Source organism: Sander vitreus, chromosome 8, assembly GCF_031162955.1.
Source record: "Sander vitreus isolate 19-12246 chromosome 8, sanVit1, whole genome shotgun sequence".
Classification (NCBI taxonomy): Eukaryota; Metazoa; Chordata; class Actinopteri; order Perciformes; family Percidae; genus Sander; species Sander vitreus.
Genome location: NC_135862.1, coordinates 9520986 through 9593074, shown reverse-complemented (window position 1 = coordinate 9593074; position 72089 = coordinate 9520986). Strand labels below are relative to the sequence as shown.

Sequence of the window (72089 nt, the reverse complement as noted above, 5' to 3'; positions counted from 1 at the left end):
GTCTGTCTGAACTGTCACACACACATATACACATACAAACACCAGTCACGGACTGGATGTGTGTTATTACATCAAATGTCTGTGCTGTCAGCGAACAAGGCTGTTGGCTATTTGTGGCCAAAAGATGGATTGCAAAAAATAGTCCAGCTGTCAAATATGGCCAAATAAAACGAGACAAGTTGCATCTGAACATAGCTTGCTTGTGGGATGTGGCAGTCTCTTTGAGTGCGTAGGACACTTACTTTTAGAACAACGGCTTTGCACTCTGGTTCCCACTCTGGTGATGCAGCTGCTCGGAAACAAAAGCAGTCCTGTTCCTCTAGAGTTCACTTTAAATTGCAATGAGTTGAAACCCATCTAACCAGTGGTTGTGAGTCTGATTTGAAGAACGTGCCTTTCTCCTGACAACCACTTCTACTGTACCCCAAGAGGGTGGAGCTTCATAGAGTACGTTCATATCATTCCTTGGGTTTGTTTTAGAAAGATTCTCCTTACTGCTAAACGTATATTAAGCTTAAATATCAGATGCCAGATCCACAGTCACCAACCTCAGACACGGTACTTTCTATTATAATATTCTGGCAAACTAATTCCATTTAATAGTTTTAGAACCATGTAATAACTCATGTAATTGTTTAATCATGTGTGGCTTTCCCCCTCCTCATGTCCTTTTGTTGTACGTGAATAATTTTCTGAAATGCAAAATGTATCTCAATTCTGTCTGAATGAGCTGCAAACACACAAAAATTGGTAAATACAATGATACTGAATTTAACATGAAATGTTTACTATCATACCATCATTTGGCATAATGTGACATCATGTATTTAAATGTATGCTTTTTCAGAGAGTAGCCATCACTTTTTTATAGCGAATCTCTTTATCAGACATTTTTAGAGAAGTGCTACAGTGAGGGAATTCCCTTAGTTTATTTTTAGCCATAACTGAGTGGGAAGATTAGATTCAGGGGTGGACTTAGATAGTAAAGTAGAACATATAGTAGCTGATCTGTGTCAGAAAGGTCATTATTGAACAAAGAACTCCCACATTCAGGGTGGCAATATAATAGGAAATGTGAACATTATTCTACAAACAATTCCTTCTTTATTTTCTCTTCTGACAGTGATGTCATGGTACTATGCATTAATATTTAGCATCAGCATGATGAAAATATATTTATTTTTTTCGGTTTGCTAAAACCACTTGAAATTAATGTGTGGCACTGGAGATAAAATTACATGCTACTGAAGCCTACTCAACTAGCAGAAACATGTTCTCTGAGGACCTGACACATCAGCACCTGGCGTCACAAACATCACATTAGAGTCTGATTATGCATGATAGGCATAATTAATACAAATTAAGTATTCCTTTTACAATATTACAATCTAAATTACTCAAGATCATAGCCACAAATTGTGTGTGTGTGTGTGTGTGTGTGTGTGTGTGTGTGTGTGTGTGTGTGTGTGTGTGTGTGTGTGTGTGTGTGTGTGTGTGTGTGTGTGTGTTATTTTTAGCAAAATAATCCCAGATAATTTCCCAGATGGTAAAATGTGTCACCATTCATAATGTCATTGTTGTAAAATAATAATTAAAAGCAAGTGATACTTAAGCCACTGAAACAATGCAGCTCTGCTGCAATAAAGTTGCAACCTGCTCCTGCCTATTGCTAACTAACTACCCTGCAAACAGAGAAACCCTTCAAGGCATTATACTGCCAGCACTGTAATGTAACCAGAGTTGCAAGGGCTCAAGCTACAGCACAAAGTTCAGCATTTGCACCATAAAGCTTCATTCACAGAGTGAGCCAGCAAAGATTTCAGAACAGCCCAAGTCCTGGGGGGAGATACCAATGAGCTCAAAATCCAATCCGATGAGGAAAAGAACAAAGAGGATTGGTTGCACTCTACCTGTTCATTCCATGTAAAGTATTGACAGTGCACTGCGCTGCAGGGTAATCCACTCAAGGAAGAGGAAATTTGCAATTCTGGTCCACCGAGGCTTGGTAAACAGTCTAGCAGTTGTAGCAAAATAATTCATTTCCCAGATGGTAAAATTGAACCGAGATGATCACTTATTTGTCTGCGTTCCGCTAAATGTAAAAGTTGATTTTGGGCTTAGATCAAATGCTCATGCACATTTAATATCATGCTTTTGTTTTCTTTGTTTGGTTAAGTTCACCTGGACTCAGTGTTTGCAACCATTATTATTATTATTATTACAATAATGCATACTTTTTCCTCAATAGAACATTTATCTAGACTTATTACTTTAAAGCTGGGCTTAAATAACATGATGGCATCAAGAAATGCATACAAGCGTAGCCTTTATAGTACTTTTTTTGTATTTACATAATTTAGTACTTTTCTTTATCTTTGTAATACCATATGCAGCATTTTAATCCTACTAATACTATTTATATATGTAAACAAGTCAAGAATACACAACAATGATTCAATTGAGAGATCATCTCATCTAACAACACAGATTGCAGGGACTCTTAACTTCAGTCTCTGCTTTGTGGGCTGCACATTTTCATCTAATTAAAATGGGGTGGCAGTAGCTCAGTCTGTAGGGAGTTGGGTTGAGAACCGTAGGGTTGCTGGTTCACGTTCCTGTATGGACAGAAGTAGGGAGTGTGGACTGGTACAGGCAACACAAATGTCTCAGATTTATTTCAGCAACATTTTCCTGTAAATGACTGTTGGCTCGACTATCTGGTGTCGCTTCACAAGAATCTAATGTTGACAAATGACGCTGTCTTGTCAAGGTGGTTTATTTATGGTTGGTGTACAGTACCTATTGTGTGCACAGCTCAATGACTTGACGGTCTGACATACCTCTACCATCTTGCATCTCAGCTCTCCAAGTTATTCTGTCACTGCTTGCCAGATGCAACTCCGCCTGTGTTCAACAAAATACGAATAACTTGTTTGGATCTTTGCTGAACTTGCCTAATGGGTAACACTTTATTTGAAGGGTGTGCATAAGACTAACATGACCCTGACTGTCAGATGCATATACTGTATAACTGAAGCCAAAACATCTTGATCGTCCCTGGCGTCTGGCAGTATAGGTCAAAAATCCACTCCATGTTAGTGGATGATGCATGTACCAAACTAAAAAGTCAGAGTACATGTCAAATACATTTTCCCAAAGATGGTTTCTGTCGTTTTAGCTTAAGTGTTCATTTTGTGTTGTATGTTCATGTTTTTTATTAGTTATTTGATGCTATAAAAACTAGGGCTGCACGATTTGGAGAAAAAGTCATATTGCCATTGCCATTTACAATGTTGCAACTGCGATATGACGGTATCATGAGTCAACTTGCTTGATTATTAAAGAAAATGCACAAAATACTAACATTTTGAAATATGTATTCTTCAACTTGAACATACAAAGTTGAATGAGCATAATAAGAAATACATAAACAAAACTTGAAATACTTTTTTGAAACCCTCTACACTTCTGATACTCACGTGACCATGCACGACACAGACGCTACAGCCTAAACAGAATGACTGGTCATATGTTGTACATTGTGGACGTTGTAGGGGTAGGATAGCGCTTAGTCTATATCGACGACGTTCGATGGATGTCCGTTACCTCCCAAATTTCATTGTGTTGGAATTTTAAACTCCAGTGGATTTATGAAGACTATGGTTAACTGCTCCTCAGATCTCTGCAGGGTAAATCCAGACAGCTAGCCAGACTATCTGTCCACTCTGAGTTTTCTGTTACACAACTACAACAACTTCTGAACGTACGTATGTTCCACCAAAACAAGTTCCTTCCCGAGGCTATTGTGCAGCGGCACCATGGCTCCATCAGGTGCTTAGCTGCCCAAGACAATTGTGATTGCTTTAAAGAAATGCCAATAAACCACAGAACGTTTTTCTCCCATCCCGGAATGCTGCGTGGACTAGCCAGACCCTCCTGTGCAGCGCTGTGGACAAAGGTCTGGCAATGCGAGACTAGGTAGCGCTTAAATATACAATATGTACGTTCTACAAAAGAAACCTCTCCTCCACTGTTTATTAATTTCTATTAAAGTAAAATGAAGAAAAATAAGGAATGGAGGAAGATAAATGGGTCTGAATGGAGTTGATACTTGAAAGAATATAATAATGAATGCATACAACAAAACCAGGTACAGTGAATTCTAAATATTTTCTTATTCCCTGCCTTAACCTCAACAAAAGTGGCAGGAAGGACAACTCACCCCTTTTCCTTACCTTGAGCTCTCCCCCCTCCCTGTGTAGTGTTTATTAAATCACAGAGCACATAAACGCTTTATTAAATGAGAAAATGTCGAAATTCAGACATTCCTTTCCAGTTGAGTTTGTTCTCACACTCCTCTGCTCTTAAATTGATTTCACGCTCTGTGGCTATCTGCATGGGAAATAATGTGCAGCATTATTAACTGGGAGAAAGGGAGGAGAAAATCACATGGGAGGACAGGAGGCTCTGACTAAGAATCTGGGCCCCAGCTAAACTCCGGCAGTCTGTCAACTAAAGCCGCATCCAAATCTAAAGTGGGTATTCAGATCAAATTAACATTGTTCTGTTGATGCCGTGCTTCTTCTAAGGACAAAGCCATTTGAGCTTTGGGAAGCTAGTGTTGATGGGCTTCTCCACTTGTTCTCAGTCTGCTGTGCCAAAGAGGCCAACCTCTTCTGCCCTCATCTCGGGTACATTGATTTGAATCTTCTCTCTCAAGACTCAGTTGCAGGGGAAAGTCATTGATGGTAAACCATAGTTTTAAAGTTAAGACAATGCAAAGTCTTTTTGTTCTGCTTCTGATCATTTATTCTGTTTTAATTAAACTTTTCTAACATCACATTGTTTCCTTGAAAACCACGTTGTAATTGTAAAGTCAAACAAATGAGTAGAGATGTTGACTGCAACACTTCAAACTGAAAAACATATTTTTCTTGCTGTGCACCGAAACACCTGGTAAACTAAATTATACATGTTCCAAGTCCTAATCCTTTGCCGTTGTTATCTTGGTATCTCGCAAATTTTCATTATTTAAATATAAAAAATATTCTCCAACATCTTCCTGTAAAACATGAAAAATGAATTCCCCCTACAGCTCCCATCTGTTCCATCCATCAGACAATGTGGATGACATAGGTGTGGGTGGAGGCCAACAGTTCTCTGCAACACTATAGTTCTGAAGGTAGAAGTACACAGGAACACCAGGAACCACTGACATCGCCTGCACCTGGCCAGCTGTGGGCAGATCCATTGTGCTGCCTGTTCAAATTCATTTTACAGCTGCCCAAACTGCTGTTGCTGTTTACCAGGAAAGTTGACCCTGGCATGCTTGTTGCACCCTGTGTATCTACACTGAGAGCCCACGCTCGCTAAGTAATGCACACTTTTGAGCAAGCAAATAACATTTTGAATAGTAATCACTGTTACAACCCCCACTACATGTTTAATTTCTCGTGACAATATGACGGCTAAAACCCTTTACTCAACTGAGGCTGTATAACGCAAGCAAATGAAGTCAGTAAAGGAATATCTGAAATTGGTCAAATAGATTCCAAGATATACTGTACTCCTCAATTAAAATATTGTAGATGCTGCTAAACTGGGGAGAAACACTGGTGGAATTCATCCTGTAAAAGTAGAGCCTCATACTGGATGTATTACAATTTATGTACAGTATATACAGTTGGTAATGATGGGGCATTCAGGGAATGAATTCAAGAACAAAACCAGAAGAAATACATTAATTGATTCAGTTTTGTTAGTGTGGCATAGTGCTTCCTACATCAGAGAAAACAAATTCAACTAAAAGACCCCAAACATGACAGCTTGAAAACACATTGAGTCAATTTCTGGGAGATAAAACCAAAATCCTCATCAGCTGCCCAGTATCACAATTGGAATCCCTTGATGATGGCAGGAAAGCAAATTACACAGTTTGAGTTCAACTGTACCGGTTTAGAGCTCAAATCATGTTGAGGACCGAGCTGTGTCGATCATTCAGTTTAAGCATTTACTGTCGTGCTGTTTCATAACCCACTAAGAGATCTGCTCAACAAATAAACATTGTTATGAATACCAACAACAAGGTGATTAAAGACTCAAATTGTGTTTCACTTGCATAATAACTTGTTGTTTACTACACTGTGTGTTTTATGTAATCCAAATGCAATCCAAATGTTGTTTACGAATGTGATGGCAATCTACAGGCATGCTCTCTTAATTTAAAGCTAAACAGGTTAAAAGAGATGGTACTAATGAAAGCAAGTACTTCATTTATAACAACTGCAGTGTAGCTGCTTTAGAATAAAAAAAACATGATGATAACAAGTGCAAACTTGGACAGCAGTATAGTCTCTTACAAAACCAGATAAGAAAGTGCAAATGTTACACCCATAAGTCCTAAGGGCAAACACTGAGCTTGATACTCAGGGCTAGATATAGACATAGAAAGAGTGTATGGACAAAAAAGTGTCTACACTTCCTATTGGTTCAAGTGTTTTTGGGAATCAGTATAATCAGTATACGTATGTGCTGGCTGTCTATATGAAGCCTTTGTCTCCATTCAGATATTCAACTCATTTTGTGTAAGAAAATTAGATATTGTCTCCAAATAGCCTACATTTGATTATCAGAATTAATAAGGAATTGTAAAACTGCCTTGACATGAATTACTAAAAGCACATAATGCTTTGACTCATTGCTGTAGGATTGTTGTGTTGCAGCACTTCAACACATTCTCATGAACAGGTCCCGTATGATATCGTACGAAAATGTATGCACACCAAAACGTATGATATCCTACAAAATTAGGAGACGGCGGGCTTGACGCCGGCTGGCTACGCGAGTGGCAGTTGCTAGCTGTTTAAGCCGCTACAGAGCTTTACGACACTGGCTACGGACCTCCGTCACAGCTCAGTCGTATCAGCGGCAGTTAGTAGATGTGTTTAGCCGAAAATGGGAGACTTTGAGCCGGGTACAGAGCACTGTGAGCTGCCGCTCGTTTCAACTGATATTACGGTTAAATTTAGTCCACAAAATATAAGTGTTTTGCCGCAACAAAAGTTAAGATTAGGCACCAAAACGACTAGTTAAGTTTAGGAAAAGATCGTGGTTTGGATTAAAACACCCCTGAGGAACACGCATTTCCTGGTTGAAAGTCTTTTGTTTTCCCCGGGAAGCAAACTCTGCTTCCTGGCTTGATAGTCCTGTGTGTTAACGCACACCTATCCACCCTGATCACCTCCCGATGCGGCCAGTCGTGTTCTTACAGTGGCCGTTAACGTAGTGAATACAGCAAAAAAAAACGTGGAATGCTTACGAATTACAGTGCTTAACTTTTCCAAGCTTTTTGAACGAATGGTTCATGAGAACAGGCTGTGTTGTTTATGTGGAACTATGAAAATAGACATGCAATACTGTATGGTATATGTGATGTTATAAAACTCAAAGAGTAAAACATAGGCCTACTAACTGACACATATGTTATTTTCCTTTTTTGAGAGTGAGAAGAGATTGTTCAATTACATGTCCGTGTGTTAAGTCCAAGCTGTGTTCAGGATAGCCAAGACTGGAGACGGGGAAACCACTAACCTGGCTCTCTTTAAAGTTCTGCCTGACGGTATTTTAAAATACACATACCAACACCTCTGTAAGTATTTTATTAACACAATGAATCTTGCTATTTTACCTATGTATGAACAGAAATATAAAAGCAATAATTTGTGATTTTATGTTTCAGCAACGAACAACGGTTTATTCACCCATCCAGCACTTCTGTGCAGTTTCTCTGGCTATGACTAGTGAGCACAAGTTTGGATTTAGTGTCTGTACAGTCACAATGATGCCAAACCTTGGCAGTCACTGTGCACAGCTGTTGTTCACAAGAAATAGTCAGAACATAACTCCCCTAAAGCCACAAACTGTTGTTTTTACATTTCCGTCTATATATATATGTTAAACAAAAAAGATGCATAGTGAAAGTAAGACGGCGTTAGATTTGGAGTTCGGCACATTTCATCTTTGAACTTTATCTAAAGCACAGGCTAGCTGTTCAGCTGCTTAATGCTAAGCGAGGCTAACTCAAGCTCTGTACTCAATGCACAGATATGAGATTGACATCAATATTTTGACTGCACTCAGAAAGACAATACATACATTTGCTTCTCAAAATGTTAAACTAATTGATGTAACACAAAATGTAATCTGCATATAATCCACATATTTACATTTCAAAAATTCAGGATCAGGATTAGCATCAACTCTTCAGTGCACAAAATAATCCATCTGTCTAGGCTCACCTGCTTTTGATTTAATACACGTGTCTTAGTCTCTCCTATGAATCTTTGATGCACTGTTGGCTCAAAATAATTTCTCAAAACACTAAACAGAACATACAGTGAATCAGGGACAACATGAGCCATAAATTGGTAACTGAAGAGGATCTGGTCAGCAAAAAAAAAAAAAGGAACATACAACAAACCTTGCAATCTGGCTCACGATGACACAGAAAGTGCTTTTTAATCTAATAGAGAGCTTTTGAGCTGTGAATTAGTGTGTGCATAGAGTGGAGGTAGTAATCCTTGAACTGGCATGAGCTGGTGCTCTGAGTCCTCCTACGCTGCTACAGGGTGACACAGACAATTCTCTCTGTAAATTCTCTTCCAGTCTTTGGGTTGTTAGCGATGTATGAAAATCTTTGTAAACAGTCCTGAGAGGACCCTGTCAAATACTGAATAATGTTTTGCTGCACTACAGTGCTACATTAGACTAATATAGTACTTCATGCTCCATTTGCGTGTAAATACACTCCGCTTAGTGCAGTGAGCTAGGAACAGTGTGACATCTGGTGCCTTGCTCAAAGGCATTATGTCAATGATGGAGAGTTTTTGTACTGCAGTCATTGGCTCACATGGCTCTTGCATCACTACTAACACTAGCGTTATCATATCAATAATTCAGCTGACATGTACTCTCAGTTGCACATTTCAGTTTACCTACTTTTCAAATTGAGGAAGTGGAATTCCATGTTTTGTTTCTTTAATCTCCGTCACTGAGTGACTCACTCACTCCAGGACACTGGAGGTTAGGAGAGATACACAATGAAGGCTGGGGACAGATTCACAGAATGTCAGTCTGGGGAATTGAAGCATTGTTTTGGAGGACAGTGACTGAGTCTCCAGGGCCAGCAACTGCTCTGATATCCTCGACCAGACATTTCTGCTGCTTTCCCTGCAAGCGTCCTGTGTCCTATTGTCCTCTCACTTTGATAAAACTGCAGCATCCCCGGAGACAAAGGTAAAATGAAAATGGGGAAGCTCTACCTTTGCAGGCTCTACCTCACTGTCTTAAAAATAGCCCATCATTCCGTAAAAGGTAAGATTTACAATGAACAACAGCACTCCCAGGTCATTCCTTGCTTTGTTTGCAATGCTTGTTTTATTTATTCTTTGTGACTGTTCTATATTTAATATTTCTGCTGAGATGAGGCGCTTATAGCTTTGTAGAAATGTGTCCATGATGCGTTCTGAACACCTGAGCACATCACAACAGCTAAAAGACATAGAAGAAATATGAAAACTAGTTGAAGCTGGAGAACAGATTTATGTTGGTTACCGGGTCAGGTTTGTTTTCTTTTCGTAAAAACTCTGAGCTAGGGCTGTCATTGAATATTCTAAATTTGAATATATATTCAAAGTGCAAGGAGAATCAGACATTCCAATCTGATAACTTATATTAGAGTATTAACTTTTCGTAGCTTTTTGTACGAATGGTTCATGAGAACAGGCTGTGTTGTTTATGTGGAAATATGAAAATTGACATGCAATACCGTATGGTATATGTGATGTTATAAAACTCAAAGAGTAAAACATACTAACTAACACATATGTTATTTGCCTTTTTTGAGAGTAAGAACAGATTGATCAAGTACATGTCTGTGTGTTAAGTCAAAGCTGTCTTCAGGATAGCCAAGACTGATGACGGGGAAACCACTAACCTGGCTCTATTTAAAGTTCTGCCTGACAGTATTTTAAACCAATGTGCGGACTTGAAATGTGAAAAGCCTTCAAATTCATCAATCTATTATTCAATATATTACCCCAGGCTCATTGTCTAATCACATCAGTCAACACAACTCCATCAACATAGCCCCTCACAATTGTTTTAAGTCTTAATGCCCACCAGGACTGTTGGTTTGACATAAAGCTTTTCTGAAAGTATGCACTCTGTGCAAATGTACAAGTACAATATAGAAAGCTAACCTTACCCTAACCTTAGTAGCGTTCAACTTGTATTTAAGCATGCTCTAGCTCAAAGACTCAAAGGACTTTCAGAGGCCGGGCAAAAGGAAGAGGTTTTAGTGAGACAACTGATATGACCACAACTGCTGACACATCCAGAGATCCCACAGCATCCTGTACCCGCGTTAGTCAACAGGCATGATCTCAAAGATGCCACAACAACAGTTCTATTAAATGCAAAGGAACAGACATTATATAAACAGATTAAACAGGTGGCTTTGCAACTGTTTTTAGGTTTTAACAGACACACACTGCCATTAGCAAGACTGGCATTTGTGTTGTTCCTCTTCTTGTCTAGCATACCGACACATTCATATCACCTTTGCAGCCAACACCAACAAAACAGGACTTTCATTTTTCTTATTACTACGGACATATTTGAGCTCCAGCCAGCAACAGGACACTTTATTTTGAAGCAGCAATGTTTGAACAACTTTTAAAGGCGGGACATGTTCCACTCGACCATTTTATTTACTGTACCCAATTCCCATTCTAGAAATTAATAACAGAACTTCAAAAAATATTCTAAGTTAATCTGTATCTTTCCAGAGGGAATGCTTTTTGCCACATTTGATTTCACGTCTCAATAATCATTTCACAGAAATTAGTAAAAGATGAGGTGTCTCAGATCACTCATGAGGGTGAGAAACACATCTTCACAGTAACATTTAAAAGCATTGCCTCAGGCAAATTCCTGAGAAAATTTCAGCGGTTTCCTACTCCTTGGTAAGAAAAGAGCAGCAGCTTCTGTGATGCTCGAGAACAGTGAAATACTGTTGGCAGTTATTGCAACATACGCTGAAAACACGCACAGCTTGTCTTTTGACAAACATGTCATAGCTTTGAACTATAGTGCCAGCAACAGCAGTTAAGAAAGAATGCAAAAGATTTACCAAATATTTCTTTGTAAAGGAAGATAAACTGCACAACAGTTAAACACAGTTATTCAACCATCAGACTTGTGGAAAGAGGTTTGAGCTAAGGTGTGCTGCAGTGGCACAATGAGAGTTAAGAGAGTGCACTGATAGCATCCTATCAAAGAAGCCGTCATGAAATGTATGTCAAACCCTATATGCAAGTGGTGTTTACCCTCTCTGAACAACTTCTCCCCTTGCACTCAAACAAGGCATTCATGCATATGGCTGTCAAGACAGAGAGACACATTTCTTTAAAGCATAAGCAAACATGCACATCGGATAGACACCTTTGCACAAGTGAGAAGCCCAGGTGCCACCTCTGTTCAAAGCGTTGGGCTAAAAGTAATGGGAAGAAAAACAAGTGGTTATGACTATTTACATTTTACAACGAACATCACAAATCACAACACAGTACATTTTTATCATTATGCGTTAAGAAAGGCATACATTTTCGGTGCAAAGCAATGCTTGTACAATGGGTTACTCAGATGTCCACATTTATTGTATAATGCATAAAGCTATAATCTTAGACATGTTCACATATTAACTTGTTAGAGTTATTGATCAAAAGAGGCTAAGACCACTGAGATTTACTAATAAAAGCCTAGCTTCATTAAGCTTTTCTTCATACTCCGTTTAGATCAATTACACTAACATGTGACTACTTCAGCTAATACCACTGGGGGAATTAATGCAGATGGTCAGATGACTTGTGAGCTGTATGTCCTGAAGCACGCTGAGCAGAGTGTTGGCAGAACACACTGCAAAATTTAAGATTGTGTCCCACATGGACAGCATTACATACATTTGTTAATGCAACATGTTTATAAATGCAGCCCAAGTTTCCAAAATAACATTTTATTCATATCACTGAAGGACAATTTTGTTCTTAAAGTGCTCATATTGTGCTTTTTGGCCTTTTCCTTTCCTTTTTATTGCAGTATATATATTTTTTGTGCATGTTATAGGTTTACAAAGTGAAAAAAAACAAAGTCCACCCCAAAGGGACTTACCATCTCCAACAGAAAACACTGTTCACAAACTGCTCCAAACAGCTCTATTGTAGTCCAGCCTTTACTTCCAGTGACAAATGCTCGTCACTTTGTAACACGTTATAATGCTCACCTAGCTTCTAGCGTGGCACGCCCTCATACTCTGCTTCTGACTGGCTACCTAACTACTGCACATGTGCGACTCCAAACAAAGATGGAATAGAAGTGAGATGCCTCACTCTGTAGCTAAAACAGAGAGCTCAACACACAGGGTGAAAAGAGGAGCTGCAGCAATGTGCAGTACAACAAATATATGGTGTTTTTTGAAAATTAAACCACTTAAACCTATTCTGGTACAACCTCTAAATACAATTATGAACCTGAAAATGAGCATGATATGAGCACTTTAAGAGAAGCCTCAGACAAGTCAGACAAAATGTACAGTACACAAAACCTCTAAAAAGAAAAAGAAAAAAAGACATGATGTGTAATGCTGAAACAATTAGTCAATTGATGACAACCCTAAAGATGTTAAAGATGTGCCGTCTACAGCATCTTCACTTGCTGCTTTTCTCCATTTTCCATTCGTGTAAATTAAGGGGACAACAGGTCCTTGCTTTAGCAACTACATTGTGGCCGTTCAGTTTTTAGATTTATTTTTCTTTTTACATTTTTCTGACATTTTATAGACCAGACAACTGATAAAATAAACCAAAAAATAGATCAATACAAATCTGTGGTTGAAGCTTGTATTTTTATTTATTTAAATGCACAACATTTAAGCAGTTTGCTGTTGTCAGACAAGTGCTGTATGAGTCTGTACTGTAGATCAATTCGCTATGGATTTATATTACAATAAGTTTGCTGTTTGCTGGCTGGCACACCACTGAAGCACAATAGTCTGAACCAGTGGAGACTTTCTATTACGACTATAGAAAGATTACTATTACTACTATTTGCTCTCTGAAGAGGATCTCTCATGGAGAAAAAAATACCAGATGTTGCAGACGGAATTCATTTTTACACCAGAAGCTTTTGAACCGATGAGCTCCTAACGAGGCTGAGGGTCAACACTTCCAGTGAAAGTGGATGTAAATGGTCTAAATAGGAGCCAGCCACAGGAAGGGCCCTGAGCAAGAGGCATAAGAACCAAGTTCCCCTCAGGCCTTTTCAGTTTCCTATGCAGGCCTATGCTGTTTCATTAGGTGATGTTAAGGAGGTGAGCACAGCTGGCTGGGCTCATTCTTTCCATTTAATGCTTTCTAGACATAACAATATAATAGATATATGCTAAATTTGAACTCATCTTCTAATGCAAATTGCAGGATGTCAAGAGATGTTGAACCCTAAACTTTTTTTCTTTTTTTTTTGTTCAGTGGTGTTTACTGAACCGAGGAGACAGTCTTGTGTAACAAGAAATGGCTATTTGATAAGGTCCAAACAAAGCAACTACTTCTTTGCAGGTCTCAAAGTGAGTGGAAGAGCAGACAGTCAGAGCTTCACAGAATATGTGCTAACACTTTCAACAAAATAAAATAGATTAAATTGAAAATGTAACACACATTTTGAAAATTATTAAAAAAAAGGGAGCGAGAGTGGTAGTTGATAATAAAGCTTGGAATCATGATGCGTTGAGGTTCACAGTTTGTCACTACTGGTTAGTGACTTGGGGATTTAGGACACAAACATAGCCTTGTTGGCTGCTGATCCACTAAATAAAGCTGGCATCGTAGGTCTTACTTAGATCTGTTTAAACACTTTTGAAATAAAATATCTACTTTATGGAGCCCATACATGTTGAATATTAAATAAATAAATACATGACAATACATTGTGATCATATGAATACTTTGTGTGAACTATATAAATAAAAAAATTGTAAAACAATTTAAGAACTGATTAAAACTCTTCTTACGTTTGAATAATTAAACATCCATTGCTCTAATATTGAAAACATGGTTATGTAACATATTCTTAGAATTGAAAAAGAAAATCAAATGCGGTTGTTATCGTCAAACAATCATAATACTTAACATCAAAATCTATCTTTTCAAGGGCAACAATCCCATTGTATCTTTACATTAACCTGTAAAGCTACAATTTGGAAAGAAATCTAAAAAGCTGGTAAAAAATAAAATACTGGAGAACAAAAATATTGACTCCTTGAGTTCTCTCATTCATTCGTCTCTTGCACCTCTTGCGCATGTCGTTTTTTAGTAGCGCCTCGCTGTATTCCACCTAAGTTTTAATAGTTTAATTGGGTCCATTTCAAATCTGGGAGGATTTCTACGTGTAAAATTCCTCAAACAGAAATGTCTATCTCTGGCTGAAAGAGTCAACACATTTCATCCTTTTTGTCCATTTCCTATTTCCCATTCTCTCCCCCGACCCAAAATACATGCATGGAGGCTAATCCATCCTCTCTTATGTAAACAACCACCTACACAGACGCCTCTTCCACTTCTTTAATTTCTCCCAACACACAGTCTGTGGACTCTTTATATCAGTGTTACATTTGAGCCATGGTAAAATACAAATGTGTGTGTGTGTGTTTGTGTGTGTGTTCTTGTTTAACTATATTTGTGGGGTCCAAAACCCGTGAATACAGTATTTGTGGGGTCCAGACAGCTTTGTGGGGCCAAACTGCTGGACCCCACAACTTCATAGGGCTGTTTGAGGGTTAAGACTTGGTTTTAGGATTAGGGTTAGAATTAGGTTATGGTTATTGTGAGGGTAAGGGTTAAGTTTAGGCATTTAGTTGTGCTGGTTAAGGTTAGGGTAAGGGGCTAGGGAATGCATTATGTTAAAAAGGTCCCCACAAGGATAGTGAAACGCACTATGTGTGTGTGTGTGTGTGTGTGTGTGTGTGTGTGTGTGTGTGTGTGTGTGTGTGTGTGTGTGTGTGTGTGTGGGTGTGTGTGTGAGAGAAACTGAGAGTGATCGACACGATTGAGCGTGTGTGTGGCTTCCTAGCAACAACACTAGACTAGGATACATGGATTTCTGTCTTTTTAATATTTGTTTTCATTTAAAAAATGTATTAATCATATGCCTTGAAGAACTTATAAACATTTTTTAAACCAATGTGTAAGTTCCTCATGTAGAGATATGTGTTTTGCTTTTCCGAGCATATTTTCACTTCTTTATTTTACACAAAACATAATGTAATTTCTCATTTAAAGATACAGTGGAAGAAAAAAAAACAAAAAACATTCATAGTTCAACATTTAGGGAGTGCACTTATTAGCTTTCTTTTAGAGTTAGATGAGAAGATTTATCCCACTCGGTATCAATCTTAGAGAAAAAGAAAACATTAGCATATTTCACACACAAGGATTTGCTTTTAAACAATTAAATTTGCAATTTAAACACTACACTGCATTCTCCCTTTTTTCATTAATTTTACATTTACCACAGTATTATTGTAGAGGCCTTGTTGGTGGACAAGCGTAATGGATGGTAGAATGCAACATTTTTTAATTCGGCCACAAGTTCAGAGCAAATGCATTTACCTTGCGCAGATTAGTTTCGAATTAAATTTATATAACATGAGGTCTAAGCATTCAGACCTTTCCCGGTAGCTCCCCGCATCTCCTTTCGTTGAGCAACTTTAATTATCTTTAATGGCAAAGTCATGCTCTGCTTATCTAGTGAGAAACAAGGTCCATTCCTCATAAATTCATTATAGGCTACTGTTGGACCTGGGTAGAACATGGTGCTTGAAGCAAGTAAATAGCTTGTGTCATTTATGGAAATGCGGAGGATGACGTTTGCTGTGGTATTTTGAATTGATTAGACTTGAAACAAAAAGACCCATTAAGACAGAAATAATTAATTGTAATCAACATGTATTAGAAATAGGGCTGTCAAACGATTACATTTTCTTAATCGCGATTAATCGTTGAATTTCTATAGTTAATCGTGATTAATCACATGTTTTATCACATGATTAAAATTCTATTATTTTGCATTTCAGAACTGTTTTTAAGTACATATTAACAATGGAAAGCCATTCTTACCAGTGTATCTTGATTGGGAATCAAATGAATGCAAAGAAAGTGACTTTATGAACTTGATTTTAAGATTTGTATTTGTTTATTATATATTGAATCTAGTCACACATTTGAATTTAACAACAACTTTGAATGCACCACAAAGCTGTAAATTACCAGTTTCATTGAACGCACCGTCTGTGTTTTTTTCCGACAACAGCAGCTGCAGATTGTTACATCCCGGTGTCGGAATCCTCTACAGTGAAATACAGACAAACTTTACACCGTATAGTGTTAACTAGCGTCATGTGCAGCGATGTTTCTGTTTCCTGTAAAGTCTGTTTTCAGAGCATCACAGAGAAGTGCAGACATATCAGTGGCACCGGTATGAGGCACCGAAATCCGCGTTGCTATTCCTGCAGCAGCAGGCTGTGTTACGAGGAAGTACGGCAAAATAGTAGCCTGTTAGGCGCAGCGCAAAGCCGAGTGAAGTGAAAATAAATTAATAAATGGCGGCATGCGATTAATACAATTAAAAAAAATTAAGGCATTATGCTCGACCCTTAATCGCATCACGATTAACGCGTTAATGCTGACAGCCCTAATTCAAAATCATGCACAACCTGAAGGATGGACACATTTTCAAATATGTTAAGATAAATCTATATCAGCGGACAAGGGTTATTTTTATTTATAGTATGAAGATCCAGTCTTAAATTTACTTTAGATAGCTTATTTTAAATTATTTTTTTATTAGACAGGGGAACATTATCTCAGTGGCATTAAATATATTTCTTATCATATTTGAAAAAAAATAAGACAATTCGGTAAAATATTTGTTTAGATATCAGCTGTTGCCTTCTGTTGTTGGCTGTCCTTGGCCTGAGTCACTTGATAGCGGTATTGTATGATGTGTGCTGTGTGTGAGGTCACTTGTGGAGAAGGATGACACCAGCAAGATTAACTTATTACATTTCATGCAGATTGGAGTTTTAAATTATGCAAACAATACTCAGAGTCAGAGCTGCTCTCCAGACAGACATGATATCATTGGCTGAGTTAAACCTAAATGGATTGAGTCAGAAATCCACCACCCACGTTTTCTTGCTAAGTAACACTACACTGAAGCTCGGAAAAGACGAGAAGTAGGAGAGGATGAAACCAATACTGTAAAACTGTCTCACGCTACTAACTGAAAGAATGTAATTTAGCTAAGTATTTACTGCAGTTGACCCAGTCTAACTTACCGGCCATGTTATGGTTTCAAATGACACAGCCTACTGTAGCCATTCTAAAAAATGTTCTGCAACTTTTGAACTATCCCAGTGGAATAGATAATTTTATTACAAACCCCTATCAATCTGAAATAAATAACAAATGCCCTGGGTTATTCAAATATCTGAATACAATGAACTATGAATCTTTAGGAGTTGCACCAAGAGTTTGCAAATTACTAATTATATTACCTGTGTGAATGGTTTACCCAATTAAACTTAAAATGTTTTCCATCATCAGCATTTAGCTTGTTATAATGTACTCAGAACAACGTACAGTAACTGCTCCAAAAAAACAAACCGAAACCAGTTGTCACCAAAGCTATTCAGTACTAGCTCACTGTTTCACACTGTAGACCAGCTTACAGAAGTTGAGTAACAAGTATGTAAAACTGTCAACCAATAAGATGCTGTGAGCTGGCTTGCAACATGTCACAGTCTCTCAGATAATTAATTTGGGTGTGTGACTCCTCTTTGTGAGGGTGTGTATAACTTTCTTTCTGAACGTTTTACTTTCAATTAAATCTCATGTAGAATGCAGTTCTCTAATATGCTACTGTATGTGCAAGTACTTGTTTCTGCTATTGCAGTCACAGTAGAGTAATTACACTATTGTAAATCCTTGCTGAACATGACCTGCTCACCCAATGATTTAGAGCTTATTCTAAGAATATAGTCTTACTTTACTGCCCATGTTATTTTAACTTCACATAATGCAATTTAACATATTAATTTCAGAACCAAACATGTATCATAACATTTTTACATCTATCAGAAGATGCCAAATACTGTATATCTGAATCCGGCCTTGACTTGAGTAAGACGTCCTCCTTTACAGAATCATTAACTAAAACAACAACAAGAAAAAGCTGTCTGGATCTCTCTGGTGTAGCCCAACCATTTCTGGCAATGGCTGTATATAGTATCCATGGAAATCAGAAAATAACCTGGAAGAGCTAAAGAGGACCCTGGCACAAAAGAGGGGTTGTCAAGTTTATTGCCCGAGAACAAAGCAAACCGAGTGGACACTTACTACTATTTAAAAACAGCAACATAACACAATTCAAGTTAATTAAGAGAAGCACAAGTGACATACAATGAATCATATGGTGTGGTTATGCTGATATGAAGAAACTACTAGAGGAACCCCCAGATCATAATCTTACCTAGGGCCTCAAAAAGGCTGAGACCTTTTGGAAAGATATCAAACTGGTAAATAACAAAACCCTTTATTTGACAAAGTTCCACACCAACACATTGACTCTTATGAATCAACTCAATTGTAGTTTCTGTAAAAAAAAATATCTTCAATTCCAACTCAAGTCACACTGTCTGTAACCTTGAGAAAATCTTGCCAAATACAAGCTGTACTATTTAAAACATGAGGAGTTGTTGCAGTAAGTTACATGTTCTCGACAACCTTGTTCATCACCCTATCAGCTCCCAAGGATGCTTGTTGTGCCGTATTTGATACAATGTGAAGCTTAACAGCCACCTACTGATAACATGAAAATAGGGAAAAGACTTCATTTGAAATGTGGCACAATCATGGCAGTTAACTCAGCAATTTGGAAGTGCTGCTTCAACACTGACCACCTGCACGAAAAATATCCTTTTTGAGCACTTGGCTGCATGCTGCTTCAGTGTTTTTTCCTCCCTTTGTAATCTGTCTCCTTTCAGCAGTACCTTTTTTTCTTTTCCTTTATCAGGTGTGCACCTCTGAAACTGCCATGAGTAGTTATCTGTGCCTGTGCATCTGGGCCTTTGCACGATTTACACAAATGCATGTCTTGCACATCTATGACTAATTGCACCATCATTTGTTTTATTGTTTTTGTATATCAGAATCTGCTCCTTCAGTACCAAACCATAGTGTAATAACGCGCCTGTTTTTCACCATACTTTGAAGAGTAGAAAGCGCTCACTTTATACAGCTTTCTTGGTTTCAGAGATCATGGAGCTTTGATTCTCTTGAGTCTCTCTTTAATGTGTCAAGATAGTCCTCAGATAAATTCACCCCCAGGAGCACCTGGTCTCTGCAGTCGGATGTGTCACAGATCCTGTCATAACAAGGACTATGGGATTAGTGAACCGATTCTTCCTCACTGCCTTGTACCATTGTTCCAGATTGCTGAGCCTGAGATAACCAGCCAGAAGGTATAAATTCAGATCTGTTGTCTCCAGGGCAAAGTTGTGCAGCTCATACTTTTAGTCAAAGCTCCTCACATCCTTAACAGGGTCAAAAGTTACATCTCTGCTGTAGTGCTCATCAATAACCTACAGTTTTTTCAAAACCTTTACGTTCCCACACAATGTTTTGCTGTAGATGCTCTGTGGTTCACACATAAACACTTACTCATCCACACTTTATCACTGAGCAGATTCACATAAACAACTGAGCCTGAAGAAGGCCCAAAGGCTCCTCAACAGCAGTTTAGATGCCTTAGAGCAATGTAATGTAATTTGGCAATATACGATGCAAATGAGGAAAAACACTATGCCATAATATTTTCCTATATTGCACAGCCCTTATAATGTTATTAGTCTGGAGTTCCAAAACATCAATTGCAGACGCTGTCTTCTCTCATAAATGGCAGTCTACCCCAAAGTCCCAAGTGGAAAGAGGTGTGCTGTATGCCTATCAGCAGTTGTTACAATCAAATGATTGGGCTTTTTGTTGCAAACAATAAGTAATTTTTGGTGACAACGCCAGGTGGTTCCTCCAACCTCACGTCAGATTTAAAGTGGCTGGTGCAACAATGACCTCAACGTTAGAGAAAGTTTCTTCAGACCAAGTTTTTTCAGCGTGAGATAGAGGCCAACAGCAGAAGACTGGGTGTAGGCAGCTCACAGCTGTGAATGTACTCTAACTAAATGAGTCAGGCTGTTGCTGAGCAAGAACCAAAAGTGCTTAAGCAACTCCTCTCTGGAAAAACGGAGACTAAAACATAACATGTGCATCTTTGTTTAGTCAAGTGTAGACAGCTGCATAATATGTATTCCAAAATACATGCACACAACGTCACATGAACATGCACACAATTCAACCAATATAAGCAGTTGATGCAAATGCACAAAGAAAAGCATGGGTGTTAAGCTTGTTCTACATCTTTATGTTGTCCTTTTTAAGATGCAAGCTCTGCAAAAAAACAATTTTGTGAAATAGAAAAAGGGGACATTCTTTGAATAGAATTGAGTGAAAGCATAGAAGTCAACCCAGTGGTCAAAGCCTTGTAATGTGTTTGTGCAACATGCAGAACCAACCTGCCAAAGCTGCTTTTGTGTTTCCTTAGAAACCTCAGCTCAGCCTCAATGTCTGGTATGTTAATGTACTTCTTGGGTACAAACATATTTCCATGGTCGTCTATGCACTTTCACTGTAAAGTTTTCTTGCTTGTTTTTACTACCCAACTGTTCTTCCAATAGGTTTTTCTTAACATGGGTGATGTAGTTTACATTATTTGTAAATTATTTGTACATTACTTATCACCCTCTACAGTATTGTTTCCTTGCCAATCATCAGAATGTTTACTCATGCATTTTGTCATTTTCCTTCTCCTTCATCTTTGCTATACATGTCCCAGTATAGTAACACATAATTGATATGGGCTTTATATAAAGTACTGTCTTTGTTCTATTATGGACATTCTGGCGTTCTTGCTATGAAGGCCAGGGGCAAATTGGTAATTTGTTTTGTTATTGTTGTTATTTCTAACACAAGCATTCAGGTTATGTGGAAAAATCCTGTCAGCTTTTAAAATTCTACACAAATAAAAAAAAAAAAATGGATTTTTTAAATCTTGTTTTCTATCCCATTCCAGCTAAAAATGACAAAGAACTTGTAGGAGAAAATAAATTATCTAAAAAGTTTCTCAATATTCTTTTTCACTGATCAAGTCCTTGCTGTTCTCACAGCCTGTTCTCATGAACCATACGTTCGAAAAGCTACAAAAAGTTAAGCACTGTATGATTTCCATGTTTTTGTTTGCTGTGCGCACCACATTGACTGCTGCTGTATAAGAACATGGATGGCCGCATATGGAGGTGGTCGGGGTGATGGGTGGGCATTAACACAAAGGACTTTCAAGCCAGGGAGCGGAGTTCACCTCCCGGGGAAAACAAAAGACTTTCAACCAGGAAGTATGTGTTCCATTGGAGTGTTTTAATACAATCCACCATCTTTTTCCAAAACGTAACTAGTCGTTCGGCGCAGTGAATGAAACTCATCTGAACCAGCCACTTTATTGGACCTGAGAGAACCTTTTCTTCCACACACTCTAACCCTTATAAGGAAGTTATTTAACTGCCTCAAGATTTTAAGTTTACTTATTTTGCCCTAATTAGTTGAGACAACTTTTCTCTTGGCTGCCCTAATATTGTAGTAAATGTCTTGAATACCGATGTATGTCTGTGGGTAAAACATGGATTTGTTGGCTTAAGTTCTCCCTTTAAAGCTAATGCTGAAGTAATAACTGAAAATCATCTGTCATTTGGTTCATTTATAAAATACCAAAGCTCAGCAGAAAAGTCTGGCTTTTTGATAATGAATACACCTTTCGAGCAAAATACATGATGAGGGGTGGTATTGATGTGGTTTTGATACAATAACAAAGTAATTCCACAGTCAGGCAATGATTGAAAGTCAGAAAAAAGAAAAGTATTTATGAGCACTCCGTATTATTTTATAAGACAACTGATCTCAAGGGATCTCCTCTGTGGTGTAATGTGAGAGAAACAGGATTTTCTCACCCTCATCTTTCTCCTTGTGACTCCTTTTAAATACTTTAAAGCTGAGCAAAGCCTGGCAATTCTGTCCCACCGAATGAGAGACAATTCTTCTGTGGGCTCCTGCAGTGAGACTGTTGAAAAAACAGCTTAGATTTGTAATATCTCTACAGCTATGTGGTGTATTGCCATTGTTGTATTGCTCATCCCCAGGGCTTTGCAAAGAGAAAGTCATTGCTGAGGCATTCAACTGCTTTCTGACATCTGCACTATTTTACTCCCAGGGATTTGGGTCGAATGGAGCAACTGGATTGATCACAGTCCCTTTTGTGTTGTTCAGTCTGTCTCCATTACAACTTTAGGATATCCATTGATCTGCTAAAGTTACTCTGACATGCAGTTATTACATCCATAGAAAATAACTGCCTTGGGAAATTGCTGTATGTGATAAAGCACACTCCATATAATAATTATGGTGTTGTCAAATGTAAGTGATTTTAAATATGTCTCTACTTTTTGAGAACAGACTGCAATTAACATCAGTCAATAAGGAGTATGAACAACAGTTACTATATGTGCATCTAATATAGGAAGTCTATCATAATGTTGAGAGCATTTTTAATGAATGAATGTGAATATGGTTAGTTTGGAAAAGGCACAGCTGTGTTTTGGGAATTACTGTACTTATTTCTGGAATACAACCCTTTAGAGATTCAAGGACATTCATTAACTGTTCAGGGAGTTGTTTAGGCTACCATATACTTATCTTTACAATATATAGTTGTTCGTGAGAGATACAAATTGTTGTCATACGTTTTCGTACGATATCATACGACCCTGTTGGATGTGACTAATTTAGATTTGTTTGCATGAAAATTCATATATGTTCATTTACATTAAATTACTTTGAAATGCAGTGTTCTCCAGCATACCTTCTACTGTAAAAATTTTAATTTATATTTATAACATTTTTCTTTCATGTAGTTACGAGGAGGGAGACACTTCAGTGAGAGCTCTTTGCCTGTGAGTTTTGATCCTGTTCCCTTCAAGACCAATGGATCTTCATTGAGCAGTGAGCAAAGACCAAGGTACTCCAACATCACCAAGACTGCCTTGATTGCTCTTCCTGCCTACTCTGGGACTGTAGTACACCTGAGCATGTTAGTTACGGAACATCCAAATCAGTCAATACCTTCAATTGATCAATTAGCAGCTAAAGATGCTAAAGTATTCAGGTTGAGGCCTGGGAATTAAATAGCTTTGGGCTATTGCCTCAAGATAAGAAGCCTAGCTAAGAATTCTGGTACACATTTCCACATTTCCATCAAGTCAGTTGTATTTATATAGCCCAATATCACAAATGATCCTCAAGAGGCTTTACAATTTGAACAGCATATGGCAACCTCTGTAATTTGATCCTTGTAGAGTGTTTGCTTGTCTTAAAGTACAATACATATTGGGTTTATCAAAAATACAATATGGATTTGGCCAAACAGGCACAACAAAAACAAACTGAAGTGGCATCCCCCAGGTAGGCCGGCTTTGGTTTGGAGAGTACATTTGCAACCTGCAACTTGAACTGGGGCAGGGAAATTGAAAAAATGTAGGGAGGGTGTAACAAAAACCCTATTAAGCTGCATTAAGGCAAATGTTTTTTGGAGCTAAAAGGCAGGATATTTCTGGATCTTCTGGACCAATATGGACCATTCTTGTTGTAATCTGGCTCTTGCAGCTCCCCTAACTTAATAGAAATACAATACTAAATTTCTGGACGGACCCTTTAATACAAAGGAAAAAAAAACTGTATGCACACATGATTTTTTTCAATAATTCAAGAATGTCAAATCTAAACTCTTTTTCAAATTTAACATTAATCACATCATCACCTTAATATCCGATCAAATTATCATATTTGTCAGAATAAAATGTATAAACCATGATAAATAATACCAGATATCTAAACATTTTAGATTTCCAAATCATATCTTTTGTTGTGACATTCTTGAACAATATGATGAACCTTTAACATCACGGAGATAACATGATGGTAGTGCCGCTGGAAAACTACCCACAAAAACCCAATATCAGAAGGCAGATGGAAAAAATAATGAAAAATGAAACCCACACTCACCTGCCGATATCTTGGAACAATGCTGACAAATGGGACCAGCAGCAGCGCTCTGCTGTTTTCATCAGATCACTTCGTCTATCTCGCAATGGCACCTGCCTCAGCTGCCCCATCAAATTACAGCAGCCCGCTGTCCTTGACTCTAGTAGGCAGAAGCCAAATTATTTGCACACTGGTTAGCCACTTCAAGGTGAAACAAAACCTGAGCTCTCAATTATTTCACAGTGGCATATTCAGGCCTTACGCAGGAGAATTGGAAATAGAACAGAATTATAGGATGGATTGGACCCTTACCTCCTCACCTATTTACCTTGATACTAATTGCCCAGGTCACCTTGGTAATACATCTGCCTGCAAATAATTTGCTGCCCCCTAAAGTGGGCACAAATTATAGGTGCAGTATAGACATTCGCCAGCAGTGAGTCTGTTTTAGCAGGCTGCCAAGAAGATGGTTTTAATGGCAGACAGATGCAGTCGTTTGGCTGTCACATTTTTCGCATTGGGAACTCATGACTCTTTCATGGGGTTATTAAATAAATAAGGAGGGTAGATTGAGTTGCCCAGAAACGTGGGCTGTGGCATATGGCCCGGGCAAAAATGGGCCTCAACAGATCGCCTTTTTGGATGCTATCCTGGTGCATGCTTGATCACCACGAGCCGGCCAAGACAGTAAAACAATAGCAAAGCAGTCAAAAGCGAGTAAGAGAGGGGAGTCAGGTGGCTTATTTTAGCAGCAGGGCTGGGGGAAGTGTTTATTGACTTTGCAGAACTGTCTGCTCAACATCAAAGCAATTGCTAAGTCCCCTCATGGGAACCCAACCAGATATAAAACTCTGAACCCAGAATATCAAAGTCTCACCCACTATTCAACTTACAGCACATTAAAATAAAATGAATATTATGAATATTATGTAACAAATATAAATAGACAACCCACCACCAGGAAACCATCTTTTGCACAGGTCACATGGTAATATCTATGGTTATTTTGAGATACATTATTCATACAACATATATACAGCATTATTTTTCTGGTAAGTAAAACTATGCATATTTACTAATCAACTGCAGTAGCTTGCAATTTTCACATTCATAAATTTGCATATGTATGTTAAAAATCAGCACATGCTTCACTATAGTTGGCACGTTCTAGTTAATTATTGAAAAACAAGTATGCCTATGTGTTTAAAAAAAAAGCTTGAGATCAAACTTTTTTGCGCTTTATTACGTTCATGTTTACATCCATTTTTGTGTTTTACTGTAGAATCATTATCTACTGTGGGTACTACCAATAAGTACTTGAGAATATGCAGGACAAGGTAACATGGGATTCAGGCCTTTATCTTTAACTTTATCATTCAGTCAGTGGAAGCTGGTTCACCAACAATCCTAAGAGAGAAATTCAGTCAACAGCCTCCAGAAACGGACACATTGCTACTCACTTATACGATGGAGAATTAGGGCCACATCAAGGGGAAACAAATTAAGGAAGAAGATTTTTTTAATTTATTTTGCATTTCGAGAATAAAGTCGAAATGTCGAGAATAAAGTCGAAATGGCGGCGAATAAAGTCAACATGACGAGAATAAAGTCGAAATACCATTTTGGCGCAGTGTATACACGGTGTGCAGGGACACACGATTCAAGCTACTGAACCAATTCGTCAATTTACCCGACGTGGCTGAGGCACAGGCAATAGCGCACCGCAACTCCACTACAGCGCACTGGATGGGACCCATTTCCCGATCCTTCCCCCATCCGATGGATACCGGGACTAATAGTCATGCGAGTTACATGTTAGCTACAAAGCTGTTTCCATCTCCCATTTTGCGCATTAACTCTTTTTTGAAAAAAGGCAAAAAACCACCTCAAGCGAGCGTAATTGTTTTTTGCGAATTTGAGGACGTTTTTTCCGAATTTTGCTGTTTCCATCAACATTTGCTAATGCAATACTTGATACAAAATGCGCATCAAAATACGTTGATGGAAACATGACTAATGACTATTAACAGCAGATGGAGTTTTTAATCAGTGGAGCAATACATTCTGATATACCACATCACTCTTATTTAAGCATGATAAATTCTATCACTCTAAGTTGAATTCATCCCATCATATCTTCGTTTTGTTCTCTTTGGCGGCACCTATGTCGATAAGCGGTAATTGCAGATGTGTTTTTGGATCTCACTTTCACTTTGTTTTTGAACTTTCATTGTCTGTGATATCAGTCTTTTCTTTTGTTTGTTCAGCCATAGTAACCGTCTACTGCCAACGCTTGCAGAGACCGAAAAAAACAGTATGCCAGCTTCACACAAAGGTGAGTTAAATCGCGAGTCTGTTGCATTAGCTCCGCTTACCCTCTCTGGCGTACAAACCACCGCAGGGTGATAGATAATACTTTATTTTGACTCCTACTATTTAACATTTATAAGCAAACAAACCATTAATGAATGGTATATTATACACTATAATGTAGCTTATATATTCTGTATGATTTCAACTGTTATACTGTATTACAGCTTTACTGTTTATAAACAGTAGTGTTTATGGATGAATCATGGTGAAAAAAGGTTGTTAATGTATCTAGTCACAACCAAATTATAATGTCCTATAAGGTTTATGTTCCTTGCCAAAGACATACAAACAAGTAGATCGTGCTCGCATTAATTGTAACAAATATACAATATGCTGTTTAATGCAGTTGCCTAATTAAAGTGATTAAGATGTAATCCCTTTCAATTAGATGCATGACATTTCTAATAAAATGAAAAGTACTCTTGCTTTTCAATCCACTTATGTCTGTTCCATTAGTAAACTATTGCGATTAGCTTGTAATTAACAAATTCATTCATTTAAATATATGTAAAGGGTTTGGCTGACAGTGACTGAAATAGGTGAATTAAGATACAGTAGTTATACTATAGAAACATAGACCTAAATGCTAAAATTAGATCATTTGATATGGATATAATCTGGATATGAGAAATGGCCTCTCTGTCGTGACTTTATATTCCACGTCTAAATATAAATCTCCAAAGACTTGCTTTTTATTTTAGGCATCTGATGCTTCTTTTATGTGACAGAGGCATCACCAACTCAAACTCACACTTTTGTTTGCTTACATGACGTGTTTGCCAGATGTCATTAAGCACATGGATTTGGATGAGTGCAAGGAACACCCAGAGGTGTGTCTGTATTTTCATGCTCAGTTGAAGAGAGCCGACTTGTCGCACGGTGTCAGAATCCATCTGCCTGTTCCTGACCTAGAAATTTAAGCACAGATCTAATATCTGAGGAATGAAAACAATGGATGTTTCCATTACTCCCCTGGGCTCTGAGGCCTCAAGAATAGCTTCTCTCCTCTTCCATTCTGCCTGTCTGTTTTCAAGTCAGAAGATAAATGAGCATGCTTTGATTCAGCCTGAGGAAAAAAGGGAACGTCAAAAGTCCCCTTGGAGGCCTAACCAAGGAAGCACGGATGTGGAATAAAAAAGAATGGGACAGAGATTCAAACTTAATGCATAGCAGCACCATGTTTATGAAACTAAGCTGTCCTTGTCATATCCCTGGTCATTACCCATGTCCTTCAAAGGGTAACCTTATTTGCTCATGTTTCGCTAAGAGACACACCAGAATAAAACTGATCTTGAGTGTTAAACATCTACTATTTTTTGGATAATTTGAAGGTCACTAACTAGTAACCTATACCAATAACTGTCTCTTTTAAGATTACAGAAGTGCAGCGTAAATTAATCACATTCCCATACATATCTCAATGTTTGTGATCCTTTACTAATGGTGGTTAATTAATGTTTAGAGGCCAGGCAAGTGAACAAGGCAACTATCAATGGCCTGTAAACAAGTAATTAGCGCTGAAACACATGATATTAAATTACCTAGCGGTCTGCATCATCATTTAATGCGGTAGTCAATCAAATATATCAAACATTAAATTGCTAATATTGTCACTGATGGATAACAAATTAGACCCAAATGCTCAGCTAGATGTAAGCATGTGCTTGGGTAGCAACACAGGAATGCGTTATGGCACTATATTTAATTTTCATAAATATGTGTTGATGAAGAAGAAACTGTATCAAGATCAATGGGACTACGCCAGTTTACAGTGGCCTGTAAGTGAAATCATTCATAAAATCATAATTTAAGAATAGTGACGAGTGAAAGAGTTTTCACTGCCAGAAATCTCAGCACCTGGAAAAATAATGATTGTGTCATTGGTACAAACCAATGTTATCCAAACCCCACACATACGCAGCTGTCATTTTTGGCTATAAGACAGTGCTCAGTCCTTATTAATGGGATTAAAATCAAGATATGACCATCATGTGTTTAAAAAAGTCCATAGATTGTTTAATACAACATACCATATTCTCAACAATTCAACATCAACAAAATTTTGTTAAAAAAAAAAAAAAAAATATCTGCATATTACCTTTTATTGCACAGAACAATTTGAATGTATTTTCCATAGATTTCTTTTTTAGTATCTTTTTTGTAAAAAGTTGGCTTGGACTACATGGTCAGTATAGTCCAGGGTCAAAATAAAAAAAAAGGAATAACAGGAACAAAAAACAGAATCCCGGGTCACTCGGGACCAAAAAAAGGCTAAGTACAGTAGCCACACTTTGAACGAAGAGAGCATTCATAATCAGCAAGAGGGAGAACCATGAGCCATATCCAGTGATTTTTTTTTTTCCTTTTTGCAAAACGGATTACACCAAAGCTGCTTCAGATTGCTCCATGGGTGAAACCATCTGTGTCACTCGAACCATCTGCATATTCTATCCATACTTCAGCCCATTACTGTGTCGTTGTCTGTAATGTCATCCATCATAAACAACTTAGCCTTTATCCTTACACACATTTGCAAAGCCCAGCTGTCCACAGTGTGTACTTGAAAAGGAAAGGCTGTAACCTCAGATTTAATATGCAGGACAAACTGGGAACCAAATATGCACAGTTCTTTTTCCCCTGACAAAACATTGCACATTTCTGGGGAATAGCAAACCTGTAAATGATCCTGGAAGGTAATATTTCCATGGCTTTGATGGGGGGGAGCATCGGCATCAATAAATCATTGATTTCATAAAACAATAAAAAAACAAAAAAACAACAATGAAAGAAATATTCTACATTTTGAGGAGCACATTGTATCCAAAAACGTGAGCACCACAACTTGTATTCCTTACTATCATGTTGAGCACAAAATTATACCAATACATAATTGTTTTTGAAATGCAATTAAAAAGTCCGGGATAAGCAGTGTAGTATAAGGTACCAATACTAATCATTCTGTTCCATGGCAAAACTGTAGGATATATGCTGCATCCATTGTTGGTACAGATCCCATCATATCAGCAGCATCTCACATTTGCTACTGTATCACACTCCATGTGTGTGCATTGTCTGGGTTACATATGAAAATTAGGGATGAGTGACACTGATATCAGATACTGGGCTCAAAAGGCTTCATTACATTTCCCCAATGCTAAAATCCTATATTAAGAGCCACATTTAACAACAGGATTTGCTGCTACTCTTCAACACTTAATATTGTTATATTTGTCATTCTAAATATTTTTTTACAGTGCATTACTGACACTTGGTCTTAAAAGTAAAGTTTGCACTGATTTATCCCTATATCACTGAATCTACATATATTCAGAGCATTTATATTTGTATATCATTCCATTTTTCAGGTCACATAATGAGCACTGTAAACTGTTTTACAGTTTCCTTCACTATACTTTTTTGGTCAAGAAGGGGGCCACGAATTAGCTGCTGTGACTTTAAAATTGAATTTTATATAGTCATCACTATCAGTTTTGTATTTCCCATAATACAATTGTGCCATACTACGTTAAGTATTTCTGCTAATTTCTGGGACATACTCTTTCTCTTTTATCAGGTACTGTGATACAGATATACATTTGATGGATTAAAAAACAATCATCACTGTAGGAACAAAAACAGACCATATGTAGCACATAGTGATGATGTACTTGAAAAGCATCAATGTTGTATAAATGTGCTCATCAACCCGTACAAATCTCATTCATAACTTGACATTTAACCTTGAAAATAAAAAAAACAACACTAAATAAAAAATACAGACACAAAACAGCAATGGCCAAAATATGATCTGCCCCCCGCATTCTGGCTGTTTGAAGTGTTTTTCTTTTCCGATATATTTTTCCTAGTATAAATCCACAGGAGAACTGCTTATGACAAATTTCACTTACAATAAATGCCCCCACAGGCCTTGTAGAAACCAACAATTCCCTGTAGCACTGGATGTGCTTTCACTTGTGAAAGTCTGGAACTGCCCTCCTCTCTAGTGCTTCAGTCAAGAAAAAACATATAACTCTATGTTAACAGACCAGGATCCACAGGTTTGTAAGGGAGGAAAGAAATTGTCTTCTTTTCCATTTGTCTTATTTTTTAGTTCAAAATTAATAAATTCCACAGCTCCGTTAAATCATTTTCATGTTAAACTTGCGAGGAGCATCCACTGTGTTGCTGCTCATGCCAGCGTCTGATTTCCGTGGCACATACTCAATCTCAATGTTGTGCTTAGTGTTGCCTTTACCTCTGCTCCAAAGGAAGAGCAGTACCAGGCAAAACAAGACGACACCAAGGAAAGAGATGAAGCCCATAGTGGTCGCAATGATCAATGTCTTTATATCAAAGGGGAAAGGAGCATTGGCTCTTGTACCATTAGCACCAGCTTCTGTGGGCTGGTTGGAGATGAAGGCAAAAGTCTTGTTGGGCTGGTGTGGCCAGTCAGGCGAGTAGCTATGAATGTGCAGGTGAGCAAGAGAGGTGTCATTTCCGCCTGCGTTGCTAGCTATACAGACATATGTACCATTGTCCTGAATCTGGGCATAGCGAACCTCGAGGGTACCGTCTGGCAACACTGAGAGCCTTCCAATTGTCTTCGTAGTGATAAACTTTTTCTGCGGGGATAGCCACATTATCACTGGAGCAGGATCTCCATCTGCTTGGCAAGCAAAATGAACAATGGCTCCCTCGTCAACAAATTTCTGCTGGGGTTTGCGATCCCTAATCCTAGACTTGCGACACGTGAAGTAGTTAGGCTGCAGTACATCTGGGAAGTCTTTGAATTCTTTGCCTTGGACAAACTCAGGGGAGGCACAGGTTGGCTGCTGCCTGTTGAAGTTCAGTCTCCAGCGTCGTCGGAAAACCCATAACAGTCGGCAGTCACAGGCCAGGGGATTATCATACAAGGCAAGGGTTTCCAGGTTGCCAACTGAATGAAAAGCAGACTCTTCTAAAGTGCTAAGAGAGTTTCCAGACACATTTAGAATCTTCAGGTAGTTTAGACCACGGAAAGAGTAGGGTTCAATCATTGCCAGTCTGCCTCCTACTAGGTGAAATTCCTGCAGACGCAGAAGATCATGGAGCTTATTCCCCTCAATTGTGTGGATAGGGTTATATGAAAGATTAAGAAAGCGCAAATAAACCAAGTGCCGCAGGGCTACATAAGGAACTGTGGTCAGGTTGGCATTTGCAATGGTCAGGGAGGTGAGATTTAATCCATACAAGCAATTTGGGGTCATCGTATCCAGATATGGCCAATTGGCTATTTCCAACACTTTCAGCCGATAGAGACGTTTGAAGGAATAATCCCGTATGACATTGATATTGAGGAGGCGCAGCCTGAGAGTGATCAAACTGTGAAGGTGGGTAAAAGCCTCTGTTGGCACAGAAGACAAGTTGCACTTCTCAAGACTCAGGTGCTCAAGGCTACTTAGGCCATGAAAAGCCCGGTGGGAGATGAAAACCAGGTCGTTATCACCCACCTCTAAAGAACGGAGGTTGTACAAATCCTGGAACATGTAGTCCAACAGGATGACAATCTTGTTCTCACTTATGTCCAGCTGTGTAAGATTGCTCAGGCCTGTGAAGACACCGAGCTGGATCAGCTTAAGCTTGTTGCTACGCAGCCCCAATGTCCGCAAGCCGTAAAGGTTGTTGAACGCTCCAGGTTCAATAGTAGAGATTGTGTTTTCACTGAGCTCCAGGTGCTCGAGGTTGGGAAAGTTGGAAAACTCGTCTGGGTTGATGGTTCTAATGCGGTTTTTGCTGAGGTCCAGCAGTCTTGTTTCTGCGGGTATGCCCTCGGGAACTGTCATGAGCTTCTTGCGGTGGCACATCACAGAGCGCTCTTGAACATTGCACTCACAGCGGGATGGACAACCTGTTGTGGAGCCAGACAGCACGGTGCCGAGCATCAGGATCAGAATGGGCTGCCAGCAAGCCACCAGGTAGCTGTGCCCAGTCGCTTCCCCAGCCGCCATCATATCGGTTACCTGGGGAGATACAATGAAGAGGGAAAAAATAAAATTCGATGTGATTTGAATATGGAAAGATTGGACATGGAGTAGTGTGAATTGGCCGCAGTATTAACTTGTTTTTAAACACTTTCCTTTGGCTATTGTGTTCCCTTTCTGCCAGATGGTTAGTTCAACAATCATAAGTGCTAAAAGGATGCCATTCTGGTGTGACACAATTCCTAACAGAACAGAGTTATGAATTTTGCTGCAATATTCATGCCACAGCCTCGAGATGAATAGAGGTGGGCGGTTACGAGGAATAAGGTATGTGCTTGCATAATTGAGAGTGCTGAGGGTTATGAATTCTGCATCCTTCAGGTTTCTGCACAGAGCTTCAAAAGGTATTTTCAAATGCAAGTAGCTGCTGTGAACGCACAGCATTCTATCAGACCTATTTGTGACAGTAGGAAAATAGGAAAAATAGGAGAAATAGGAAAAGCTGATCCCAGCAAGAAAATCAAAGGCCAAATAATTCTAGTAATCTACGTACATCTTGCCCTGCGCACTCATTGTGTCTACTGTTGAATGCTCAACACTATTTCCACTGCACACCCCGATCAATCAGTCAATGCTATCACCCTGATATGAAGTGAAGGGGCGCAGCCTTAAGTGGAATTAACAGCATTTTTCAGACGGTAATCCAATTCATGCTGTTTCACAGACACATATGCTGAGCACATCTGTGGTTTGTTCTGTTATCATAAACTATTTTTTCACCCCTACAACTAGTCTGGATTTTCTGTGTGAGTTAAAAAAAAACAGTAGAGGGGTGGAGCAGCAGTAACAGGAGAATGCAATCAAAGATGGATGGTGGCAAGTGTGATGTATGTGCTGTGGCTGACACTCGGCTCATGCAATCCTTTACGATAAAATATAGACCTTACACTAACAGGGAATTGGATACAGAGAGATACACAGGGTTTAAGAGCAAAAAAACAAACCATATTTAATTTCAATCCCATCTGTTAGCATGCCTACACCCCTTCAACTAACAATGTAATTAACAATTGATATTATCATTTCATTCCATTTCCTAGCATGATAGCATCGTTTACATCATAAACTAAATTGAACATGGGAACATCACTTATACTATGATTTGCAGACAATGATTCTGAAATATTAGTTGTATGACGGGTTCCAGTTGTGAAATGCAGGTGAAATTAGATTACATTAAATTACATTATTTCCAACATCCAAGCACATGTACTTGGATTGTAATTCAGTGACATGATAAAATGTGTGTGAAAACACCCCACAGAAACAAAATCCTTTACATCTAGTTCACACTCATCAAGCCATGTCCATAGGGGACTGCCGTATATGTGTGATGGCTGTTGTCACAGTACGTAGATTTTTGCCAATGGTATGCACTTTCATCTCCTCTAAATTTGCCTTTAACGTTGATTGTCAACTGGTCACATGCTCCTTTTCCCTAATTCATACAGGGTTTGTGAAGGATAGTGCATGTTTGTGCTTCAGCAGATTCCATGGACCATATCACTTGTGACAGATTGAGACTGTAGAGAAAAGGGGAAAACAAATCTGTGATATTATGGTCACATTATGGTTAACTGTTAATTATTGGGTGAAATGTTGCTACCATTACCACCACACTACCATAACCAACTGGACATCAGACTCATCGAATAAGGGTTTATGGGTTAGATTTACTTTACTCAATTTCATTTTATTCCCTCTAAGGTCAAAGTTCAGGTTGGGGATTTGATGATACCATCTGTAATCAAGAGATCTAAAAACAGGCAGAAATGATAGTACAGAGTTGACCTGCATCAGAGCCTGCTGTGCTCCTTGCAGCCTTCAGCCATTCTCAATCACTCTTATTCCATAACCCACATTGATCAAGTCAGTGCTGAGCGCTGCAGGATGGAGTGGTGTGGGGCTTTGTATGGCATGCTAAGACACTTAAGAAGAAGGAGTGTCCTTATCACAAGCTCAATTCCATCTGTCACCCTCTATCATGTGGCTATCGCATATTGGATATCAGTCAATAAGATGCTATTACCACTGACACTGAAACCCAATCGAGAAAAAATGATCAAATCATAATCCCTTGTTGGTAAAGCTCCATGACTGCAACTTCAGCAGGTTACAGACCTTACCTTACAGTCAGGTTTTTAATGAGTCTTCTCACTACTTTGCACAGGGTGAAACTTCCCCCAAAATGATACTGCACCTGATTTCTCAATCATAATTCATCTGATTATTTCTCAGGATCCATTGAAAAGAGATGTTACTCAAGCTTTTACCGTCATCCCTTCAAAATGTGTGCCCATGTGTTTTTTCATAACAGAACAGCTTTATTGCACATGGCTTCAGCAGCAAATATGCAGGGAACCATGTAAAGATGGGGACACATTAAGATGAAGAATGCCATCTCCACGGGTAAACATTTTCAGCTATGTTTTGTTAATAATCTGGTGTTATCATTCCCTCGCAGGCATGTAGTCTAAATGCAGTTCTTCATTCCAATCAGCACTCAAGTAAACTCCCAGAGAATTACATTAATTGAGGTGAAGTGAGAGGGGGCGTCCATCTCATAGAAAAGAATGTGGCCGAGAAGAAGTAAGACAGCGGTGGTGAATAAATGAGGACCCACTGGTCCAAGACCAGTAATAACTAGATCAATGAATAGTGAGATTAATGCCTTTATGACAGAATCCACTGGGATCCTGAAGATGTTCCTCATATCAGGAAGTGGATGGTGTATGTGCCTATTATAACAGAGTGGTATAAGAGTAGCCATCAGTGGATGTACAATCATAATTAAACAGACAATAAGTACGATTTTTGCTATCTTGTCCAAGCTACAGTCATTAAGTTCATTGGAAAGTTTTAATCAATTCTGATTTTGAACCTTTTCTCTTAACATTTTCATGTCAAGACTAGACTATAGGCCCCAATTAAAAATCTAACTGCAATCTAATCTAATAATTAAATAGTTATTTATGAGGAAAAACATTTATATACTGTCGTTCATCTTTGGTGCTGAATATATCCTTGTTTCTTTGTATACACAGGCAACAGTGTGATAACTAGTACAAGCCTTATACAAAACTCAAGCCACCATTTCTTTATAGTCTAGTCTCGGGTATTTTATCTTTTAGAAGGACAAGATCTTGATTCACTCACTGTATTTAAATATTGTGGCTCCATGTTCAACAGGTTTTACGCAGCCATTTGTAGTTAGTTGTTTAATTGCTTTCTGTCCACATGCAGCTTTCATATACAACCTGAATCTTGTTCCATGCATCTGAATGAGGCTGTCTGTCATCGTTACACAATGCACAATAAACACAAACAAAATTGGGGAGGGTTATTGTTACGACTTAAGCATTGCCCAAAGCTTTAGTTTACCTGTCACAAGACATCACTCCTGAGCCTTGTTTAATACCAAAGTTAAATACCTGTAAGCTTCTGGGAAATCCATGAGATGATGCTGACGTTATCTGTAGCACAAAGTGTTAAAAGCCTTTAAAGCCCATTTCTCTGCAAACAAACCCAATATCCTCCTAGGTAAATGTAAACAAATTCATATAGGGGAAGTATGCCCATTATGAGTATTATTAATTAGTTGGTATTTTCAACCACCAACACCATATTACTTTAATTTTTCATCAATTTATAATTCATCTGTTTAAATGTGTATGCTGGAAGAAAGAAAAAAAACAGCTGCTGAGATTTTAAGTTAAAGTGCTTCAAAAGACGCTTATTGGTTCAATTCTTTACTGTAAGTAGCGGCTTGTAGTTATAACTTAGAACATGTATATTGACAGCCATACTTTGGCTAAATCCATCTTAACCAGGAGAGTCTGACCTTTCGCTCCCCAAGTAAGATCACTTTCACACTGCTATAATGTCGCCGAGCTGAATTTCGAGAGAAAGGTTACCCTTGTGTCATTGAAAAGCTAAGCTGCCTGGTGGGATTGCTGGCTGGGGTTGGGCCTGTGAAATGGCAGGGCTTAAATGTAAGCCAACGCCCGACAGATGGAGAGCAAAGCCCTAATCCAGGCGAAGAAGCTGGTTGGTGCAACAAGGTGCAGAATTCCAACAGTGGCCAGCTGTTGTCCCGATGAAATTCTGCCATGAAACCTGTCGACGTGTCTCTCCTGAACTTCACCCCAAAAGGGGGTCGTATACTGTGTCTGTGCAGGGGCTCGGAGAGCTTAACACACAGGGGGAAAAGAGGAGCTGCAACAATGTACAGTACAACAAAAATATGGTGTTTTTTTTTTAATTAAACCACGTAAACCTATTCTGATATGACCTCTAAATACAATTATGAACCTGAAAATGAGCATAATATGGGCACTTTAACGTAACTAGTTCAGGTTCTCCTTGTAACTACCTGTTTAAAAAGGTGGCCGTTACGTTACATAGAATGGTCACATGACTAAAACTGGCACCATGGTCACGTTTCATGGTCACTTGTTAAAACTGCCACTGTGCGGCAGTAGAAGTAGAACGGTCATCAAAAATACTGTAATCTATGTTTTAGGGGCCTTATTGAGTGGTGTGGGTGGCAGGGTAAGTGTTTAATTGAATGTATGATTACTGTTGTTGTTATGGTTACAGGTTAAATTGTTTTGTTAAATTTCCATTATTGTCATGCTGTTAAATAATAAATAAACGTCTTGGATGAAAAACTTAAATTTAGTGTGATTTCCACTCAAGTGCATATGTTAAATGGCAGAGTTTTTAAATAAAACAAATACATTGTTAATGATAATGCCAAAACTCCATAATTTCTAAATGGGTCGCAATATGTGCAGAGATCAGTAGTCTCATGATTGGGGTTGTTAAAACTCTAAAAAGTCATGTTTCATTGCACCCAAAGATCACCCTAATTTGGCAAGCTTTTTACAGATGTGGTTGGGTGTTATCTGTGAGAGAGGGAGTGTGTGTCCATATGTGGTGTTCCATCATTATAAGGCTCATTAGCCTCGTCTCCCAAGCTCTGTTCAGAGAATCACTGGTCATTTTTGGTTCTTGAGGAGATGTGTTTTCAAAGAGGAACAGCCTCCAGAATGTCAGACTTTTATAAAGTGGATGCAGGATTTTGGAAGGACTCAGATCAGTACTCACTAATGAGAACTCACACTGCTTTCACAACATCCAGGAAAATAAATAAAAAAAGAAGCTGCCAATAGTTGCTTTTTGGATGAATAACACAAAAAGCAGATATAATTTCCTAATCGAAGCCAAATTAGACTGACATTTAGGTTCTAACAATGTAAATGATGAGTGTGATTTAACAAATAATACTAACAGTTAAATATTTTATCACCACATGACTGTTACCTTGAACAGCTAACAATATCAAAGATGACAGTAGTTTTCACTCACTATGTTTTTATGAAATATATCTTTAATCTAAGAGTTATCTTGTTCATAGAACCATTATAATATTTCACCTAAACTAAGTGTGGGCGGTCTCTAAGAAAAACGGATTAGCATTTTGGATATGAGAGCTACACAGGTGCACAGCTTCACTGTAAAGTTTAATAAGCTCATAATAATATCACTTTAATCACTTAACTGTAATGCAACCTGTATGACCAGTAAACTGTATCAAACTATTAATAACCAGTTTTGCGAATATCAGTTGTAGCCCTATATAGATGTATCTATAGCTTTAAAAGCAAGCAATTCAATCTATAATGGTATAATCTTAAACCTTGAAATGCCTCTATCAGTACAATATTTCATTTAATTAATGTTAAGGTGAGTTTCTGCTGTGCATTTATGTTTTTGAAGCATGTTTCAAGCATCTTAGCATCAAAGATGAAGTTATAGTTCCCTAAATTAAGTTATCATCAAATACCAATGTTTCATCGGTTGAAAACAAGATAAAATGGAAAGTTGACTATAGTACAGAAGTTGCTGATTCTAAAACAGCAATCAATTTACATCATTTTATTTCACTCTACTATCCATTTCTTCTGTGTGCTGCTGAAACTTTTGTTGATTTAAAACTAGTCTATATCCACAACGTTCTAATAAACCAGATCATGTTTTTCTCCCATCCCGGAATGCTGTGTGGACTAGCCAGACCCTCCCCTGCAGCGTGTGGAGGATGGTCTGACTAATTTAAAACTAACGAGACTAAGAATCGAGCAGCTAGGGGCTCTGTGAGGCTCTATAGGCACAGCAGAGCTTTGAGCTAAATGCTAACATCAGAATGCTAACATACTCACAACAGCAATGCTAAATACTGATGTTTTGCAGGTATAATGTGTACCATATTCACCCCGTTAGTTTAGCATGTTAGTGTACTAACAGTTGCTTATTAGCACTAAAATCAGTTTTACAGATACATTATTACAAACCAAAGCACTGGACAAATTAAAATTTCAACCTGATGACCTGGCAGTAGATGAAAAGTCAGAGGGTTAGAGGTTATTATAATTTATGTCTGATTTTAAGAACAAACTACATGTAGTAACTTTCATATTCTAATGAAATACAAGACTTCAGGTTTCCCCTTTTTAAGACATTAGTCCACACTAAGGGTAAGAACCTGAGGTATTTATTATAGCAGCTGCTGTACATTTAAAATGTTTGGAAGCTGAAGGTAAATAAGCTAAACAGCTAGATTGTGAAAAATTGAGCTCCCCCCAGAGAGAGCTGTTTCCTTTTTTTTCCCTAAGGCTGAGAGAAAATGCTTCACAGGCGGGAGGGCTGCTTCTAACACACACACACACACACACACACACACACACACACACACACACACACACACGGTTATACAATTTTTGTCTGTATATTGCTTTGTCCCATAATGCTGTGCCCCACACTCTGAGGCCTGTTCTTTTGGGTTTGGAACATCTTGCTGACACCGCATTTAAGGCTTGAGGCGTTTATGTCACAGGGGCATACGGTTACACATGGACTCTTCTCCAAACACCCCAGGAGATGCCAACCTTCAGTGCACCAGGACACCACTTGCTGCTGCACTGGCAAAACTGAACACACTGCAGCCATGGCAATACATTTAGAAGAAACAATAACCATTGAAGGTTGTAGGGGTTTCCAGTTCAGACTGGATGTGGATTTTGGACGAGTTTTAGCGTGTGGGCTGAATCTGGCTTGTTGTTTAGTTTGGCAGATTGATAGGCCAGCACTAACAAGGCCCCATGAGGTGCTTTAAGAAAGTCAGTTTCAAGCAATGGGCCAATGAGAATGTGTGTTTGTTTTTTTTTCCACTCAGCAGTTCTAGTAAAAATGTTCCTATAAAACTTTAAGAGGAATAAAATGGATATATGAGGGTAAAAGGCTCTCACATCTGTTACTGCTTGATTGGTCGATTCACAGAACATACAGTAGACACCTAGTTTCATACATGATTAATCATTGAAGTGATTTATCATGCAAAAATGTAAAATAGCTTGTTTTAGATGAATAAATGTGAAGATGTGATGCTTTTTTTATTATTAAATGAAATATAATGAATATAATGAAATATCTTTGGGTTTTGGACTGTCAGTCAGACAAAACAAGCAACTGTTATTTGCAAACAACAACATGCAGTTACTTACATTAACTAGATATGAGCTTATTAACGGTTGTTTCAAATTAATTGGTCCTGTTGGAACTTGAGCATGGTTGTAGATCTTCAGTATACAAAATAATCCCTTAGGCAGTATTAAAACTTCAATGAAATTAGCCCCAAATACTTCTTAATTTTCAAAGTTGCTTTGCTCATGCTAAAGGTAACAAAATGATGTGCCTGTTTGAACTACATAGTATAAAGGACCCACATAACAATTAACATAACTTGTACTTAAGATACACATTTGTATTTTTTGAGTGGAAATCAATTTCCTTGAATCTAAAACTAACTAAGAACCTTTTGTATGCAAGAGAAGGTTTGCATAATGTACCCACAAGCTTCTGATGAGAAACATTGACGTCTTATTGCAATGAATTCACAGGAGCTTAGGCAAATGAACAGGTTCCCACATCACTGCTTTGGTGAGTGAAAATATTTATTTATGTAATCAGCCATCTTTTCTTCACCTACATAAGACATCTACATGTTTTTTTTTCAAGAGAATCAAGCCAAACTACTGTAGTTCTCACATTACGAGTTTCATAGTGAAAATAATTACCTTCTGTATGAGTCTATGTATGGCAGTCAAAACAGAAATTCAGCAGTTGAAGTTTACAGCCCCCGACTGAAAGACATCACATTCAGACATAGTCCCTGTCAACGCACTCACATATCCTGCCAGAGCATCCAATAATCCACATTTTTGCTCAGAATTAATCATTCATGAGTGATGAGTTAATATTATGCAGCTAAATCAAGCCCTTTCCTCTTCTATTTCACATAAGCATTCACCTAGACGTGTCAGATTTAATTTAAGAATGACAGTACTTATGGAAATCAAAGCAGTCTTAAAGTACTGCTATTGGGGAAGAATCATTTTTTGAAAGGTGAAGATGTTAAAATTTTGAAACTCTACATAAGAATCTTACTGAATAGCTCCCAAAAATCAATAAACGTTTTACGAGGAGGGTACTAAACATATTACTTCACTTAATTTGAGAGTTGTGGGACGGGGTGTTTGTATTCGGGCATGCTCTGATGCTGGTTTATGGAACAACCACAATATTACTCATCCATATATACGCCGGTAGGATGTAGCTTTAATAGCTGTGACTACACTGCAAGCTACATTGCTTCTTCAATTAAGGGAGTCAACGTGGAAACATGCCTTAGTTTCATAATGAATAATTTAAGCTATATCTTATCTGCTGCTACAGTAGGAAGTGTGATGGGCACAGTGTGGAGCGGCTTAGGGCCATATTTACTTTAATTGTGACTGGCATCTAAGGGCTTTCCTCCCAGTGTAGCAAAGAAAATGTCCCCTTTGCTTAGCTGGCTCTGCAGCTCACAGTGAGACCTCTAAAGAGAAATGAGCTGTAATTAGTTGATAGAGAGGCGACCCCGATGCAGAAAAAAGACACTGGAGGATACTGCTGTTGCCTGTCGTAGCAGAGAACAGCAAAGATTGCAGGCAAAACACTGGCAAAGGGGAGCTCCAACAAGAAGAAGAATTACCAAGAAATGCTTGTCAGGCTGCAAAGGTTTGCATTGTTGGAGAAAAAAGAGAAGAGATCTTTGCCGCCTGACATACAGTTTTACAGCCCATAACCTTACTATACGTTGGGAAGAATGCAATTGGATGTCAACTGTAAAATATCAGGGCCTACACATATCTCTGTCAAAATTCTTTAAACGATCCTCATAAATATGTTTAGTAATGTATTTAAAAGATTAAATATTGGCTGATGTTATCAATTTTAAACTCAAATATAATTTTCAGTATCAGCTTTAAAAATCCAGTATCAGTCGGGATTTACTCTGTATATTTACCATGTATTGATCTATTTTATAACTTTGAGGGACTCTGGTGCATATGAAGTGGCTTATCTACATTTATTTCAGTTCAAACTGCCTGCATCCAAAGTTATTTAGCCCGTAAATTCCAGATAACTTTAAACTGATGCTCAAGTAAAACTATGAAAAGAACGAGCCTTATTTTTTCACCTAAAAATGTTTGACTTGGTAGGCCTACATAACTTTATCAAAATTCTTTAATAGCCAAATATAAGAGATCCTTCTCCATATATTTGTGTTTAGGTAAAAAGAAAAAGAAAAATGCCTCGTAAATCCAATATTGGTCTTACTCTAGTACCTTGTGCATCTATTCAATTTGCAATGTCAAGGTGTTTTTAAATTCCTTTTAAGATTAAGAATGTAAATGTTCATTATCACTTGCAAGGACGTCTAATAATGCAGACCCAAACTGCAATAGTCATTCCTATTTAATCCAGAGTTTAGTGACATTGAACGGATTAACGCAACAGGCATGCCATCCATCTCCCAAGGTCTTCCTCCCACCTCAAGTACCATTTCACAAATCTCGCCACTGCCATGTTTTCAACACGAACCAATAAAAGAAAATAAATAACTTCTGTGCCTCAACCTTGGGTCATTTTTCTCATTTTTGAAATGGCATAGTTCTTTCAAATAGTTGTTTTTGTAGGACATCCATGAAGGTGAACCTAATTCACAGACAGGGAGGACTGTATTTCATGGATTTAAAATGGATGCCAGCGCAACCACACCTTTGGAAAGATGACAACGTACAATACAAAAAACAATTTCATCTTTAACCATACAATGAAAAAACAAAGACAAGGTCTTTGATTTTTTTTTCCCCTTCACAGTTCTTGATGTATGCCTTTTAAATGTACAAACTCTTGTATAAAACTGCCTGAGTAAAGTCACTTCAGCTTACTCATTTAGGATTTATGTCCTTTAATGGTCCGGGCACTGTCTCATTAGCCTGGTCCTACCAGACTCTCGTACATTTCATTTGTACAGACAGTCTGGCCACTCTCCATTGACAAGTGTTAACTTCCTTGAAGGCGGGTACTCTGTTGAAGTTTAAAACTATTGGATCTGCCAATACAGGTAAAGATTGGCCAGAGAAAACCCGCGAATATACTGCAAACCCAGAAGGTGTACTGAAGGAAAATGAAAATTGAGCGGAAGTACGTAGGAGGGTGGAGCCAGGCAACTGTCTCATAAGTGCTTCATCAAAAATCGGAGGCCCTTTATAAGAACTGAACATGAGCCAGCCAAAGCTCTGTGGCAGATTGTGTTTCTGCACAACAACAAAACAAAATGTATTTTTTCCTCTCTACTACAATGTGAGAAAAGTCAAAAGGTAGATTTAACCTCCCAAACAATTAATGACAGGTCTGCAGTGTATCACTGAGGGTATACTGGCTGTTTTAATGTGTTGACCCAGACTTTCATCTGTTGACTTTCAACACTAAAATATAATGAGTGGACCCAGAACAACAAGGCATTTTAAATTTACAGTGCTGTTCTTGCACTGCCAAACAGTGACTGATCCCTATTCCAACCAAAATGAATCACCTGATTGTACATGCAAAAGAAATGGCGCCTGTTACTGAATTGTCCAAAGACTACGGTCTGCTTGGTTATCGATTCAAATGGCTTTCTGCTGATAAAAAAGAGTGGACAACTGACACATACTGGCAGTGAAAATAATTTGCGGTATTTAGGTTACAGTGGGATTTATTACACACTGTAGCTGATAAATAAGCGTTTGCACAGAAGACCTGAATCATCCAAAAACAAAAACAATCCTGGGCACTTTGATGGTTGCAGAACCGAACTCTTTGCCCAGACTGAGTGAGTGTACTTTAATATTGATTTTCCCTATAAACCTATACCACAGCTCATCAATAAATCCTTTGATTCCCACTTTCAGCATCCAATATTTATATTTTTCTCCTTTTCTGAGTATCATTTCACTCAAACAACCTGATGTCAATGCTTTTTTCCCCTCCTCAATCTACATTGTGTGGAGCAGCCCTGGCCGACCCCATCATGGCTCCAGTGCAGAGATAGGGGAGCTTAATCCATGTCCTCTGAGAGATTTCCCAGAAAGATGAAGCCTTAATTAGCCAGATAAATCCCCAAATAATTGTGCTATTGATATAGACTGGGAAATGAGGACTAAACAGAACAAAGAAAAACAAAGACTACTGTATATAAGATGGCCGAGATGAGCTTTGGAGACAGTTAGAAAGTAACTACAGCGGATGGAAAAAAGGGGCCGTTCACTCTCACTCTCAAATCCAGCAGGGGAGCATTGTCTCATCTCTCTGAGCAATCCACCTGCTCCAAATTCTCTCATAAGAAGCTTAGAGAAAAATGCTGACCTTCATACAATCAAAGATTATGTGGAGGAAAACAACAACAGTTTTTTTGGAGTACTTAAGCAATAGCACTCATGGGAGGTTTGAGCAATTAAAGGCAAAATTACTTGTCTAAGCTGTCCTTGTATCCTTCCGTTCCCTCGCTTTGGTTCCCTGTAGTATGAGAGGAGGTCATAAAGATAGTGAAAAGAATAAGAGAATCACATCTCACCAGCTCTGCTAATCCTAGGGGTACTAGAGAGAGAGCGGAATCTCACTTTTAGAAAGACAATCTAGGTATTTCACATGCTACACATGGATCAATGACAAGGTGACCCTCTATAATAATACCAGATGGCTTTAGAGTTGGCAAAACACTGCAAATCCCTTGTCAACACTTCTGCAACCCTCAAAAGAAGTTACAAAAACATGGACTACAACTTTATTCCTTTCAGCTTTGAATCCTTAAAGTAATTGTGCTAAAACAGACTTAAAATGGTACATTATGGTAAGCTCAAATCGACTGTGTGGATTACTATCTCTTAGGAAAAACCTCATTAGATTCTGAGTGCAACTCATATCAAACCCCAGCCAACCTCAATTTGCAGAGCTACGAAGTGAGATCTGTTCTGCCACTCGTGCCTACATTAATGAGAATGACTTGTCTTTTTCTTTGTGTCCGAGCAAAGAGCAGTGCCTTTGTTGAAACATGCTGACAGGCACGATATGATTGTGGACACACGTTTTAGAATTTCATCTTTGTAGTCCTGTAATGTTAGCCTTGTTGTGATGTAACTGTAATTTACAGAGGAGACGGTGCTGAAACAATGCTAACTGTGCTGAAAAATCTTTCTAGATTTCTCCCAGCGTAAAACAAAAACTTTATTTCTGCAGTCTGGATGATTAAATACATTATTTATAGAGTTGGCATGGGGACCAAATAGGAAAGGTGTATCAAACAAACCAACAAACAAACACCTACTGAGAGATACCTCAACACAAAGGCTGTGCTTCAGGGCATTAAACAGTTGTACTGTAGAGTTTAAAATTCCCAATTACATTTGAATGTTGCATTTAGACAATACAACAATTTTAATGATCGTTTCAGTCATTTATCAAGCAAAACATTCCTTTGATGCAGCTTCTCCAGTGTAAGGGGTTTGCAGATTTTCTCTGTTTTATATAACTGATAATTAATTAATATAAGTGATGGTTTTAGCTCTAGTTACTTTACTTTTTTTTAAACATGAACCTTAAAGAAAATTATATTTGAGATAATCAACATGATGGCACAATGCACATGATGAAAATGCTTGGCTATTATATGTCCTAAAGCCTGTCCTTAGCTCTGTTTTATTCATTATTGCCATCATGGTAGGAGCAAGCAGAATGCTGAAGAAAATGCAAAAGAGCTGAATTATTTAAATGTTACATTTGTAACTACAGGTTTATGAACAAGGTGAGTGTATATTGTATTATGGAGGGGAGATTACTCCTGAGGTTTCTTTTATAAGACCAATTTACAGAACCCATTATTTCTCATCATAAGCAAGATTTTAATGTATAGTGAGACTTATACAATAGTTCACTACAAGGCACGCAAAACGCAAACCTTAAATTGACTCATTCTGTCATTGTAATAACTTTTGTCAACCTTCACACCCTTGAACAGAGTTCCCTGCTAAATCAGTTATGAGATGGAAGGGTTAAATTGCCTGGACCATCCTCTCGCCCCACATCAGAGCTCTGCAGACCTGATTTCTCTCCCCTCCCGATTCCCAAAGGTTCCCAAACTACTTTGCACTTCTGTGGCAGCACGTCACTCACCAGCGTCCAACAAGGTCAAAAGCCATTTCATTTCCTCGCCTTTGATCGCTGCCTGGCCCTTTCATCAGTCTTACCCTCCCCATCCACCCACACACTACCACCACCATTTCACCGCTTAAACTGCCCTCACTCATCCCCCCCAGATGTCGAAAATGTGACTGGCAGTAGCCCAAGTTAGAATATGTTTGCCCAAGGGTAATACATTAGCAATCAATCAACTTGAACTTGTCAAACTTGTAACGCCAGAACGTCAGAGAGGCCACGTAGACCACAATGTGCATTTAGGTGTGGAAGACATACATCTGAAAGCCTTCTTACAGTAATTCTGCTTTTCCAGTCCTTGAATGAGGCTCCCTGCATTCTGTTTTCCTAAATGAAAGCTGAAACACATTGAGTAAATGAGATTCTCAATCTTGATTCATCTTAACCAACCCCACCCATACTGTGCAGCTCAGCTTATAGAGGAGGCTATGTTTTACTGTAAACTGTCCTGCAAAGTTCTAGTAAACATATTTTCCAAATCTACAATGTCGCAATCACAGCACTGTAATATGCTATCAGCTGTAAAATTGCCATTATTAGGGCTTCCTAGTGGCCTAATGGTAATCTGAACGTCTCTGGTTTGAGTCTAGCTGGGAACCTTTGTGACGTATCACCTCTCCTCTCTCTCCCCTAATATCCTGTCACCTCTCTGTCTTTTATCTACAAATAATAAAGGTAAAAATGCCCCCTAAAATACTTTTTTTAAATGACATTGTCCTCACCTTATCACTCATCATTATGTATCTTTTAGATCCAGTATATTATGCTTCCCAGTTTAATATCCCCTATGTAAACAATATTGAAATAAAATGGACACAAGCCTGCCGATGGATATGCCAAACATTTTAATTAAACATGTCAAATTAAACAGATTTTAGGAATAGTGATACTTAAATAAAACATTTGACACATTTTTCAAGCAGTGGTGTAGTCTAATGTATTGTAGTGGGTATACTGTACTGTATATGTATATGTTTGGGAGGGGTGGGGGAATTTTGAGCGTCAAAGACTTCATTTCCTGCATTTTGATACACCTTTATGCACCAATTCACGACTGAAATACCTTTATTTAGCCTATGCAAAGAAAGAAAAAAACACAGATGACAATTCAAATTATGTCAAAAATATAATGGAAAGTATTTTGTTAAGTGTCATTGCACATTTTTAAGTGGGTATATGGAAATCCTGGAGCTTTCTTAGTGAGGATACTGCGTATAGCTACATATCACGTAGACTACACCACTGGTTTCAAGATGTATTTCAAATGGTTAATTGTTTAATTGAAAATGTAGTCCAGTTTTGATCAATGGTTAGACATTTATTGGTAGAACAATTACATTTGTATATTTTTGCTGGATCTGGGGTCTGAAGAATTGCTTGCTTTTCTTGCTTGTTTTCATAACATTAATTGAACACTGGATTTTGGCTCGTGGTCAGACTAAATAAGCAATTTTGACACAGTAGTTTTGCTGTGACAACTCGTTTTGGGGATTTGTCATTATTTTTGAAAATGGTTGTGAGCAAATTGGGATGTTTAGAACAAACGTTATTAAAATAATTATTAGTTCCAGCCCTGATTCATGCTGGATTTGTCGATGTTTGCAGTGTTTATACATTATGAACATTTTTTTATACTTAACAGGAATACAGGTGGCCAAATAGCAAGCATTGCTGCATTCTTTGTCACATTCAAAGAATAGACAGGGTCTGTTTGCTTTTAATGTATTTAAGACAATAGGCATATCCAAGCTGGTGTAATCAGATATTTATTATTAAGTTATAGACTTATCCCAGAATATGGCACCTACATTCAACTGTAGATCATTATGATAATGAATGTGGTGGAAACACCTTTAGTGACATAAGGTCACATATAACTTATGCCACTTTAGTGGCATATAAGTTATATATATCCAGTATTTCTACAAGACCCGAAAAAGCTCTTTTTCACATCTATCTGTAGGTAAGATTAGTGCTGCTTCTTTATGTCTAGCAAACTAACATCTCCTCATGCCATCCAGTCTGGTCGATAACCTGAAATCTGAACCCTTGTTTCCCTGCACTTTTGCTCCCCTCCGTCAACAGTACTAGAAGTTCTTTGTTACAATGTTCTGTCATTCCTTTCTCTCTCACTCTGCGTTGACAGTGAGTGGGTGAAAGAAAGCCAGAGGGAGGGAGAAAGAGAGACAGACACACAGACAGACAGAGAGAGCTGTAAGGAAAGTAACAGCGAGAGCGAGATCGAGGGAGACCACCAAAAAGATGGAGAAAGTGAGCTTTCAGGGAACTAAAAGCCTCTGCCCCTTTATACCTCAAAGCAAGGCGCATGTTGTCTTGTGTCACATGATGAATGGGAGCAGACTAACAATGGATAGATAGCACCTACACTTATCTGACAAAAGGAGGGTATAATGGGTTTGAAGCCCATTAAATATTTGAATGATCGGAGAATGCCACAATCCAAGTATCACAGAGGGTAGCCTTTCTATACCGTGGCAGCATTTGAACAGGGGTGTCCATGGTCTTAATGAATTCTAATGGGATTAGTGGCTGTTAATGACACTTTTTGAGTGCAACAGCAACGAAACGTTCAAAAAGTTCTGAGACATGTTCAGACTTTCCCCAGAATGAATTATCTCAAAGGCAGAGACTGGTCTGCATATTGGTTAGCTAAACCCTGAGCAGGTCCATGTCGGAAATACTACCCAAAAGAAGAAAAAAAAAAGACTACTGCATCTTTCACTTTTAAAATCAAAGGAGATCTGCAGCAGATACGGTGTTAATGACTACTTCACTTCTGAATAGATTCATCGGTCAGCCTACTAGACAAAGGAATCGAGAGTCGAGAGTGCTAGTACTGCAACTAAACACCGAACTCACTGAACTCTGGATCTCAAAAGGATATTCAAACAGCAATTACATCAGGGAGGTGGGGCAGAAACACAAATCTTGTTCCCTCTTATGGAAAATATCATACGCTCCATTCAAGTGTGGCTATATAAGTGGCGCTTCTGTTGTCCCACAATTGGGTTTCCAGTCACCACTGAATAGCTCTGTCTGAATAGAAGCTTTCAGTAGAACATATTTGTAATTTAGCTGCACAATACCATTCATTACCACAGCAACACAATTCATTCAGACACTAGTTATATATGCCTGTGCGAATATCGAATGGGACAATAATATTCATTGTCTACAGATGGAAAGGAAGGCACTGTAAATAACAATGGACATGGAATTCACACCCACAATTCAGCACATTTGATGCTTTTGTTTTCATGAAATCTTTTTGCCACTTACTTCAGCAACTTGTATTCAGGTGTTTCAGTTCTATCTCAAGCTGTTGAGGCTGAGGCCATCAACTGCCTCCGCTGATGTGATTTACAGCCTACTACCAGCTAACCAGAGTGGCGTCTAACTTTAAGTCTGGCTGGCAACAGGGGCGCCAACATAGTCACTGATGAGTCCGTATGCAGTGAATACAAATGCCCTCTCCATAGGGTTGGTGAGGAGATTTAGTAAGCACAATAACACCTCCCCAACCCTTGACCCAAACCTTGTCCACCAAACGATGCCTTTTTTAATGATGCATCCTCCAAGAGACTCCAGGTGGTTTATGGAAAGATGCTATTCTAACCCTGGCACTGGCTAGGAGTGTGCATCTATTTAATGTACATGGTTTAGAATAAAAATTGTATTGAAAGCTAGAGGTAGGCAGATTCAAGGGATCATTAAAATGCTGGCAATGGTCAAGCATTATTAGAATAAAATCTATATGGATGCTGTATTTACATGCAGACTGAATAGGGTCAAGGCTTGTGGAGGTACATTCCTAAGCTTGAGCCAAGAATCCATTTCTGCAGGCTGTTGATATTTGAAAACGTGGTAATCCACTTTGCGGACATCTTGATTTTTCACACAAGCATAACAGGTGAAATTGCTCTCTAAAGGTACCTTTGTAGAAACTCTCTCAAGACAATTTTCACAACACTGTGAGGCACATCAGAATTAGGGGCGCCTGAGCTTTATATGAATCCTTTAAAGGGGAATGGACCCTACAGGCTAATGTGAATGCATGGCATCTAGACATGCATCTAATATGCCTTTAACAATGCTGTCATATAATCATTATTTGGTTGTTTTCTTTGCATTGCTGCTTTTAATTAGATTTTTTAAATATTGTATTTTAAAGTATTCTGACCAGTATCATTGATGTGATAAATACAAGGTTACAATTTTGTGTAAATTCTGGACTAGTGTATACAATATTATGTTAAAGCGTAACTCTCGCTAAAATGCCACCTAGGGTCTTTTTGTGAATGTACCTGAGTCAAACTTTCGTTTAAAAGCACATTTAGGACGGAATCGCCACTTTTAAGATTTTCGGTCAAATGGCCTTTTGAATGGGAGAGCTAGGGGCACTTTTGTGCTAGCCTCAAAATAGCTATTTTTAAAACACTAAGAAGGCTCGACACAACATGAAACTTTGCTCGAAGTATCGCCAGGGGCTCTACACCTTAACGAAAGCATTGACAACATTGTTTATGTACCCAGAGTTTACTAAAACGAAAGGTTTTGAGCAACTCACTGTAGCTTTTGTTCTTCCGGTCACCGTCTATCGAGCCAGTCAAAAATAGTCGAGGGAGGACAGTAAAGATGGAAAGCTCCAAAAGCTTAGTTCCATATAAATGCACGGATAATTCGTTGTTTTGTCGTTAGTGAAACACAATATTGACCTTGTAGTTGAAAAAGGAGCCTCATATAAGAATGACATTTCCTCCTATGGAGTCTGTTCATTCGCATTCGGAGATCGCCTATTTTTGACTGGGAAAATGGCGGCTAGTGTAAACAACAACTGCTAACGTGAGTTGCTCAAAACCTTTCTTTTTTAGTAAACTCTGGGTACACAAACAATGTTGTCAATGCTTTTGTTAAGGTGTAGAGACCCTGGTGATACTTCAAGCAAAGTTTCATGTTGTGTCAAGCCTTCTTAGTGTTTTAAAAATAGCTATTTTGAGGCTAGCATAAAAGTGCCCCTAGGACTCCCATTCAAAAGGCCATTTGACCGAAAAATGAAAAATTCGGTAAATCTTAAAAGTGGCGATTGCGTCCTAAATATGCTTTTAAACGAAAGTTTGACTCAGGTACATTCACAAAAAGACCCTAGGTTGCATTTTGGCGAGAGTTACGCTTTAATACATCCAACATCACAAGATTTAAGGCAATGCAATCACAGTCGGACAACATTTGATTTCTGAAATGACACAGTGAAAGCCACAACCACTCTGATGAAGGTAAAGTGGAGGGCAAAGCATTGGTTGCATGCCAAAATGGGTGTTTATACAATGTGGTATTTACTGTAGGAACCCAGGTTAAATGAATACAATTTAACAGAGCTTTGTTAAAGCAATATGCTTTGTATGGAGCCAAGAACATGAGCTTTTAAATTTTTGGTCACCCAGAGGCCTGAAAAACATTAAACCAAAAAAATAAAAAACACATTTTGTTGGACATAGATCAGCAGGATATACAATGTTACATCTGTGCAGAGGTATGTCCCATGCATGACAACCAAGTTCTGAAAAAGGGAAAAATCTTACACTCAAAAGGAATTGCACTGCTGAACCTTTGAAAGAAAGAAAAAAAATGCTGATAACTTTCAGACAGCACTTGCAGCTGCTCGTCCTGCTAATCTAGTTCAAAAGACATCCGCCAAGGACAACAGTGTCTTGTGAACAAGAAGTTCCCTACCCCTCCCATCAAACAGCTACCATGATTCCACCACAGGCCTTTTATAAACATGCCATCCAGCCCTGGGCATTGTATCAACGCAGTGGCATCAAGTGGAATGACAGCCTGGTCTTATAAAAACAACATAATTGCTGTCCTGGGTGAAAACTCCCAGCACTGTGTCATTGTAGAATTATGTAGGCATCATGCCCTCACACCTGGGAGCTAATAAACACCTTGTCAATGCAGTAGGTGTCAGCTTTACACCCAGGGTGAGTGTCTCCAAGAGACGTACTAACACGTCATAAGCCAGCATTAGCCCACTAACACTATTGGTCATTTAGTGTGTTGTGAGAAGGCAAGCCTGTGATCAGTGTTGGGAAGTAACGGAATACATGTACCGGCGTTACGTATTCAGAATACAAATTATGAGTAACTTTATTCCGTTACAGTTACAATTTAAATAGTTGGTATTTAGAATACAGTTATATTGTTGAAATCAACGGATTACATGACAATACTCTGTTTCACGAGTTTGTTCACTCTTTAAATAAATTAATGGAACTCCATGCATTTCCAAGAAGCCCCAATATGAAAACAAAAAAATTTGCTATTTGCGTGATCAGTCACAATGGAGTCGGAAGAGGAGCAGCAAGAGCTAGAGGTAGAGATGGAGTCGGAACCGGCACAACGGAGCCAGGGCAAGAATACGTTTCTATCTTGGAAATTCAAACAGCATTTCACATTAAAGAAAGATAAGGGAAATATAACTGTGCAGTGCAACCTCTGCTTGCCAGCAACCAACCTCATTTCAGCGTCCAAATTACTCCACCTCCAACCGAAAGAAGCATATTAAAGTAAGTTATTTTTTTTAATTAGCCAGGGGTAGTCATCTGCTGTAGTTGTACTGGTCACCTTGTTATTTTATAGTTGTATCAGGTAGCTACCTGCTTATTTGACATTCTCCTATGTGCTGATTTACAGAGCTATTGAAAGACATTTCACCCGTTTGACATGCTAGCTAACGTTAGCTAAAATTAGCTCGTGGTAGCTTAGACTGCGGTTAGATTTTTGTAGTATGCAGTTCGGGACTACAAATACAAAAATCTATCTGCTTGTTCAGGTACACATTCAGCCAGTTGGAATAGAATAGGTATGTTTAGTAAGCAGGATTTGATGGCTGCATTCCTACACTAATAAAATGCAATTCAATGTGGAAGTAATCCAAGTATTCAGAATACGTTACTCAGATTGAGTAATGTAATGGAATACGTTACCAATTACATTTTTGGGCATGTATTCTGTATTCTGTAATGGAATACGTTTTGAAAGTATCCTTCCCAACACTGCCTGTGATCAGTCATCATGCATTGACATCATTGTCCACACCATCACCACCCACACTGTCTTGACTGCTCCTCTGCCCCGGACTGCTGACAAATCTATGGTGAAGCTGATTTCCTTCACGAGTTATTACAATGCAGCACACACTCTTATTCTCGGCTTATTGGTTTGCTATTCCATTCTTTCTGCACAGGATTGAGTTACAAACATGGCAAGATGTAACCGTACTTCAAAGAAATATAATGCTGTTATGTAAAGCATAATTTTACTGTGACATCCGATACTCTGTATTATATCGGCTGCTATGTAGAGATTTAGCTTACTGCAAACATTGATCAACGTGTTGTAATTCAATATAGTATGTCAACAGCAGCATAATGCTGTAGGAGAGGGGGGGTCTTTGTTACTGTGTCCCATAGCCTTATTGAGGGGCAGAGAAGTGAATACTATTGACAACTCGTAGATGGCCAAGGTCAGCGGGCACACATTTATTTAATGACGACAGCCAGGGCATGTGGACAGAGTGGATCACACACCTCAGCAGCCTCTTGGTTGTTGCAAGGCAGCCATGCTTGAGTCAGCAGCATCCAAATCATCAAATAGATCAACTGTAAAACCTGACAAATATGATTTAAAAGGTCCAATGTGTAGGAATTTCTCCCATCTAGCCGTGTGGTCCTCCATGTTTCCTTCTTCAAACTTGCCGGGGCCGGGAAGCTACAATACCCATTAGCAGCACCTGTGAGTTTATCATGTGACAGCGAAAAGGTGAAAGGTGGAGCAGTATATCCTGTATGTCCCTTACCGGCTAACGTATTTCAAGATGGCGCATGAATATGGAGCGTCTACCCCAGTTCATGCGAACGCAAATGTAAAATGTCAAGCCAAAAGGAATACTTGGAATTGATGGTGGAGGTAAATATTCATGAAAAAGGACAAGTTTGTGAACGGGCAACACAGATTTTAATAATGAACAACTAAACACGTTACAAACTGGACCTTTAAAGCCTGTCAGTGAAGTTTAAAAAAAACTCTATTGGAATGTAGTGAACAGTATAAGGGATTAAAGGAAAACATCTGGTGTAATAAATGCATTCTGAAGTCCCTCTCGAGTGCTACAAAGACACTTAGAGACCAGGCAGAGGGAAAATACTAAATACTAACTTTTTTTAAAAAGGAAAGCACATCACACTCGGGGGGAACCAAGACCTCAGGCTATGATGCACCTTCTGTATGAACCCCCCCTGTACCACACCCTTGCCCATGCATCTGTGTGATATCTCAAAGTGTATCAGCTATCTATCATCTTGGATGGTGAGCACAGATAAAGCCTGGAGAGTCTGTGCTGCTGCTGCTCGAGCTACGGGAGGCTGCTCCTGTTCTATCTGGCTGTCCGCTCCCTCCGGCTATTTATAACCAATAGAGCTACAGCACTTTATGAATGTCTGCAGGCACAGCATCACACAATCTTCTGATACTCTGCCTCAACTGTTTTGGTGTGTCATTATATGAGGCAGTGCTGGACAATAAAGTGGGAAACATTTCAGGGGGGCACTGTCATATAGGCTATTCTCTGCAAATGCTGCATGAATAATAAACAGCAGACGGCGTGTGGCATCACAAAAACACAAGTTTCATCCTGTGTCCTGTGTAGTCGCAGTGTAAGCTATATATAGCTAGATCCCATCCCTGTTGTCTTGTTGAAAACCAAAAAATTGCAAAGTCGTTTCTGAGGATCAGTGCAATGCATGACTCCGTTGCAGCAGAAGCCTGCTTTGCTTTTACACCTATTTAACAGATAGCCATCTTTGCAGATAAATAAAATGTCATAAAAATGGGGGAGAGATCACGACTGCCTCACACTTCCTCACACTTCCACACAATGAGAAATGTTATCTCAGCAGAGCCTATACGTGGCCAAATAAAGGCTATATTAAGATAACATACCCCCCCCCCACCCCCGCCCGCACACACACTCCCCATTCTCTCTCACACACACTCACATTCACGGGACAATTATATTTTATTAATGGCTTAAGCCTTCTTCCTCCCAGACAATCACACATACAGAGAAAAATTGCCAAAAAAAAGATTACACTGTCAAATGTGCATGGATAACAAATCTATAAATTAATTTCGAATGTGCTAGGATTAGATGCATTTTTACCTGCAGAGGACGCGCCTAACCACACACAAGTCACCGTTTGCTTTTCTGTCCTGTCAACCAATTCTGTCCTAATCATAGCGGACCTGCAGGAATATTTTAGCCTTTTTGACATCACAATGAAATCAGACAGACGAGTTTTAGGAAAAGCCTCTGGTATGAATTAATGCCTCTACTGGCACAGTAAAATTCACATATTTTTGAGTGATGTTTTCTTCAAAGTAGCCCAGAGAGACCGCTGCATTCTGGATCTCCACCTCTCTAAAAATCTTGGCCTCAACCCACATTATTAAACTGCATCGACATAAGAATAAACACTGAGAACAGTAATCGCCGTTACAAATAAAGAACAACCCTTTTGCTTTCTTAATCGGATACTCACCTGCTGTAGCCTTCACTGCTTCCAAGCATCCTTTCGCATTTCTCCCCGACGGCAACTCCCAGCCACAAACACTCAAATTGAGACGCACTATCTCAAGTCCATCGCCGTGAAAGACAGCTTACAAAAAAAAACAAAAAAAAAACGAGGGTGGTGCGGGGAAAGGAAATACAACAGGCAGTCGTTTCTTGCAGATTTCCAATGAGTTTCTCCGCAACGGCAGTGCCGCGGTTCTAGAGAGCTGTAGTTAAAACAGGCAACCCACACTCACAGACACACACAGACAGATCCTTCCTCGGTAATGGGACTCCCTGTGCGACCGAACTCGTCCGAGAATCAGTGTAGAGAATAAAGAAGGAATGCAAATGGCAGGTAGAAAGAGAGAACAACTCCCACACACCGTTCCGATGCAAGCGCACTGTTCTCGTTTCTTGATGCAGTCTCTCCACAGCCTCGCACTCACTGTGCGACTGGTTGTCGTCACAGGCAATCTGCTTGCTGAGGGGAGGGACGGAGATGATCAGCGGAACGCACTCTGCTGCCCGGTGTCCTACTCAAGTGTGTGTGTGTGTGTGTGTGTGTGTGTGTGTGTGTGTGTGTGTGTGTGTGTGTGTGTGTGTTGTGTTTGCCTTTAGGCCTATGTGTTTGATCACCGCTCGCATGCAGTCTGTTCATTTGCTGGTTTATTTTTTATTTAGACTCAGCGCCTTTTGTCAACTATCTGTCCAGATGTGGCTGTCCAGATTTCAGCCTCCCCTGTTAGCGCGCACACACACACACACACGTTTACGCGCACGCAGACGCACGGATGATACGCATTCATAACAGAGAATGTCTTCTGATGGTGAATTGAAACTAAAGACCTCACATACAAGCTGCTGGCAAATAAAGAAATACGATTAGATTTAAGTCTCTGAGCCCGGAGTGGAGACATGGGGAGGGAGGGAGGATCTATAAGAAAGTAGCAGTTCCTATTTTGAGAGCATGATGGCACTGTGGGCTTCAGATACTACGCACGCACACACACACACACACACACACACACACACACACACACACACACACACACACACACACACACACACACATTCGCAACACAGCTTTTTGCAGGAGGCAGGCCCTGCATGTTGTCTAATACATACAGTGTTGGGAAGGATATTTTCAAAACGTATTCGGTTACAGAGTACAGAATACATGCCCAAAAATGTAATTTGTAACGTACTCCGTTACGTTACTCAATCTGAGTAACCTATTCTGAATACTTGGATCACTTCCACATTGAATTGCATTTTATAAGTAGGAATGCGGCCATCACATACAGCTTACTAAACAGGCCTATTCTGGTGTGTTCTTCTGTTCCAGCTGGCTGAATGTGTACCTAAACAAGCAGATAGATTTTTGTATTTGTAGTCCCGAACTGCATACTACAAAAATCTAACCGCAGTCTAAGCTACCACGAGCTAATTTTAGCTAACGTTAGCTAGCACGGGTGAAATGTCTTTCAACAGCTCTGTAAATCAGCATATAGGAGAATGTAAAGTCGCATGTCAAATAAGCAGGTAGCTACCTGATACAACTATAAAATAACAAGGTGACCAGTACAACTACAGCAGATGACTACCCCTGGCTAATTAAAAAAAATAACTTACTTTAAGATGCTTCTTTCGGTTGGAGGTGGAGTAATTTGGACGCTGAAAGGAAGTTGGTTGCTGGCAAGCAGAAGTTGCACTGCAGTGCACAGTTATATTTTGTTCTCCCTTCTCTTTCTTTAATGTGAAATGCTGTTTGAATTTCCAAGATAGAAACACATTCCTGCCCTGGCTCTGTTGTGCTGGTTCCGGCTCCATCTTTACCTCTATCAGTGATCACGCAAATAGCTAATTTTTTTGTTTTTATATTGGGGCTTCTGGGAAATGCATTAAATTGTAACTGCAACGGAATACAGTTACTCATAATTTGTATTGTGAATACGTAACACCGGTACATGTATTCCGTTACTCCCCAACACTGAATACATACAGTATCTGATCTTTCACCTGGGATTTTAAAGAGTCTCAGTCACAATCAGTGATTGCACGGGGCAAAGCAGGACGAGTAAATATTTCATAGGAGCCAACTCTTGTCTTGTCCAATCCACTGTTCTCAGTGCATTGTCTTTAATGTCATGCCAAAGTGACATATGATCAGATTGTTGTTCTTAAATATGTAATAATGAGTTGAATTAAGCGTCACTGGATCTCTTTTAAAAAATCTTGGATCAATTCACGATCAATTAAGTCTGTTTTAAATGCATTTAAAGACAATTTTGGTAGCTGAGTGATAGGACTGTGTATGTGTAATCACTGCCCACGGTGTACATTGATTGGCTAAGGTTTGTGGGGAGACAGCAAATCTGATGGATTTCTTAAAACTAGCCTCAGCTCACTCACAAGAGGCACCAGTTAGTCAGTAATCTGCTGAATGTTACAAGGGGGTGAGGGTTATCCCTTTTGTGGAACAAGAATTCATTCACTTGTTGTTACAATTTGAAGGGTTTGGTCTTGTTTATATTTTATTCTTTCATTTTGGCATTCAGAGAGTTAAGAGGAAGACAACAAGAGAAAGTTCTAATCAGGATTCATCTGTAAATTGTAGGATGGTGACAACAGGTGGCATACAAATATTACCATTTTAACATAAAAAAAGGCTTTTGGTTTAATGCCCCCCAACACCACAGCCAGCTAGCCACAGAAAGCTGGTTCCAAATACTGTAAAGACAAGTGTGCATGGTGTGCACATGATGTCTGGCAGCAGAGGCAACAGAATTTAACAAAGTGCTAACATTGTACCAACACAGGGCATTTAGCTATCTGAAACGTTTCTCTCGTTCACTCATAGATAATAACTAGACCTGTAGTTTACTAAATAGTGAGCAGTAGGTTGAGATACAGTATATGGGCCTTAATAATCATCATTGTCATCATTTTCCTGTCATCGCTGACAGGTGTATTTTGCATAACTGTAATCTTCACATCTATTATATGCATTACACTGTATTGTGGGTTTGTTATCAAAAGTACAGTCATTACTTATTTCATTCCATTGTGGGAAAATTTGCAGATGCTTTATAGAGCTGAAATTCATACTCAGAGTTCGGGCACTCATATAAAATGTCTGACAGTGAATATGGTGCATTATAGTTAATACATTAGGGAGTGGCTTTGCTCACAGCTTTTAATTTACACTAATTGGTGTCGCGCATTATGAATACAGCCAGACAAACCATTTTTAAAATCAGTTCCACCTATTTACAATCGCACATTTATTCAATGGATTGTATGTCAGCAATTACAAAGTGCTATTTTGAGCTCATATTGTCCTTTTTTGCTTGTAATAAAATACTAACATGGCCATATATCAAGTTTGATATATCCAAAATAACATCCCAGGGACAAACAAGATTATTGTAACTTCTAACATCTTGTTTGTCTCTGGGATGTTATTTTGGATATCTCAAACATGATATATGGCCATGTTAGTATTTTATTACAAGTTTTGTGAATGTCCACATCAACCATTTGAAGCGTGATCCTTAATAGATCTTTTGTAATTCTTATTCAAAATTGTGGCTCTTAAGGGTAACTACCGTTTTTTTTCGACTGATGGGAACAACAATCTTTGACATTGGTCCAGTATTAAGCAAGATCGCTGCAGTCGGCAGCAGCGAAACAAACTACAATTGAAGTTAATAGTGCAATTTTCCAGCTTGTATTTACCTTCACAAAGGTGCTCGTTTTGCCACTGACAGGCTCAGATTAATATTCTAAGTGTATGACAACATTATGGACAATATCCTTTCAGAGATAGACCTTTAAAACATCTTTGAGACCTTTCTGTTTAACCAGAAACAGCTCTGAAGTCACTAGCGCTAAACCCACCAGACTCCATTTAAAAACACAATACTTTTAGCGTGTATAGAGCCAACATATATTTAACATTGTAAATTGGTAAACTATGTGTTTATTTCAACCAAAACTAGAGTTGTGAAGGTTGGAAAAGTGGAAAGACGACCCAAAACAGCTTTTCACAGTTTTATTTTGTTTCTGTCGACTTTGAATGAAGTGTATTTACAATGCTAAAATTACTGTTTATATACATGGAGTCTGGTGGGTTCAGCGAACGCAATTTCGCAGACGTTTTTATGTTTAAAAAAAGGATCTTACTCTTTAACAGAAAGATTGACCTCCTTAGAAATCCTTTCCATAATGTTGTCAGACACTTAGAATATTAATCTGAGCCTGTCAGTGGCAAAACAAGAACTTTTGTGAAGGTAAATACAAGCTGGACAATTGCCCTATTAACTTATTGTAGTAAGTTTCGCCGATCTTGCTTAATACTGGACCAATGTCAAAGATTGTTGTTCCCATCAGTCACTTAGATACAAAAACATAGGAAAATAGGCTTCAGGTTGAAAAGAACTAGTTACCCTTTAAGTACTTGCCATAATTAATTTAATCAAGATAATTTGAGTGTGCAGAGGATTCTAAAATGAAGCAGTGTAAATGTTTCATGTATGATAACTTTTCAAATCCACTGCTGTCATTATACAAGCATTCCAGTTTGCTGTGTGTTAATTATTGCTAACACCTGAAAGGGACTTGTGTGCTTTGCCTCTCTTGGGATTAGTTTTACTGTATGTAATGTATTAGTAACTGAAATATATCCTCGGTAGTTACCCTTCCTTACATCCAATGTAAAACAGTTTGGGTTGCTTTGGAAGGTTTTAAACAAGCTAACATCCACATTTTCACTCATAGCAGAACAATGAAGAAAATACCTCTAAAGTATTTGTCTAGTTAAAATGTGTCACTGTCCTTCTTGCATCATCAAGCTTCTCTGCACAGACCCTCAGAGCAACTTAAGCCTCTCAGGCATCACAGCTACATGTGAATGTTATCAGCATCAGTTCACGCATGGCCAAGACACTCTTGTTATGAATACAGGGTATTTTCTCTGTATTTTAGAGCTGTTTCCCAGTGTCTGGTTGTGAAACCATTCCTTAAGGGGGGGACACAGGCTTCTTCTTTTCCAGATCAGTACACTAGTCCAGAGCAGATATTAACTTAGCTGCAGATGTAAACAGCTACTTTAGTCTAAAAGTTGGTTGATATTATATTTCCCTATGGATATGACATTAAAGAATACATGATTTAAATAAGTTTCATAAATGGATAAAAAAAATTGTCTGAGCATATGTGAGACTGCTGGTCGGTTTAACAAATAAACCAACCATTGTCCACATATTAGCAGCACTAGTCAAATGTGTCTAGGACGTTGGTAGATGTAGAAAACCAAGAAAGAAAGAGGTTAAAAAAGAGAAAATTAGCTTTGGCAGAATGCACGTTATGGGAAGGAGAAGAAAGGTTAAGTTTGGGGTCTTTATCCCTGCCTGCCTCGTCTCCATCTTCTCTGCCCTGCTAAGAGCTGCACACAGCAACAGAGGTAACAATGGATACCTAGTGACGCCATGGACTTTGAAAGCATCCCATCAATAATTAATTTGTTCTGCTGTGTTCATCAACAGTGGCACGCATGCTTGTCCTTAATCTTTTGCAATACTGGGTGTTAGATGTCTGTAAGTCTTGACTAAAAGATAAATGGTTCTATGATATGATGATAACATTACCATTTGCTTGTTATGATAGAATCATCTCCCATGTTATTCAGCAGGTATGTGGTTTTGCATACCTGCATGGCTGTTATTCTTGCAATTTAACTTTACTGATTGATTGATGATTTAATGAACATCAATCCTATTCTCATATCAATACACTTCACAGCATTATTATAATAGTCTATTGCACTATTCTTTCACAGAAATACTGACATTTTTAAACAAAATCTTGAAATGTGTCTGCAAGGGAGAGGAGCTGCCACTCCACCGTGATTAAATTTCCCTTTTTGCCAAATTAAATTCTGGTGTCTGGAATTAATGTTTATTTTCCCCCCACAATGAGTGACAAATGGAAAATTAAAACGTGAAATCCAAATTGTATTTTACATTAACTAAAAATTAGGAGTAACCATTGTTACACCATTTTGAATCAATTGAAGCAAAATTGAATCAATAACATTCACTAGCAGTTTGCACAAGCATCGCCACAGCAACACCAATCAATCCTTATGTGCTCTACCCCTGGTGGCCTTTTAGCAGTTGCTCCCTAAAAGGCTCCAATTTCCCACCATCTTGCAACATGCCTATCCTTCTGACCTTTAAATTGAATATACTTTAGTGGCACAGCACGCTTATTACAATTCTGAACTACTCTAGTACTTTCTTGTGGGTTTTCTGGCAAAAGCGTTGCACAGACTCGATCTCCCTTCTCTACTCCCACTGTACAAACACAGGCACACAAGCACATGAAGATTTTCTGTATGACACATTCATTGTCATATTCATATTTCAAATCCACTTTACATTATCAGTGTGCATGTAGACAGGCAAAGTAATGCTTATTAATTGGAACATGGTTTGCAGAGTACCACATATCACCAATGTTTCTTATTGAAAACACTATCTTATTCACAAATTAAAGTGACTACGCAATTGTCTATTTGTGACATGATAAAGGTGTGCAAAATTAAAAGTTTAAATATTCATATACTGTATGCATTTGAAAGCTCAATATTAGATCATTACAAGGTGCTGTGTTTAGACTGATGGCAAAATGTCTAATATATATATATATATATATATATATATATATATATATATATATATATATATATATATATATATATATATATATATATATATATATGGCAGGACAGTACCCTGTACTGTATACACTGAGGTCTTATACCAACAGGTCCAGTGAAGAGAATTTGCATAATTCCTAAAAAATAGCCCCACACTTTCACTCCCTGTCACACTCACACATACATGAACACACATACATTGACTCACTCATTGTCACTCTTCCTCACAGTCATTTGCCCTGACTTGTATTATTGTGCTGCTATGTGAAATGCCTGGTGCAGTGAAAATGAAAAGCAGTATATTTGGCGAGGTTGGAGGGGAAACTACCCTCAATGGGCTTTGAATTGCCAAGATCCTGAATGAGCATTGTAATACCGGCTTGCAGCAACCAAATGTGCAAGGAATTGGACTTGGCATGACTGACATCTGGTTTTATCCTAGCAAATTTATAACCTACAATACAGATTCAAAATCCAACACTAATGACATCCGGTCATACTGTAAAGGGTATTATTGAGGGACTGCATGTGGTTTAGGGCTGGTCATTTGGGTTTTGCAGTGTAACATCCTTGGATGAAAGCTATTTTTAATGACTGTTCAAAGCCATAATGTTGCAAAGGTGTCGAACCAGTGTGATAATGAAGTCATCCAGATCATGAACATCTGTATGAGAGAGTGGCAGTACACAAGAGGATAATATTTGTGATGGTAACAAAGATGGAGAAATATGCACAATTAGAAGCAGCTAACTACACGGCATCTAAGTACCTATAATTATGGCAAAATAAATTCCTGAAGTTACAGTAGCTTTTACACAACGGTTTCCACACGTGATTGGAAACACCGAAGAAAAGAAGGCTAACTAGCTCCTTGGTTACTAACTCTGAGGCTTGTATTGCACTGAAACAATTCACTTATAGCAGATTGTGTGGTGTACACTGCCTATTGTATAATGAAAAATAAATGCGTCATATCCTAGACATATCCTAGTGACATTAACAAAAATCTATTGTCAATTTCAGAGGGATAAAATTGGGCTTATTTACACCAATTGCAGCAAATTGGACCTAGCTCTGTTAGGCCAGTGGTCATATGAGCAACACTTTGTCTTCAGTGGTTTAGATTTCCCACAAAAAAATTGGCAGGCTGCGGCTCCCTCACTGCTACTCAGCCTCAGTGCTGTGCAAGAAGTACTGCAATGAAAAATGATACTCCAATGCTACTTGCACACACTGCTTTGGGCAGACTATCATTCCCATTAAACTAATAACAGTTAGCTTCTTATCTCACAATGTCTTTGCAAAGTCACTTCCACCCTTGAACAAAACACAATGTCTTTGAATGCTGGGGCTTAATCTATCACTGAAGCCCAAATGAGACTCAATAATCCTCTGCAATTTGCTTTCTTGTATTCTACATCATCACTGATTTCTTCTGCGTTTTTTAGTACACAAATTTGTCTTTATAGGGACAATGATGCTGCCCTTCAACTTCACGAGAAGGTAAAATGTGATTATTTGTTTCAACTTTATGCTCAAACAACAAAAGATATTGCATTTAGAACATAATACAGGATGAGAGTGTTCTCACATCAACACTCTCATCCTGTATACACCACACTCCTTTGGTAGACTTATATTAACATTTTAAAGTAAATGTTACAGTTTAAGATTGTAGTGTATTATATTATAGTTATTACGTAGTAACTATTTAAAGTTGAATTTTACAATTTGTAGCCACTAGGTAAGAAGGAATGCTTTAGGTAGTCTTTTAAAAGGTACCATATGTAACTCTTCTGCATTAAAATGTCTAAAAGCGACCATACCTATGTTATATATTTTTTTGAGTTGTGTAGTTACACTATCCCAAATGTTTCCACCAAATGGCAAACCCAGAGAAATCTGTTACTTTATTTTCAGACACGTCACGTTTCATTTAGTCGCCCCTCAGTGGCGTCATATAACCTTTCACCATCTAGTTACTCGTAACTTCCGTCAAAACACGGGCACCCAGATGCTATGTTCGAGAGTAATATCACAGAAAAAAATACTTGTAACACTGCTTTTTCTGCCAAAAGGCATCATTTTGTAATTAATTACATGCCACATTGCAACACAGTAATACAGCAGAAACCTTATTTATTGATACATATCAATATTAATCCAGCTTAATGTTACTACAATGTATGTGCTGGTTGACAAGTAGCTAACATTAATGCTAGCTAATGCTTGGTGGATAACATTATAGGGTTACAACATCGTTCATCACACTCGTAAAGTTATTAGTAGTATGATTGTTTTGACCATGGATAAAAGCAGCACTGCTAACCCATGAATAAGTTCACTAGTAACGTTAACGTTAGCTGTATAGATAGACGATTAATCTAATGCTAATTTAGCCAGTTGAGTAGCTAGCTAGCTAGCGTTACAACAAACCCCGTAAAAACCACAATGGTGACATTGGCATGTGAAATATACTGTGATAGTGTGGTTTTAGCTGCTGGCTAATCATTAGCCAGCAGCTAAAACCTGCTAACGTTAGCCACTAATGTTAGCTTTCTTGACTCAGCTAGTTGCCAATACAGATTGAATCAAGAAAAATGTAATTATGTTGGGGAAACTGCAGCTATTTTATTAGCATGACATGAATAAATGTTACTAAATGTAGCGTGAATAAACTCGAATGGGTAAACTCGTCTGTGAGAAGATGCATTATAATCAACGATAGTGTTTAGCAATAAAAACTCCCATAATTCCACGCAACTTCCCAACGTCATCAAACGTCTGTGTTTACCATCCATTGTTTTGGTTGAGAGACCCCTAGTTGGCAGACAGTTACATATTGTATGTTTAAATCTTTAAAGCATAATCAGTCAGCAAAGGGTGAAAGACCAAAGGGTGACAAGGCAGATTAAATTCCCAGATATAAAATGAAAATTATGCTATAATTACAGATTGGCTGTTTCTCTGATGCCATGTGGCCATGGAGTAACACATGGATCTGAAATGCCCAGTAAAGGGCTCCTCTTACATTAACATGTAATGCAGGATTCTTCCGTCCCTAAATAAGTCCAATAATATTTTCATTATACAGGTCTTTCTAGCCATTAGTGGAAGGTGAGAACACCAGACTAGGGATTTCATGAGAACCGATACTACCGACACCTTCCGGTTCTAAAATGACAAAACACCGACGATGCCCACTTTTTGAAGCACCGTAGGTACCGTTCGCGACAATGCCAGTGTTAGCAGCATCGGTGCTGCGCCTCTTCTGGAACTGATGGGGGCAGTATAGGCTTCAGAGTGTCTTGGCTTCAAATAACTCACCATTGTCGGCTACGGCTGCTGAACAGGCAACACGTTGTAAACAGCCGTGGCCTGCTTGCCTGCTCATCCGGTAACATTAGCCATTAGCAGGGTTATCAGGGTTAGCATGACTGCGTTAGCCACGGTTAGCCAGGACCAGTCGGGATCATTTTACTGGCAGTGTCTCAGTTGTTTTTGCGAGTAACCAACTTGGGTACTCTAGCTCTATAATTCAATGTGAGTACACAAATGTTGAAATGACATGAAATGCCCGTCCCTTGTAGCTGTGATGAATTAGCCTGAAGCTAATGCTTAGCCACCTGTTCAGGAGGAAATTAGCCAACTCTTTCAAATATGTCTCCAATAGTTACCCGGGGTTTATAACGTCTCTGGTCACGCAGCTGTTAGAAACACTGTTGTTTTTGCACAGTACCTTTTGAAAAGATGCCTGGAAGTCTGGAATGTGACAACACTAGTTGTTACACTATGACCATTAATTGCACTTTATTATGTTGTTCTATGCTCTATTGCACATGCTTTGTATGTCTTGTTATGACATTTTGATATTTTACAAATATTTCATGTTTCAAGTTAAAGTACATGGAATCTTAGAAAATCTTTTTCTTTTACCATGGTATCGAAATTGGCATTGAGAATCGTATTATTTTACTGGTATTGGCAGAGACTACTGAATTTTTGGTATCATGACACCCCTACACCAGACTAAGAAGTGCCTTCTGCTTTACCATGATATGCAGAAGCAAAACAATGGACTTTGTCTATTTATGTTTATACTTTGAGAAGAACCAAACTCATCAATTGTGGAGAGAACATGTGGTAATGTTTTAAATCTTTGACATATACAAAATATCATAAGCATAAAAAGATAATTTTTGATAATTACCGGAGATATTGAGATGGGTTCTACCAATGATTTAAAAGGAATTGCTAGTGCAGATAATGAATGTATTAACACAGTGTGTGGTTAGTATGGTGTTTTGCTCACACTCATACATTACATGTAAAACAGAATTAAAAGTGTCATCAATATTTCCACACAGTCATTGTCGAAAGCTTTTTCTGTGTTCAGAGACAAAACTACTTGCAATTGGCTTCATTTGTAGAGACCAGGGTGAACCCTGGTAAGACTAGTTTTACCTGGGAAATGACATACTATGCAAACCTTAATAATGGGAATTTTTGCAAATGACATAACATCAGTTTAATACTGAAATTGGATGGGAACTAGATATTTCAAAAAGATCCTTTCCACTCTTTAGGAACAAAGTTCAAAACAAGTGTTTAATTCCTATAAGAGGTGTCAGTCTTGACAGAGTAATATGACATATTACTCCAATTACGTCAACAATGGCTGACAGGTCCTTTGGGATGCCGTGTAAATCAGGGTCTTTTGCTGTTGGCATTGAGTGCTAAGGGTGTTTAAGCTCTTGTAGAGTAAAAAGAGCATCCAAACTATTATGTCTGGATGGCAGACAAGACGGTACAGGGAGTTGAGGAATGGCATTATATGTGTACTATCACCTTGAGAGTGAGAGGAGTATAATTTAGAATAAAGACTTTTGAAAGCATTAGTCACCTGTCAATGTACTGTGAATAACTCAGCATGTTCATTTTTGACAGACATTTTTAGACATATTGCCAACAGCCAGCCATGTTTTTTGTACTATTATAAAATGTTTGTTGTGTCTTTGATAAATTGATTAATTGCGTTTTTGTGATCACATTTGTACTTTGGAAAACTTTGGAAAATCCAACCATATGCAGCCCAGGTTTTAGGACTATGTGTATAGTAGATATAATTAGTCTAAAAGCCAATGCAAGAATTAAAGAAATGCATTCTTACTGCTTGAACATTTCTTGGGGAGGACCCAAAAATTTACTGTCAAATTCCCACCCGATATGAAACTATGACCATACATTTAGTGGTCAATGACTCTAGATGCTGTTTTATCTTTTTTGTTTTATCTAGCCATTTGTGTTTACGTTTTGCAGGCAAGACAAATGTGTTTCACTATAGACGAGCTATTATGAGCAGCACTTTGCCCTCAGACCCCTGCAGACATTCTGCTCACGGCCTCTGAAACAATGGCTCCATTTTTATTTATTTTTTTCATCTGCAGGGCATAATCCATTGTGAGGGCTACTCTCCTGTCAACTCGGCAAACAGACAATGGCTTCCTGACATGAGAGCTCCTTGTAAAAGATGTTGCCACCCCTCGATCTCTGTGCAGTACAGGCATGCATATAAAAGTATGCGTACAGACAAACACACACATGTGGGTACATGAACACAGAAATACACACACACACACACACACACACACACACACACAAATCTAATCTGGCCCTGAATCAAATTCCATCCTTTTGTTTTTCAGACAGTAAAGGGGGGTGGGGGAGTGGTATTGGGAGTAGTGTACACTGGTAAAGTAATCACTATTTCAAGTGGTTTTGGGGTCACTCCCCACCAACGCCACACTGAGAGATTTCAATCACTTTATAGCTGCCAACATGGCTTTAGTAAATTGTTGACAGCCAAATCCATGCCGATCCGTTGAGTGATTGCATGCTGCAAAAGGTCTAATCTCATTTTCTCTTTAGGTTCTGACTCCCTGTAAATGAGCACACATTAAGTTTAGGTTTTCAATGTATTTTTTCTCTATACAATGCAATGTTGCATCATACAGCAAGGACATTTTATTAATTGAAAAATTTTGAAAACTGCCACTTCCTTCCTTGGGGGGGGGTGGTCTTGCACTTGTGACTTACAATGACTTACAAAGATACATAACAGCTACAAGTGTATGCACTATACAAGATTTACCCTATTATACTTTATCAACAGGAATTGATAGGTCAAAGAGCAAACAGCCACCCACAAATAGTCTAAAAAACAAAGCATCAGGCTGTCTTTGAGATTTCACTTAAACAACGGTTAAAGAAGAATACCATAATTCCTCCATTCAATTAGGCTTAAGCGACGCACCCCAAGCTTCCATCCTTAACAAACAGCCATGTATATCGGCTCGTCCAGTCTCTCCACTGCTGGCTGTTCCAATTTGACAGGAGAAAGGATCAAGAGGGGTTAGGATCGTGACCAGCCTCTGACGAGCTGTTACCACCTCCATCTTCAGCCAGAGAGGACATTATTTCTTCAGCTTCTTCTTGCGTTGTCACCCCGGCGGAAAGTGTGCTGACAGGGCTTGCAGCAGATGAATCGGTCGTGCTGTTAACGTCATCGCTACACAATTTCTTAGTAAAACCAAAATTAATTAAACTGCCTTGTTTTCTTTTTGCCATGGCTATTTGATGCTAACTGCAGAATGGATTTCAAAGACCTTGCGCGCCGATTATTGGCCTCCAACGTTTATATTTTTTCTATGAATCTTTGAGTTAACATGTACTAAACATGAGTAGAATTTGCAACGCAGCGCCGCCACACCTTGATGCTCATGACAAGAATAGCATGTATTTTGTTGAAGTGCATTTTAAAGTTTAAATCGCCGTCATGCATGAATGAATATTTTTGCAATTTAACACATAATAATCCACGATGATCACATTACACCAAACTGAAATTGCAAGTCAAAATGACACACTTAATATTTTTAGAGACCCCCCCCCAAAATTTCACAAATTACATTTTCAGGGGAGCCCATGTCTTATTAAGGGGAGTCGAGCTCCCCCCTAGCTCCCCCGTAGTTCGCACCCTGATTGTATGACTAAATCACTTTACACTTTACAAAGGTTTTACAAAGACGCAGATGGTCACCGTTCATCGATTTTGCTGATGTCAAACACATACAAATGCTTACAGAAGCCCAGTGCCTCTGGCTTATTTTCAAATGCCTGCACTGTTAATGCTTTTCATGCATTTCATATTTTCACTAAAAGGCATGAATCATGGAAACATGTTCTGAATCGCTTAAAACTGACTAATAGGGATATTTCATTCAAAATTCAAAAAGGTAGATTTCAAGGAACATGCTCAATAAATATTATAGTATTGCTGATTTTAGTGACACCTGCCTCAAAACACTCCTGTTTATAGTCTCCTTTGAATTGAATTCAAAATGAGGATACGTGAAATCAGGATCTATTTTAGTATAGCTTTTGATGAATAATGTGAGGAAGTGAATACACCTAAAATCCTTTAGTAAATGTGTGTGAATAGCTGCCTACTCAGCCACATTTCCACCCAACTATTCCAGAGGGACCTTGTAAGTTTCTCCTTTGTGAATATTTTAGTTTGAGCAGTTTGGTTCTGCTTTGTGTTACACAAAATCCCTTAATCTATTCATCCCATATTTATTAGTTGATCCATATTATCTCATTATATAGGCTACTCAAAAGACATATGGATGTACTGATGAACAATACGATCACTTTATCCACAATACAACTGTAATGGAAAATCATATTGTTATCATGCCAAAATGAAAGTTTCACCCTCCGCTCTTGAACATTGCTTTGCAACATGACAAATTGTCTACACACACGAGAATTGTTTGTCATCTGCTGTACATTAGAGCTCCACTGGGGCATCAAAAATCCATTACTTTTTAAACATAATTTCTTTTTTTTGGCAGAACATTTTCATACTAAGCAAATGACAGACTACTGCTTTTTAACCCCTCACACATTTCAAATTGTGAGGAAAATTGAAAATGTCTGAGCTTGCACAAAGCTAATGGCTTGCATCTGATGCCTCATTTAAACAAGGTGGCGACTTGGACCAAAGAATATACCCACTTTGTCATTTTGTCTCTAAAGGCTAGCATTAACCCTAATGCATTGATGTAATACCATTGTTACAGACCTTTTAATGTAGGTACCTCAGTTTTTTTTCCGCAGAACCTTAGACACCAGACATTTTGGCATTTTCTAACCGGTGACCACATATATGGCCAGATTTTGATGTGATTACTATAGTGTATGCTGATGCCAAGCAAGGAAAAGAAATAAAATATTTACAAGTTTTTTAGTACTTTCTGGGTCTGTAGCATTACGTAGTGCTTCCAGTAAATACACCGTCCCAATCTTTATCTTCCGCTGCTTACTCATAGCATCTGTTCAAGCTAACTACACACTGACAGTGATCACAATTTAGCCATAATTCAGGGTTAAAAACTCACTCACCATACTGTATGAGTGACTTTGACAAAGTGTATTTTCACAAAAAAAAGTAGTTAAAAATAAATAAAGGATCAAAATCAATGCAGACAGACCAGAGGTATTGTCTTTTTTATTCCACACATTCTTCTCCTCTATCAAATCCTGGTGCCTATGTTACCCATCGGCAGCGCTGTGGATATGTAACTTGATTGCAGACAGTTTGGTCTGAGATTCTGGCATGTTATGTTAGTAACGACTAATGTAGCCTCGAGCTGCTAGCCTCAAGCATATGAATATCAAGCTACAGAGTTTGGTTAGTTCACGCTTTTCTAACTCCAAACCCTCATTTTTTACACTAAGAGTCTTCAGCCCCACGTGACATCACAAGAGGCAATTTCTCAGATTTCACGCAGCTTCCTCTGAAGCCACAAAACACTTTATACAACTTCATTCACATATGCAGTAGTACTCACCGAGACCTGTTAACAGACTTTGATATTTAAAATCAGTGCTTATGCTTACAGAATCTGTACAAACTCACTTTGCTGTGCTCTAAAGCATCCTCCCCTTCTGTAGTATTAGCTGAAAGCCAATGCTTGTGTAATCTTTGTTTCACTACAGTAGATCTCAGTGTTTGAATTTATTTCACACTTTAACACCATCTCCTTTACCATGATTTACAAACTCCACCTTGTCTTGGACGTCCAGACGTCCATTCACAGTGACTATACCACGCCATATTCGGCAGCCCTTAAGAACCAGCAAATATTATTGATCTAAAATATATAGATATTGTTTGGAGTATACTGGACCCCTTGGGTGCTGTTATATGCATTTTGGCTATATTGGTGCATTGTGCCCATCTAAGATTGTGCAATTAAATTAGGATTTACTATTCTGGGTTGCATCTTTATCTTTATTTTGTGAAATTATTTTAAGTATTTTTCTTTGAC

General features: G+C 38.5%; 1 protein-coding gene across 1 annotated transcript; it reads right to left on the bottom strand.

Moving 5' to 3' along the window:
* Window positions 1-28691: 28691 nt before the first annotated feature.
* On the bottom strand, window positions 28692-56089 carry lingo1a (leucine rich repeat and Ig domain containing 1a). Its single transcript, XM_078256036.1, has 2 exons — window positions 55960-56089; window positions 28692-32680 (listed from the first exon to the last, which is right to left on the bottom strand). The coding sequence occupies exon 2, from the start codon at window positions 32669-32671 to the stop codon at window positions 30821-30823; it is 1851 nt and encodes a 616-aa protein (XP_078112162.1). The 5' UTR covers window positions 32672-32680; window positions 55960-56089; the 3' UTR covers window positions 28692-30820.
* Window positions 56090-72089: the final 16000 nt, after the last annotated feature.

Bases quoted from the DNA above. Each gene is read 5' to 3' on its own strand.
- lingo1a (XM_078256036.1), bottom strand. From the start codon at position 32,671: ATGATGGCGGCTGGGGAAGCGACTGGGCACAGCTACCTGGTGGCTTGC.